The sequence below is a fragment of the Leptodactylus fuscus genome, chromosome 2 (genome assembly GCF_031893055.1).
Source record: "Leptodactylus fuscus isolate aLepFus1 chromosome 2, aLepFus1.hap2, whole genome shotgun sequence".
Lineage (NCBI taxonomy): Eukaryota > Metazoa > Chordata > Amphibia > Anura > Leptodactylidae > Leptodactylus > Leptodactylus fuscus.
In genome coordinates, this window is record NC_134266.1 from 156,822,112 (window position 1) to 156,894,200 (window position 72,089).

Consider the following 72,089-nt stretch of genomic DNA (forward strand, 5'->3'; position numbering starts at 1 on the left):
GTCCTGGTGGCAGCCACAGTAAGAGACACAAAGATAGATACCACAGCTGTCTCTTGTACAAATCACCACGAAGACCTAAGGTCCCCCACCTCAAGGTGGAAAGAATGCAACATTTCATAACAGGAAGCAAAGAGGAATCTCTTGCAAAGGCTCAAAGGGAGCAAGAACTAGAAAGTGGTGAGGATTAGATTAAGGTCTCATGGTTCTACTTTGTGGCTGTGAGGAGGGGGGTGGGGGTGAATGTGCCACCCCTACTATGAGGTTCTTCACCTAGGCAGGCCAGGATGCACTGGAAAAGGATATGTAGCAAAGATCTTAGGTGACCCTGCCTCCTCGCAGCTGCATTGTCCTGTATCATATGTACTACCAATCAGTAGAGCTGCGAGTACAAGGGACTCTTAGCATCAGACATCACTACAATGCACGGAGTCCTGGTCTCTGAACCACATTCAATTTAGGAAATGTGGCCAATATACAGTCCAGAGTTTCAGGACCACATTTTCCCATATAGATGGAGCCTGAAAGTGCAAAAGTTTAAAATTGTTGCACTTCACTATGACCCATACTGCTACAAATGTTTATGGAGATTGCCAATACTTCATTTTGAAACACGTTTCTTATGGGTATGGCTCAAAACACCTGATATAAGAATAGATGCCCGTATACTTCTGGCTATATAGTGTATGCTTAGTAACGTAGCTTTGTTTCTTAACTCAAAAATTAAGCAATAGTTTTGATGTTACAGAAAAATAAATCACCACCAAAATGGAGAAGCACCACAAAAAACCAGAACAAAACATGAAGAGGCTCTTCAGCAGCTTTTTAATTGTCAACACTTCTCAATACAGGACACATCTGTAGCATATGTTACACAGGGTTATAGAAAAGAAACCTGCTCACAGAACTCTGTATGAGACATTGAAGACTTCAGGTGACAGCTCAGACTACAGTCCTTTCCAGCCCGTTACACAAATCTGCATATAGTACACCCTGATCAGTAGAGTAGTATTTTACATGAAATGTTCTGGTAACTGTTCAGTGATATTACGTTTGCATTTAATAAATTAAACAGAAAATCATGTGCCACTTACTGGAAATGGCACCTGACATCCAGAATACAAGAACCATGCATTCTAAAAGAGTGGTGAGCTGTAGTATACAGGAAAAGATGAATACAACCTAATAAGGGAAGTCTCCAAGAAAATAAATTCTTACTTTTGTATAATTAAGTGACATCATTAAAGAATAGTTTCTTTAGGTATGGGTTAGCTTGTTACTTAGATAGACTGCTATATATTGCCTGATGAACAGGAAAGGGAGTGGTTTGAAAAAAAACAAATGTATGCTTATCTTGGTACATAGATCCCAGGTCTCTAGCAGCAAGTGAGCTTTATAACAAGTATGCATCTGGAAGGGTTACACGAGCAGTTATATAAGGAGAAACAGCTGCAACACATGCAGGGTCAACATACTCCATTCCAGACGGACTGCAAGCTATAGTGTTTCAAGTCCTTACTTCATCCCGTATTCTTAAGTGAAACTTGTAATGTATAACGTACAAAGGAGATTTTAAAGCTCCCCAAAATTAAAAGGATTTGCTCACTTTCTTCATTCCCCTTTTTTTGCACAAATTAGGCTACAGGTTTCCATGAAGCATCTGACACCCGGCTCACCCATAGATTAAAGTACAAAGTCATGTAGCTATTGGGCACTGCAGGCAGGGTTCTGGCCAAACGTGGCTTTAGCTGTGTAGAAACTAGGCCTAAGAGGACACGTCACAAATAAGGACAAGTATATGAGCCCTTAGTAACAAACAAACTGATATTTGTCAGCCCTTTGTAATTGTATTTTTTCAGTTCACTAAGATGTCATCAATATAGCAAAAAAAAAAAAGAAGAAAAAAAAAGGAACTTAATTTAGAGTTGTAGTCTTGTCTGGATAAAAACTTTTTTACCATGAGAAATTATGACATGACCTTTGCAGCCAATCTCTGCAGTCACTGCTGTACATTCGGCAATACCACTGAGAACAGTCACTGGCTACAAGGAAGAAGGCAGAGACCACCAGAATGTAAAGGGATTGAATAGGTAAGTATTGCCCGTTCCTTGCCCAATATCTATTTTTTGGATCACCGTTTTTTGTTTTATTTTTAGGCATTGAAAATTTATTCAAATCTATGTACAAACATGTCAGAAAGAAGTGCCATACCTTCAGCATACTGTGTTTTAATGTGTGTGTTAATCCAGCCTTAGGCTGGGGCCAGTCATTGTGTTTTTTGTACCAAGGCCAAGAGTGGTTTCAAAACAAATGTAAAAATTTAACCCTTAAGTACTATCATGGTGTCTATCATACACATATCATTATGATAGAAACCATGATAGTATGTAAGGGTTAAGGAAGCATCTACTCCTGAATTTGGCTCAAAAAATACAGAAGAGTCATCTGAGGTAGTCTGAAATTCACCTCCGGCCTCATCACAGGATCAGGTTATTACTCTGTCGTTTGCAATATGTATAAGCTCAGCCCACCACGTAGAGCCATTTCCATAATAGTAAGGACAGCGAGAAAGAACATTAGCTCTAACTTCCATTCATAGTAACAAAATGGCAATCTCATTAGAGTTCCCCTTCACAGAGGAAATGTGGGAATCCCTCAAGCCACAAAATGAAAATGGCAGTGCATCAGTTATGCACACTGGGATAGAGGAATAAACTCACCAGCACACCACTGAATTTTCACTGAAGCTGGCAAGCCATTCAACAATAGACATGTGCTGCTTGTTCCTATAAGTAGGGTTAATGTTTGCCACTTCTGTGTATGCCGGTTTAAATGTCTCAAATACTCCGCCTTTATTAGGCCCAAAGGTGTGTTGGACATTCTACCTGGTATTGCTACACTACTTCGTATGTAACGCTGTATACCTTCTGATTGGGTTTGCAGGGAGTCATGATTTGGGCAATATTACAATGATTATACTAGTATTAGGGAACTCTATAGATTCCCAAATATAATAAGAGATCCTCCATATCTTGCTTTGTAGGTTCACCACCCACAAGAACCTAATGGCTTTATCGTTTTGTCCACTGCTTGATCTGGAGCAATGTTAGGAATGTACCAAAACATTTGCAGATTATAAATATATATTTGCAAACGGTTACTAAAAGTGTCACAGAAAAATATATAACCTGCTTATTGTAATAACTGCTGTACAATCAGGCAAAACAATATAATGCAAGATCATGGAATGCAGCTACAAAAAAAAGTGAGTGTCAAAGACCGTGACTGAGACTCTGCCGCCAAACACAGCCCTTTAATTTAGGACACCAATGAAAGAGACTCTAGGTACAACAGTCTCTATATGTAATCCACATTGGCATAATTGAGCCATTGGAGTGACATATACAGGGTGTGATCAGAAGGTGGATCTTTATTTTAAAGAGTCTCTCTGGGGGATCAGATTTATTTATTTATTTATTTATTTTTTTGCCAAAACAAGATTGCAGGGTTAGGAGCCAAATTTCTGAAAGTGTCTTTATTGACCATAGCTGTCAATGACACCACAGCTTCCATTTTTCAAGAGCATGGTTAGTAATGAAAGTTGTGCTGTGACCTCATACTATGGGCAACAATGACAGACCATCTGCCGCATTTGTCGGGCTTGCAGCCGTCATGTGGATTCCAATGGAGCACTACAATGAGTGAACCTAAATACAGACAAAATGCAAACGTATGACATGAGCATTTACTATATATGTCGTACGAAACAAACATGACATGCAACAGACAGAATCACTGTTACTGCTGTACACATTAAACTGGCAGTGCATGCTGCAATATACAGAAAGAATTGGTTTTCATGTCTATTTACTGCACAACAGAATTATTAACAGACCACACCACTACTCGATGTCGAGTCCTTTATAAAACAGCATATTGCAACAGTATTGCTAATGTTCTTCACATGTGAATGCTCAGATTTCAATGCAGATGCCTCAGAACAGTAGAGCTGTGAATCAAAGCCCTGGCCTCCAGCGAGAGAGGAAGGAGTGCTGACCATTATATGTACACAGAATTTCTGCATCTGGATTTATGATTGGCTTAAGCCTTATATACACCACAACCTTTTTTGCCTGTTAATTTCTTGGATATCTTTGTGATCACTAAATTTCTATTCATAGGGTTCCAAAATGGCCATGAGAATGTAATCTTCAAAGTAAAACAATTCAATTACAGAAGGGCATTCACATCTAAGAGTGCACGATAAACCTTCCAAAGACGCGCCTGTGTGCTGCTACTAGATTTGTAAGGACTGGACTGGACGGGTGAAGCAGAATGTTGTATGTAAAGGCAGTCACAAATCCACCATATCATGGACTCTACTTTGCTTTTGATACCCAAAAATAAAATAAAAGACAAACTGCACATACTTTTATTATTGGTGAGACAGCACTGTTTAGTCAGAGAAAGCGACAAGTTTCATTAGTGTTCCTCATGAAAAGATTTTTCTCCTAGCTTTCAAGACACCTACCGCCAGAATGATTTACTCCCTTATACAGCGCTCTTATTCACATACCGCCACGTCCTCTGATCTGGGATAAGAGTTAAATAATAGTTAATTGTTACTATAAAGATGAGTTTAAAAAAAAACTCTGTTTCGACCATAGATCTGTGTGACACCGCAATGTCATGTCTCAGGAAGCTGATTAATGTCAGTCAGTTTTGTATCATTCAGGATAGCACGGATTGCCTCTATTGACTCGGTCTGCCGAATACGTTCCAGCTGCACCTGCGAAAAGACAGTAACTTTCAGTAACTTGGGTTTTATGTCACAAATGTAATGCCTTAAATATGCATACGATTTACATCATAACAATATACATGGAGCACTATACAGGATTACCAGAAATTCTACATTATGGGATACAGGATTATACAAACATCACTGTATTTTATACCAATAGTCCAAATTGTAGTATTGTCTTACTAAAGGTTTTGAATCTAGTTTATGGCTGCCCCTTAATAATGAACAGAAAATAGAATAAATAAATTTATATATAAAACAATTAGACTCAAAATTGAAAACAGATTACAAAAAATATTTCAGTATCTTGTTTTTTAGGCTAAGGCCCCATGTAGCCAAACACAGCAAATAAAACACGGCGGGAATGCATCACGCTCTCTATGAGCCAAAAGGAAAAGCAACTTTCATTTTGGTGAACATGGATTACAGAAACTGCTGCTTCCCTTCATGAAATCAATTCTTTGGCTGGTGGTGCAAAACTTGCTATTTGATAGAAGAAAAGTAAAGCTAAACTAAAATATAACTATTACAGATGAGCGAGTAGTGTTCGATCGAGTAGGTGTTCGATCGAATACTACGGTATTCGAAATACTTGTACTCGATCAAACACTACTAGCTGTTCGAAGTTTAAGGTTTGATGCAGAACCAGCGTTGATTGGCAGAATGCTATACATTCTGCCAATCAACGCTGGTTCTTCTCTTACCTTTCCGAAGTCTTCTCCGCACTGCGTCCCCGTGTCTTCTTCCGGGTGGAATTCACTCTGCCTAGGCATCCGGCCTAGGCAGAGCCGACTGCGCATGCGTGGGCATGCACGCGCATACACAGTCGGCTCTGCTCAAGCGTCGGGCCTGGGCAGAGCCGACTGTGCATGCGTGCATACCCGCGCATACGCAGTCGGCTCTGCCTAGGCCGGATGCCTAGGCAGAGTGAATTTCACCCGGAAGAAGACGCGGGGACCCTGCGCCGGGAGAAGACTTCAAGCAGAATCCAGCCCGACCGTCACTCGTGGACTTGGTAAGTAAGATTTTATCGAATTTTGCGTTCCCTCTGAAACGAGCATTTCCCCCCATAGACTATAATGGGGTTCGAAATCCATTCGAACAGTCGAACAGTGTGCGGCTGTTCGAATCGGATTTCGAACCTCGGACATTTTAGTGTTCGCTCATCTCTAATAACTATCTATAACAAACATAGAGATTGGTGTAGTATATTTTGAGTATGAGAACGCGTTGCAACTAGAGATGAATAGTACTCGCTCATCTCTAGTTGCAACTCAATAGGCTCTTTTCTATGTTATGCCTTACACTGGAAGTTATAAATTTTTGCTAAAATTATATTTCAAAAACTGCTGGTCAATAACTTTGATGTAACAAAATATTAGAAATGCAGATAGACTTTACAGCAATCTATAATATTCAAGTGATGTTACCTGCAGTGTTTGCGACAACTTTACAAAGTCTCTTTGCACTTGCTCACTAACATCTAGCTCGGTTTGTAGCCGCTGCGCTTTATTCTTTTCTTCAAAGAGTAGCTGTTCAAGGCTGGTCTGAACCAAGAAATAAGGTGTCAGTCATCAGAAGTAAAAGTCAGAAAGAAACTAACAGATAATTAATGTGATTGTCTAGTGAAGAAACAAAAAAAAAAAAACTATAAGCATATCAATTTAAAAAAAAATTAAAAAAAATTATATGCATCTCTGACCACGGTTATGGGTATGCCTAGTTGAGGCTCCAGATTGGAGTCAGAGGAGTCCCCAGGAGATGCAGGCCAGGCAGAGTCCCTTGAGATATGCATCTGTGACCGCATGGATGAATTCCTGCATAGCAGCAGCTATGGATATACCTAGTTGAGGCTCCAGATTGGTGTTAGACGCAGCCCCAGGAGAAGCAGGCTGTGCAGGGAGGGGACAAGGTTCCACCTGTCAGGGTGGAGCCAGAGCTGTAATCCATGTGGGGGAGGCCCAGAGGAAGGGGAGAGTTGCAGTGACCTGTGATTGGATATCCCAGTCCTTTAAGGAAGACGTTTTGAGAAGGACGGGGGAGCACTCAGAGGGGGGCCCGGAGCATACTGGCAGAGAAGAAAGTCCAGTAGTTCCACCACAGATAGTAGCTCTGGAGAGTCAGCTAAAGGCCAAGAAGGGAAAAGGTCTGTGAGGTGCTTACAGGCTTGGGTTGAAGCAGGGAGAGCAAAAGGCAGAGGCTGGCCGCAGAGCAACCAGAAATAATAGCAAGCACATGTGAAAAGAACTGGTGGCACCAGGAGGAGCCAAAGGGAGGAATGGCGCTGTAGTTTACCAGGGGTAGTTTACTAGATCATTGGCTAAAGTCCCACCACCGACTACTGGAGAGAAAACTGTGGAAAAAGGGTTCCCTATGGTGTTAAATCCGCCGTTTTCAAGCATCACAGGGTCACCTCTTCGTTGAGCCTCGCACATAGAAGTGGGGTCACCGGCATTCTGGCCAGCGATGGAGCAGAGGTAGCGGCTGAGTGACCCGTGAGGTGGTCTAACAAACCACAGCGCAAAGTGTCTGTGAAAGGGTATGGCCCAGAGTCAGAGCAGACTTCTTTTGTTATTCCTAGTGTTAGCCTCCTAGTGGCCTGGCGTATACCCCATGGTGCTGCGTATCTCAATGAATACAAAAAAAGGATTTTACAATTTTACAGTGACTACAAAAATTCATTTTTACTGGCTAAGTAATCCCTGATCTCCATTGATCTCGCCTTTTATGAAAAACCTTTTCTAAAGTGTGGAATCTATCAAGCCCTGAACACCAGAATTATGGCATACGAAATTAGCAAAATACAGTCTAACCTGTGTGTACACCAGATTTATCAAATGCAGCTTTTTAAAAAGTTGCAGACTCACTTCAGAAAGGGAGAGGTGTAGAACATGGGGTAAAATCCCAGTACCGTAGTTTCAATTAATTAAACATTGTGCAAAATTTTATAAATATGGTGCAAATTGCAGCAAAAATTCCCACGTATGTGTTGATACACTATGCCATTATGCCCCATTTAGAAGCCCATTTTTTGAGTCAATGGGGATAGACACGAAATAAGAGCTTCTCACTCTCTGACAGTCTTAGTCCAGTCATATATGCAAGAACTGGACCTGAGATTTTTTTTGTTCTTCAGTGGACGTCCATTCACTTTTAATAACTTGTAGAATATTAATAAGTGATGCTTAAGGAGGTTGTCCATGAGATAAGTGAGAAAAATGCATGTGATTTTATAGTAAAAGACCAACCCTTCTTAAAAAGCGCATTTTTTTTTTAATGTTGAAAATGTTTGTGTTTTTTGGGTTTTTTTTTTTTAAAGCGGTTTTGAACCTAAAACCAGAAATGGAGTTACAAATAAATAAATAACTGCATAAAAAAAAATTCACTAGTCCTTTAGGATCCTGGTTTTGGCTACATGTATCAGAAAGCCTTATGCCTTACTTAAAGGTTTAATCATTACCTTGCTTGAAGTCTCCTTTCTAAGCTGCTCTTCTAAAGAGGTTTTCAGTTCTTGAATATCCTCAAGTTCTTTTGTTTTTTGCTGCAAGGTGGATTCCAGCTGCAAGACAAACAGCATTCCAACTACTGTAAGTATATTCCAATATCATAATAAACAAGTTGCATTCAATTCTGCTGCTCTGAGAAATTAAGGCTAAGGCCCCATGTAATGTGCCTCAGCCAAAAGCGATGTGGGAAAAGACGCGGTGGTATCGCATTGCGGTTTTCACAGAAAGTCTTCATAGGTTTTCTCTGCATAAGATCTGCTTGAATTATACCTATAGGGAAACAGCCAGTGTTTCCATAGGTATAACTGACATGCTGCGATTTCCAATTGCAGTATGTTTTTTTCGCAAGGTTTGGATGGGATTCGCAGTTGACTGTAAAACGCTGTGTTTTTCTCTGCGGCGTTTCTGCCATGTGGTGCCCTGGCCTAAATCTCTCAACATTCCTTATTAACTCTAACTGCACAGAGCTTGCTTTTGGATTTGCATTCTATGAAGTGTAGTCTTCACACCTGGAACCATGTCAGGTACATACACAACAAATTTCTTAAATGGGGACGGGGAAGTTGCTGCCTGATCCTCCTCTGCTTTTCCTTCCTGATGTCTCATGTGATGAACAGGAATGATAAAGTGGAACCTCCTCTAAGGACTCAGAACAAGGTTAATCGGCGCTCCCCATCCTTTCATTTAAACATTTGGCCGCAGCAGTACTTGTGCCATAAATCTCCATCTGTTTGTGAATACTTGCAAGACATAATACTGGCATCCTGAGTAATTAAACTGAGTGCTAAAATACTGCAAATGTACTATTGGTGCCATCACTGATCACAGTTATTTGTGGTGTGTGTTGTACAAGACAGCTGGCATCTACTGCATATGGCACAGACTCAACTCTTGAGCACACATCATATTACTTCAGTGTATATGTACAATAATTATTCATAAGGATATGCCATAATTGTATAACACATTAAGGTCCCACCTATTTTGAGAATGAGGGTCCCTGACCTCGTTTCAAGACCACTAAGAATGGAGAGTTCACCAACCATGGGCAACTCTCAATTTATTTCGATGAAAGTTTATATTTTTGCACCAGCTGCAAAGTCAAGGAGCCCCAATCTTTAGACTGATGCAGGGCCTAGAGGTAGCACCCACATCTACCACACAAAATAAACCTTTATTCTGGAAATGTCCATTTAAGCAAAGATAAAAACATACTGTATGTACTAATAAGGCTATATTAAACATGAAAAGCTTTCAAGGGTGGTCCTTCAACAATACATATAGAAAACATTACAATAAGAAGATTAAATTCATACCTGCTCTTTTTCCGCTTTTATCCTGTCCAACTCAACCTTTAAACTTGATATTGATGCTGTAAGAATAGAAGCAAATGATCTGAGCATTGCAGAAAACTATGAAAAAATGTCCACTAAGGAGGTTTAATACGCTATACAATCTGACAGAAACTAAATGAAGGAATAAACTGATGAGGCTGAAATGGTTTTGAGATGACTTGTTTATGTATGGTTTTTGTGTTAGACTGTACTTGTATATGCAGTTAGAGCATACAAATCTGGCCCTATGGGCTACCTCTTTATAGGCCTTTTGATATCTGTGATCCTTTTTTCCTTCCCAATAATCCTGCTGTTTTATTCCTCATTTCCCACCCCCCCTTTTGTTAGTGGCTTCGCATATTTTCCTCCTGTATTTATCCTAAATAGTTATTTTTTTTTTAAAAATGAAGGAATTAATAATTATGACCATACACCGAGGTTTAACACTGGATCTCAATATAGTGAATAATGTTAAAAAAAAACTCGTTTTCACTTGAGTTAAAGGGATTCTACCATGAAAATCAAATTTTTTGTGACTAACACGTAGGAATAGCCTTAAGAAAAAGTCTATTCTTCTCCTACCTTTAGAAGTCTTCTCCGTGCCACCGTTCGGTAAAAATCCTGGTTTTCGTCGGTATGCAAATGAGTTCTCTCACAGCACTGGGGGCAGGCCCCAACACTCAAATAGCACTAGGGGCGTCCCCAATGTTGCGAGAGAACTCTCCAGTGATGTCTCCATCTTCAATAGGAATGTCCTCTTCACGCATCTTCTTCCGGTGCCGGGGGTCAAACTTCTAGGCCTCGGATAGAGCTGACTGCGCATGCCCACAGGCCACAACAAAATGGCTCCTTACTTACAATGTAAGCGGCCATTTTTCTTGTGGCTGCGGGCATGCCCAGTCGGCTCTACCTGAGGCCCGAGGTCTAGATGTTTGACCCCTGGCACTGGAAGAAGGCGCATGAAGACGTTCCTGAAGAAGATGGAGGTGGCACTGGAGAGTTCTCTCACAGCATTGGGGACGCCCCCAATGCTGTTTGAGCACTGGGGCCCGCCCCCCAGTGCTGCAAGAGAATTCATTTGCATACCGACGAAAACCGTGATTTTTACCGAACAGCAAGACATCTAAAGGTGGGAGAAGAATAGCCTTTCTTAAGGCTATTCCTACGTGTGATCCACAAAAAATTAAATTTTAATGGTAGAATCCCTTTAAATATCCAGTTAAACCATAAACAATATAATCTTCCAGACTAAAGGGAAATATGGACTAAATTGAGCATGGTCATGTCATTTGCAACTTTAGAAGAATGTCAGGTTAAGTCATTTAGAACCTACTCTGACTCAACATAAGAGAAATTCTCTGCTGAGAAGCACTGGTTTAAAGTTACAGAAATAAAGGTATTGGCTACTTTCTGTACAAACATCAAATTTGCCATAAAACATTTTTTTTTTATTAAGGCCAGGAAGCTCATTGCTTGCCACAACTGTATAATGCCAGAATCTCTACAGCCCACAAGTATAGTCCACTCTCATAGGAACAGTGGTGATAGTTCAGTAATTTACTCATGGCTACTTTCCTGGCTGTCCCGCGTCTCAGGCCACATCTAAACACAGAAGATTTTGCTACCTTCACTTATGCATGCATCTTCATTTTTACGATAAGACCACACCAAAACAAATACAAACAACAAAACATTTATACAGACAAAGGAAATCCAAATATTGGAGTACATAGCGAGATAAAATTCTTCATCTCTAGGTATGTCTGCAGCAAACAGGAGGTTAAAAAAAAAAAGTCATACCTTCTAAGATGTCTTTAACATGATCAGTGACAGGTAACGAAAACAAGAAAATAACAAAATAACCAAAATTAAGGTTATAGCATGAACGAAAACAAAGATTTTCTTCATTTTTTAAAACGTTTTATTATTTTATTTAATTTTTTTTTTTTTTTTTAAAAGGGGTTTTCCAAGCCTAAATGCATTTCTGATACAGATGATCTTATCCACAGGGTCCAGGTATTGGACTTCTATAGATGAGTTACTGATGACTTATCCTGTTGATAGGTTATGAAAAGTTATGATAAATGCATTTGTAGCCAGAAAAGAATTGCTGCAACGCTTTAACAGCCTAGTTTGAACCTTAAAGAGAACCTGTCAGATTTGGGACACTAAACCACACACAAGCCCTTATATACTGGGGGTTTAGTGTCCTAAATTGTCCTCTTACATCCATCCATTCTTGTATTTAAAATATATATACTTACCCAGAGATGAGTCTGATGAGTATCAATTCTACAGTGAAGCAGAGGACATACACCCTGGTTTTACTGCACATGCTAGAGGCATGACGCCTGCGCATTGAGGCCAAGGTGTACTTCTATGGCTTCAATGAAGAACTGCGCCAGCGCATAAAGAGTATAGCAGCAGAGTGAATATAAAGCTTTTCTTTATTTTTATTGCCGGCATGTTTGGCTTTAGAACAGGGCCTGTGGGTGGTTTAATTTCCCAAAGCGCCCTGACAGATTCCCTTTAAGGTTATAGCTACCCGTTTCATTTACTGATCTTAACTTTTGAATTTTTGCATCAACACAGGAAAGTAAGTGCTTTTGTTTTGTGTGACATGTTGTACTTCTAGTTGGCACCATTATGGAGTACAGATAATGTAAATGCTGGAGTCTGAATCCATAAGACGAGCGTTGGCCGTGCTGGAGCCTCTGCTAGACAGTTTCAGGGTGCTAATGGGTTGCTAACACATATGGTGCCTAATAACTTATCACAGGACTGCTATCTACGCATCATTACAGGTTCTGCTAGACTCAGGGTTTAGTAAGATATCGGTTTGCTTTATGGTGAAAACCATAATACACTGCAATACAGAAGTAATGATCAACGAGTAGACTGCATACACCAGTGCTACACTGGGACAAAAAAAATATTTCAAGGAAAAAAAAAAAAAAAAAAAAACAGAAACAAAAAGATAAGCTTACACATAGTCAGTAATGACCCCAACCTATAAAATTACCATATTTAACTCCAAGGTAAACACCATTAAAAAAAATTGTGCTTTTCGTTGCTTTTTGTCTGTGAAGCCTCCCAAAGAAATAAGTATAAACAATCAAAAAGTCTTATGAACCCCAAGGCTTTCCTGTTATGTGCCCCTGGTGAAGAGCTATCGGTGCCGTTACTGTAGCTTTTCACTGTCAGAAAGGCGTTTTTGACAATCTATGAGGAACACCCTCAACTCCTGACAGTAGAATCCATAGCACAGAGGGGGGTGTTCCCTACCGCCCAGTCATAACACTGAGCGGTGAAGAATGTCCCCCCTCCTGACACTACTCTTCCATAGACTAGTACTGGGGGAACATTCCTCACCGCGTAGCGTCATGGCTGGGCGGTAAGGAACGCCCCCTCTGACAGTGCGCTGAATTCAGTCCATAGCACTGTACTGTCAGCTTTCTTGTGGTATATAAAACGCCATGAGCCCGAGGATATGAAAGGTCCTCTTTAAAGTCCTGATCCTAAAAAGATTCTTCAACTTCAATTCCCAAATTTTTCTCTTTGTCATGTAGATGATTAAATTAAGATTTTTGACAAAAGGACTCAATCTTTGTAAATGCCTAAAGGAGTCTCTGTGCTTTGTGCTGTCCGCTTAGGGACCCCCGAATAGAATAGTGAACGCATTCAAAAACGGTTAGAGAAACCACACGGATCCTATAGACTATAATGGGATCCTTGTGTTTTCTGCGCGAATCATGCAGAGAGAAAAGTACGGCTATTTCAAAGCTTCCAGTTCTGGATAAGTAAACAATAATAGTTACCTATTTCCTCTTTACAATTCTCTATTTCAATTTGAAGTGTTTCTTCTATGTTTTCCTTCTGACATTGTTCAGCTTGAATTTGCTCTTTTAAGAAGAGAATTTCTGCTTTCAGCTTTTCTTCAAGATGGTCTGCTGCTGTACGGACGCTAATAATATCTTCACGGTATTTCAAAACTAACTCATGTAATTCCTAAAAACAGAAAAATAAAAATCAGCCTAAGGCTAAGTCCCAACAGAGAAACGTAGGTTTTTTTTGTTGTTGCAGATTTTGTGGCGGTTTTTTGAGCCAAAGCCAGGAGTGGATTGAGCAGAATGTAGAAGTATAAGAACTTCCTGGATTTTTCGCATCGTTTTTGGGGCCAGTCTTAGCTTTGACTCAAAAAACGAAGCAAAATCTGGAAGAAGAAGAAAAAAAAAAAAGCAAAAAGCTGCATATCCGCAACTTGGGGATTCAGCCTAAAACAAGATTTGCCAAAGAAAGAAAAAATACTGGCAAGCACCAAGACGACAAATGTGAATGTGCTAAAAAAAGCTAAATGCTGGTACTACATTTTACAGATTTAAAAACAATATACAAAAGGGAAATCAAATCAAGATCAATAAACTGACAGATCACAACCTTAGAGGAAGTATTTAATCACGTCACATGCCACTTAGGGCAATAGGCAGGAATGAAGGAGGGAACAGGATTGTAGAACTGCTCCCACAAGAGAAATAAGAGGGCTCCACCAATATTTATAGAGGACCTTTCACCTCCTGGGGCACATGCAGTGTTATACACTGCTAGAAAGCAGACAGTGTGCAGAATTCATCGCACTATTGGCTTCCACGTTCTGTGCCCCCGGTGAAGAGCTATCGGTGCCGTTACCGTAGCTCTTCACTGTCAGAAGGGTGTTTCGAACAGTCAGGAACGCCCTTCCTCACAGTAGCGTCTATAGTGCTGTTCTGTAAGACGGGGCGTTGCTTACACCCCTCCAGTACTAGTCTATGAACAAATACTATCAGGAGGGGAGGGAGGCATTCCTCACCACCCTCACAATACAGAGCAATAGACGCTGCTGTGAGGAAGGGCGTTCCTGACTGACTGTCCGAAACGCCCTTATGACAGTGAAGAGCTAGAGTACCATTGAATTCAACGGACTGTCAGCTTTCTAGTGGTGTATAAAACCGTATGTGCCTCAGGTGGTGAAAGGTCCTCTTTAAATATACAAATGTGTCAGCATTTTCTGCATGATCCTAAGATACAAATCCTTCGAAATCGAAATCTTGCAGAGAACAAAGGGTTAATTTACTGATTTTCCCCATTAGAGAAGCAGGTCTTAAAGTAACTTTAAAGGGATTCTACAAGAGATGAGTGAGTACTATTCGAAACTGCCGTTTCGAATAGCACGCTCCCATAGGAATAAATGGACGCAGCAGGCGCGCAGGGAGTTATTTTTTATTTATCTTACATAAATCCTTTTAATATACACCTAAAATCTCCTATTGGAAGATTTGCTTAAAGGGATTCTACCATTAAAATCAAATTTTTTGTTGGTCACACGTAGGAATAGCCTTAAGAAAGGCTATTCTTCTCCTACCTTTAGATGTCTTCTCCGCGCCACCGTTCGGTAGAAATCCCAGTTTTCGTTGATATGCAAATGAGTTCTCTTGTAGCACTGGGGGCGGTCCCCAGCGCTCAAACAGCACTGGGGGCATCCCCAATGCTGCGAGAGAACTCTCTCCAGCGCCGCCTCCATCTTCGTCAGCATCGGCCTCTTCATCTTCTGGCGCTGGGGTCACACTTGTACACCTGCGCAGTCGGCTCTGCCTCCGGGCTGCAGACAGAGGCGAGTGCACATGCCGACGGCCATGTTTTAGTGGCCACTTATGCGAGCATGCGCAGTACTCTTCTGTAGTTCTATGGAGTACAGAGCGTACTGCGCATGCTCGAGTAAGAGGCCACAAAAAAATGGCCGCCGGCATGTGCACTTGGCTCTGCCTGCGGCCCGGAGGCAGAGCTGACTGCGCAGGCGTACAAGTGTGACTCCAGCGCTGGAAGTGCTGCGAGAGAACTCATTTGCATACCAACCTAAAATTGATTTTTAACCGAATGGAGGGGCAAAGAAGACATCTAAAGGTAGGAGAAGAATAGCCCTTTTTTTTTTTTTTTTTTTAATAAATTCTTTATTTAAAGAAAACAGTAACAAGTACAACATGAAGGCAGGGTGAAGTCAGAGGCACCAGCCCCAGCCGCCCACAGCAAATAAGGAATAGCCTTTCTTAAGGCTATTCTGACGCATCACCTAGAAAAAAATGGCAGAATCCCTTTAATTTTTTTGTTTTTGTTTGCTGTTTTGCTAAATAATTTAAAAGGGGCTCTATCAGCAAAACCTAAAAAAGAATGATTCAGGGTGTGTCGTCTTCTTCTTCCACGCCTCCTCTTCCTCCGATGTCCTCGGGTCCCGTCCTCCTCCGGCGCTCGCTAACTGACATTGATTAAAAAAAATGGCCTGGGCGCATGCGCAGTAGCCGTAGTAGAAGCCGCATGCTACTGCGCATGCGCCCAGGCCATTTTTTTAATCAATGTCAGTTCGCGAGCGCCGGAGGAGGACGGGACCAGAGGACATCGGAGGAAGAAGAGGCGTGGATGAAGAAGACGGCGCACCCTGAATGCCTGCCCAGCGTGCACGATGCGTAAGTAGATCACATTCTTTTTTAGGGTATTATTTTAAAACGGGGGGGGGGGGATATCCATATCATACTCGCTCTCTATGGTATGTATCAATATAGCAAATACCAAAAGGAGAGGTGTCACTTCAAATAGCTGTATCTCCGGTTTTATGTAATCTAGAAAATTGTATTGTGTTTTTAAGTATAGACTTCTCTATTCTCTTTACAGCTAAACAAAAACAAAGAAATGGCAAGCTACAAACACAGTTGGATATATGATCTTTATATGCTGTACATACAAAATCACATTCCTGACTTGTTTTTAACTAGTGATTTCTACATTTCGGCAGCTGGAGCAGAATATGAAAGCCAAGATTGTAACCTTTCAAATGACAAGAGAAGCCCTTTCTTCTAGCTGGTATGAAAACAGGGGTCCAGCTATTTGAAGTGACAACACCCCACTTTGGCATTTGTTATCTGTCGATATACTGCCAATACAGGGTAAATATTGAGAACTTCAGAACTTGTTTTCTGCTAATAGAGGGTACAATTGGTTAACCAAGTATTTAATAAAAATGTTCATCAAAACCCTAATTATAAAACCCACAAGAAAAAAGTGTAACAATTACAGTTAAAAATGTGGTAGACAGAAAACAGCAGGTGGGTTTCTGCCACAGCCGATTGTCTAACAGCCATTAATGGGACTGTGATAAGGCGGGAATGGGGGGGGGGGGGGTGACGGAGCTAGAGGGACACAGGGAGATTTCTTTATACAGGTAGAGCTCGGACTTTTTCTTTCTTTTATACCTTAAAAATTATAATAGAAAGATCTGTATCTCCTTTACGTTTAGACCCACTTGTCTTACAAATACTGATGCAAAATACTGACGCAATTTAAATGATCTTACTCAGAATTCCACCTCAATTTCCGCCTGAAATCTGCCATATCCCTATTCATTTAATGGGAGGAAGTAGCTGATTTTTTTCTGTTAGCTGAAAAAAATATAAGCATTCTGCTTGTTCTTTTATGGATTCTTCCTGAGAACTCCCATCGAAAGTAATGGGAGGTGAAAAATACTTCTTTTCCGCTTCTCGTCCATTTCAATTGGAGTTCTTGAAGGACAAGCAGGATGCTTATTATTTCTGTTAGCTGAAAAGAAAATCAGCTACTGCCTCCCATTGAAATGAATGGGAAACAGATTACAGGCGGTATTTGAGGTGGATTCTGTCAAATTCCTATGTGTGAACAACCCCTTATAACTTTAATTGCAAATTAATGCCTGCAGGTGGAATATTCATGTAATGTCTACCAAAGACCTTTAGAAGACAGCTCTTCACATAGGAAACTCAAAATACCTCAATGGTATCAGGAAGGATGAAGTTTTCTGCTTGTTGGAGTGACACATGCAGACCATGCTTTCCTTGAAGACTCTCATTGTCCTTCTGTAACCTAGTCAACTCTTCAGAGACCTGTTCCCGAGACTGCATGAGAACAGCCTGAAAATAAGAGATTGCAAAGCCTTTACAATTTATTTGGTTCCTTAAGATCTTCAATGTAATGCTTGCTTACTATCTTGTGAGTTTGATAAAGAACTATAATGTTGCATTATATGAATGTTCAGATGATTTTATAGTATTACCATTTGCTCTTGAACACTTCTCTTAGCCAGAGAGAAAGCTTGTTGCAAGTCTGTAAGAAGAGCTTCTGAATCCTGAGCTCTCTGTGTAAGGATGGATATCTAAAAGAAAACACAAGCAAAAGAGTTACAATAAATAGGTAGCAAACATAATGCTAAAATGAGACTAAATGAGTCTTAGAATTTACACCCCATTTAAATTGAAGGGTGTAATAAAGGAACAGTGAGTAGTGTGTGCGTGTGTGTGTGGGGGGGGGGGGAGAACACAGGAACATTAAGCCAATGTGGGGAGTAATAAAAGTAAACCATGTTGGTGGTTGGAGGTTTGAGGGGTGTAATGGAGGAACAGCGAGCCATGGAAATGGGGGGACGTGTATAATTGAGTATGGTGGTCCACCAGGAGGTATAGTGAGCCTCAATGTGATTACTGGAGAAGAGAATTATGATGAACAAATTTTGTGACCACTTTGAGAGGTAGGGGATAATATCACTCCTTAACGAGAGATTACCTTCACAGGCGTATGGAGATTTACAAAACCTTTTTCGCTCCACTTGGGGATTTTGGGAAAAATATGCAAATCTGTTTTCCAAGATGTAAATAGGAAAACAGTGCCTCTGCTTGCTGCTCTCTAGAGGCAGCCCCCTTAAATATTATGCATGACTTTGTGAGCCTGAGTGGGAATAGTAAGGTCACATAGTGGTAGCTGCAAGCTGCATCTGAAATCCTGTCCAAATGCAGCTGCCAATAATTTCTCATGCACATAATGTGAATTTTTGCCTGCGTGAAATCAAGCTATGGTGCAGGTTTTAAAATCTGTAGAATGTCAATTTTCTTTTTCTTTCCAGCACAGATTTACAATAGCTTCAAAATCTGAATGTAAAAATCCACATGTATGGATGATGTATAAAAAATAATAAAAATCTGTGCCAGTTAGAGCGAATTTCTGTGCTTATAGATAGATTTCCTGCATGTAAATCCTGATCATGCGCATGTAGCCTGTAATGAAAGGCTTACTTATACATACTTGTCAGTGAATTATATTGTTGATGTGTGTGTATATGTAGAGTTTATGATGTATTCAAGAGGAAGATATCATTATCTGATGATCCCAATGTTACTCGTCATCACAGGAAAACCTCTGTCTGTGAAGGCATTGCCTTTGTCTGCAAACTTACAACACATATCAGGCTTTATGGCCTATGACCAGGATGTTACCAGAGATAAAGAAGATTGTAAATATAAGACATACAAACTTCTTTCTGGACATCGGAAAAGGAGGAAGGAAGAGGTTTCTCAGATTCAGTTGATGACAAAGTACAAACATTTCAACCCCATCCCACACATGAACGGACAGGGTATAGGGATCATGAACAAGGGGGTGTCTTTGAAACATGAGACAAGTCCTCACATTATAAAAATGGAGCCAACAAACGGCTGGGTAGTGACTATCATTCTTCTAAAGCTTGCAAGTGACTTGTAAAATTTCCCTTTTTATTGTATACCTGTTTGTGTGTTTGTCACCTTTTGTTTTGCCTCTTAGTAAGCACTACATATCAATTGCCTTTTAGGCTAAAGCCTCACGTAGCGGGCCACAGCAAAAAAGCACTGTGGAAATAACTGTGACGGCACCGCATTAAAGTCACATTAATGTCTACAGTGACTTCCTCTATGGACTTTCTGCTTCCATTATATCTATAGAGAATCCACTGGCTTATAATTGACATGCTGAGATTTCCAAAACTGCGAAGGTTATTCCTTTCTATAGAGATAGATTTTTTTATTTTTTTTTAATTACCTTTAGCGTTTTAAGACAGTTTAAAAAATAAATAAATAGAACCAAAATATATTAAAATAATACATTATATATATTTATTGTCTGCAAATTCCTTTTAATGGTTTATATCCATGTTGGCAAATCTATAGCACACATGCCAGAGGGGGCACTCAGAGTCCACTGTGCTGGCACATGCGCCGTTGCCCGGATAACTTACTAACAGGGAATCTAAATGGGGTAAAAATTGAGAATAGAGGGAGCGCTACTGAGTGGAGAGTGAGTCCAAGTGTTAATTGTTAATGTCACTTTATTGGTTCCAATGACAGAAGATAAAATGATAAGCTATGCGTTTCGACGCTGGTCAAGCGTCTTCTTCAGGCCAATGTGTATTCCACTGTCAGAGCGTGGGAACCTATTCAACAGGGAATCAGGTACAGCTTCTTTCAGTTGTATGTGCAATTGGACATACAGCTGAAAGCTGTTAATGTAGGCTGAAGGTCCGTGGCTTACACTGACTGCAGAATGTGACCTCTGCCCCAATGCACTGATGTCATTCATCAGCGCCTGCAGTCAGAAGGAGGACGTCTCCGAGCTGCTCGTCGTGGAACTTGAGGTAAGTATAACACTGTGGAAGGTGTGTGTGTGCTGCAGAGCAATAATACTGTGTGGGGGTGCCTACTGTGGAGCATATATTACTGTTGGGGGGCAAAGTGCTGCATATAATACTGTGTGGGGGCCCAAGGTGAGCATATAATACTGTGTGTGGGTCAAAGTGGTGCATATAATACTGTTTGGGGCCCAAAGGTAGCATATAATACTGTGTTGGGGCAACTGTGGAGCGTATAATCCCGAGGGGGCCCATTGTGTGGGGATACTGTGGAGCATATAATACTGGGAAAGGGGTGCATAAAATACTCTGTGGGGGCCCAAAGTGAGCAATTAATACTGTGTGGGGGCCCACTGTGGAGCATTAAATGCTGTGTGGGGGGCCTACTATGGAGCATATAATAATGTACAGGGGCCCACTATGGAGCATATAATAATGTACAGGGGCCACTGTGAAGCATATAATACTGTGTGGAGGCCATTGTGGAGTGCATTGTACTGTGTGGGGGCCACTATGGAGCATATAATACTGAGTGGGGGCCACTGTGGAGCACATTGTACAGCCTGGGTACCACTATGGAGTAGATTGTACAGTGTGAGGGCCACTGTGGGACACATTGTACTGCGTGGGGGCCACTGAGGGGCAGAATGTACTGCATGGGGGAATACAGTATCTGTTTTGTAGCAGATGTGCTATTAGTACAGGCTGTAATAACATTGCATGGTCACTATAAAACAGATCCTGTGCAATGTACTACAGATCCTGTGCAATGCACACTATCATCCTTCAGTACAAAGTTGTTTGTATCATTGAAAGCTCAGTAAAGCCCCATCCACACAAATGTATTCTGAGGGTCTATAGCTGTCTACAAGTGTGGATCCAGACAGTGTTAAAGTTAAATTGCTGTGTTGGCACTTTGCGATAATTTAGTGGGTTGCGGGTTGCAGTTTGGACACTCGGTCTCTAAAAGGTTTGCCAACACACATACCTGATTAGTTGTTTCCTCTGTATTTTGTTTCATGTAGTCCTCAAGTTCTTGTTTTTCTTTCAAGGTTTTCTCAAACTGGTCATTTGCTTGTCTCAGCATCACTTGGAGCTTTTTCACCTGTCAAAAACAAAAGCAATGTTTTCAAAATAAATAAATAAATAAATAAATAAAACAAAGAACGTAGGTCAATGCCGCCAGAGCCTGTATCCCGGCGCTCTGGAAATCGCCCAACCTACCTTCTCTCCTCCACTGGATCTGTAAAGTGGAGGAAATTCAGGGCATGGAGAATCTCACCATGTACCTCAAGATTCTCTTCCAGGGCACTCAGATATATAGAGACCTGATGAGTTAGCCAGTTGGCCAGTGGACAAGGGTCGGGGTTACTTGCTTTGCTTCCCTCTTCCCCCCTTACTATCTTCTTTTCACACTATTTTTTTTCTTTTCTCTTTTTCTTTCCCTCCTCTCTTTCTTTTCACCTTTAGGATGTGATTCACCTGTTGTGTTCTTGTCTCACTGCACTGCTGTTGTTCCCTGTTACCTGCCATGTTTGCAAGCCTGTGCTGTTCTGGCCTGCTTGTTTTTGAATTGTTTGTTTGATTTATTGGGAAGGTTACCTGCCTGACTGCACTGTGTCAGCTGTAAAGCGTATGAGGAGAAGGGATAATGTTATTGAGTTGTTTTTCAGGGGTTAACCTAGGCCTCTTAATTCCAGTGAAGGGAAAACTATTGCATTCCAAAACAGTTTTGGAAGGCATTTTTCATGACTGTGCTCCATCCAGTGCACAAAGCAAGGTCCATAAAGGCATGGTTGTATGAATTTGGCCTCTACAGAACCCTGACCTCACCACATCAAACACCTCTGGGATGAACTAGAATGGAGATTGTGAACCAGGTTCAAATCCTGCCAAGGGCAACATCTGCAAGGAGTTTGTATGTTCTCCCCGTGTTTGCTTGTGTTTCCTCCGGGTACTCCGGTTTACTCCCACACACCAAAGACATACTGATAGGGAATGTAGATTGTGAGCCCTGTATGGGACAGTGACTGACAATATCTGTAAAGCGCTGCGGAATATGATGGCGCTAAGTAAGCATAATAAATAAATAAATAAATAAATAATAAAGCAGACCCTGTCATCCAACAACAGTGGTTGGTTTCACAAATGCACTTCTGGATTAATAGGTACAAACTCCCCAGAGACACTCCAAAATTTTGTGGCAAGCTTCCCCAGAGTGGTGTTGGGAGCAGACCAACTTCATAATATTGCCATGGATTCACAATGGGATGCCATTAAAGCTCCTGTAGGTGTAATGTATACGTGTTCCAATACTTTTGCTCATATAATATAGTTCAGAAGTGTCTGCAGAAAATACATCTGCATGATGCAAAATTACTACTCATGAATATCTGGTAAAGCAATTGCAAAGTTTGCTTGTGAGTGAACTTGAACTCACTTGATCCCTAGTTTCCGCCTCCTGCGTCTGGATCCCTTGCAGCTGCTTTTCGTAATTAGAACACATATCACAGCGTCTTCCCAGCTTGTTACCCGCTGTTTGCACCTAAAACACATTGCATAAGACTAGTGACATGTGAAAATGGCAAAATGATTACATACTGCATTATCCGCTACAAATACAAACAGTACAGCGTGCATCTCACTGTTCTAAAAACCAAATATGGCAGGTCTAACCAGATATCATTAGGTTCTATTCAGATCACATTTAATACATCCAGTTAACGGATGCAAAAAAAGGGATGCCATCAGTTTACACAGACATTAAAAAAAAGCACATTCCTGTTGTTTTGCCCCTTAGGTTTCTAACTGTGCATGTGAATGGGTTAATAACAGAGTCTGACATGGAAATGACATACTTAACCTGCCTACTACAGATGAGATACTTTACAACTAAGTGCTTGATGTGTTTATAGATGTAAGTGACAACCTCTGATGTCTATACTGTAGCTTGTTACAAGCTATATTTTGTTAATATTTTTAATAAAAGGATAATTTAAAAGAAGAGTGCCAACTTAAAGGATTTTCATATACCGATCATCTATCTTTAGGCTAAGACATCAATGTTAAATTGGTAGGGGTCCAACATCCACCCATGAGACGATGTGAACAGTGGGGGTGTTGGAAAACAGAGTACAGTCGCAAAAGAAGACAACTTTGTACACGGTTTAGTGGTCAAGCCAGAGTACTGCAGTGTATCTCCTACTCACTTGAATGAGAGTTGAGCTGTAGTCACCCAGCTCAGTGACTAGACCGTATACAGAACTTTCTGCTTCTGGCATCAAGTGTTTCTTGGTCGATTTTGGAACATTCCTTTAATTTTGATGTTTTGTTTTGTAAACTCAGTAGCCTACACAAACACATAATTTTACCTCTTTCTGCAGTAAATTCCACTCTGTCTCGCTGACCAGACGATAACCAGAAGGAGGCACATACGCACTCTCCATAATCTGAGTGACACTTGAAAGAAGTGAAGCTGTCTCCTCCTGCTCTGGAGTCATGGCTTTGATTGCTTTCTCCTGATCTTTGGTTAGCATGAATCCACTTGGCATGTGCAAAGATCCAAGGGAAGAAGTATCAAAATTCTCAGACACAGAATCAGCTCCAACTAATGGGCCAAAATCAGATTCATCAAGATTCCCAGCTGATTTGGCTTTATTATTATAGCCCAGAGTTTTTGCCTGCATCTGTCCAGATGTACCTAGACTGTCTGTAGACTGTGCTCTTCGAAGTCCATCTTTAAATAAGTCCTCTTGTTTACCAAACCCTTCTCCTTCATGTAATGCCAAGTCAGTATCTAAGGAATGGATTGAGCCATGAGAACTATTCAAGAGACCCTAAAAAAAACACAGTAAACATAATTGTTATTCTATGACACAATACCATGCTTACATGCAAAAATATTCTCTATAACAAGTTGTATAATTGTGAAAATACATTGATTTAATTATTTTCAACAGAACCATGTATGAGGCAGAAATCATAACATTTACTCTTGGTTTGCAGCTTACTTTTCCTCCTCGGTGCGACCAGATATTAAAAGGGTTAGAGATGAGCGAACACTGTTCGGATCAGCTGATCCGAACAGCACGCACCCATAGAAATGAATGGAAGCACCTGTGACGCCGGCCGGCCGCCGGCAAAGTCAGCGTCACAGGTGCTTCCATTCATTTCTATGGGTGCGTGCTGTTCGGATCGGCTGATCGCTCATCTCTAAAAAGGGTTACCTAGGATTAAAGTTTTTAAGGTCATAAATACCTGAGAGCAGGAAGGGGGGGAGGTGGCGACAGCTAGACCAATGAGCTGTATAGAACCACTTCCGGCTCTCATCCTATACACAAGTGAGCAGCAGAAAGAATGGGCAACTCCTGAGGATAGGCCATAAAAACCTCAACCCTGAACAACCCTTTTAAAGTCTATAGCAGTATTTTCCACCCATTTCAGTCTCAGCGTACCCCTGGGAAAAGAAAAAATCCACAGGGATCACCTAACAAATAATATTTATCAAAAGTGGCCCCCATACCATAGAATGAAATGGCTGTCCAGTGGCAAGATGGCAGATACAGTTGGTATCAGTACATGCTGCCACCTTGTCATCAAAGTGCAAGGCACCCTGGTTGGGAATCAGTGGTCTATAGAGATGGCATTTTGCCATTTCTAACAAACTTTAGATGTTTTTTTGTGATGTTTTGATGCAGACCACAGTCCAAAGCTGCATTCACAATTCTGCAGACTTCAGAGAGTTGGTCTTTACAAAAGACATCAAGTCAGGAGGCACAGAAACTGTTCCAATGTATTATGGTTCAACTAAGCTACTAATGTGTCCATCTAGAAGCTTGTCTAGTCTTTCTACCAGCCTGAGAAGCTGTGGATTTAGTCCTGGACGATAATACCAGATGTATTATAGTCCATGAGTATGTATCGGTATGAGATAAAAGAAGCAATATATTAACCAAGTGCCTTAACCATTTCACTGCAATTTCCAAAATATAAAACGAAAAAACAAGTTCTCAGTACTGATATAATCAGCCATATTCTAGCTACTTATAAATGAATATTAGGCTCTGTTCAGAGGAGTTATGGTAATAAATAGAGATGAGTGAATAGTATTTGAAACTCTAGTTTTGAATACCTCGCTCCCATAGAAATGAATGGAAGCGGCCGAACACCAAGGGGTTAAGCGCCGGCCGCTTCCATTCATTCTTATGGAGCGAGGTATTCGAAACTAGAGTTTCAAATACTATTCACTCATCTCTAGTAATAAATACAAAATGACATAGGAAGAGCTTATCTAGAGGTGTTTAAGTGACCAACATAGACTAGTACTGTAGTTCCTTAAAAAATATACCCTAAAATAATGCACTTCTTCTTAAGAAAATCTGTCATAAAAGAAAGGAACAACTTCACCACAAGAGTAGTCATGTATGATAAAATAAGCTATTGTACCAAGCTGCCTTCTGTACAGGAATTATAATTACTGTAATATAATAAATTATAGCATTGCCTCAAAGAACGGTTAAAAACAATATTCTTTATTTCTGTTACTAACTAAAACCATATAGTGAAAAGAGCCAACCCACTCTCCTATCAGGCATTGAGCGAGCATGTATTCATTGCAGTGACTAAACACCAGCAGGGGGCACCTATTTTTTAATTTTTCTTATTACTACTATTATTCCTACACACACTGTCTCAATATACTCCCCTGTTACTCACTCCGGCCCTCACTCATAACATTGGCTAACTTAAAGGGTCTCTATCATTTGGAAAAGTCATTTTTAGCTAAGCACATCCTTGCATATCCTGTAGAAAGGCTATTCCACAACTACCTTTTGTGTGTAAATTGCCTCAGTAGTTTTTGAATAAGTCTGTTTTTATTCATATGCTAATTAGCCTCCACCATGCACTCCGGAAGTGTCTGTGATCACCGTCTGCTATTCTTTATGTGTGTGAGAGCAGGGAGATGAGTCATCAGCAGTAGCAGCCTCTCTGCTCTCACACACATAGAGAATAGCAGAGAGGGTGCACAATGAGACTTCCGGAGTGCACAGACAGTGACTAACCACCAGCAGGGAGCACCTATTTTACACTGCCATCCAAGGTGCCTCTGTATGGTCCTTGTTCCTCACTCATTAAACTAACTGTGCTACAGTTCATAGCATCATCAGGGGTATAAAAACTGTCTGGGTCAATTTCAGCCTACACATTTTATATAGCATCTGGCAGTATGACAGTCTGTATAGCAAGGCAGCCATGGTATGACTAGCCTCTAGTGCAGATTTATATATCTCATTGCCCCCTCTTCTGATTACCTCACCAGGGAGTGCCCAGTCAGGGCATCATCCCACTACAGCCTCTGACTGGAAACATGCCCCCTACTGTGACTGGAGGGAAAAAATCATGTACCACAGTGGCATCCTGCTGTGGAAACCTTCACAGCCTCAGATAAGTAAGTGGATGAGACACAGGCCATGCACATGTGAACATGGCACATAACACAAATAATACAATCATCCCTTATCTTGCTTTGCTCCTGATAACAACCACCCAAGGAGGAAAAAAAAACAAATCTAAATCAACCACTGTGTCATATGCTATTCTTCCTAGTACATAACCTAGATACTCCCAAACATATTGAATCCCTCCAACATATACAGTTTAATAAATCGATCAAGCACTAGGTCCGGCAGTTAATAAAGTTCTTTAAGGGGTTTTCCATTTTCAGAAAATACATTTTATTGCTTATACAGTATTATATCATTTTCCAGTATACTTTCTGTATTAATTCCTTGCATTCAAAACTCTTCTTGCAGTGATTTATTGTTTACTTCCAGTGGATAAAGATCAGTCCATGGTCATGTGATGGACACACGGGTGCACATTAGAATCGCAAAGAGCAAATTTTAGGACAGTTGGTATTGAGTGAGAAACAGGGAACATACAGAGGCACCTTGGCTGGCAATGTAAATAGGTGCCCCCTGTAGGTGTTAAATCATTCTGCAATGAATAAATGCTCGCTTAGAGGGTGAATTTTAGGTTAGTCAGTCTTATGAGTGAGGCCCAAAGTGAGGAACAGGGAGTATATGGAGACAGCGTGTATAGGAATAAATATTTTTTAAAAAAAGCACCCCCTGTTGGTGGTTAGTCACTCTGTGATGAATAAATGCTCACTCAGTCCCTGATAGAGTGGGTTGGCGCTCATAGCTCTTTTTACTATATGGTTTTAGAAGGTAACAAAAGCTACTGATTTTAACCGTCCATACTTTGATTTAGTTGGGAATGGTTGCTTGTTTTGTATAAATATAATAAATGATAGATTGAAAAAAGATAAGAATAACCTCTTGGCTGTGGAGATTTGGAAGCACTTCATTGTGAGCCACTGCTCCAAGCACGCTTGTCTCCTCTTCTTCTTTTTGCGTTCTTTCCTTTCGGTTACGATTTCTTTCCTCGTCTTCCTCCTGAATAAAAAGACAACTTAATTATGCAGCCAAAGTAATTATACCTCATTATATCATATATACGTTAATAATGAAAGGTGTTGTGTGTAGCCATTATAGCGTGTGGGGGACAGCGGGGGCTTGACTCATCACGTATTCGCAATGCAACAGACGTCAGAGGGAGAGGGAGAATATTGCAATAAAAGGGATCTGAATTCTATTTTATCCCACTGATGGTCTCTAACCTACTTCATTCAGACTCCACACAAACACAATCAACTCCAATAACAATACGCTACAGCCACAGAAAATTGATCCTAATGGCCTCTTCAAGGATAGGCCATCCTTATCAGATTGGTCAGGGTCTGATGCCCAGACCCTGTCCCAATCATCTGTTTAGGCCACCAGAAACCATACAATAGATATAGAGCCAGAAGCAGCCTGCTCCTGTTCAAGTGAGGTTGCAGTTCCAGGCAATACCACTACACTGCACGTAGATTAGCACATATGAAATACCAGTTTTAATAAATGTCCCCCATAGTGACCAACATGGAAGGACCCACTGCATATGCCTTATTGGGGAAGTGGCAGGAAACAGGTTCCTGAATAACATATCCCTCATAAATAAGAGTTTAGAGCCTGAAATACTTTGACTGCCAGTCTAATCTACTGCGCTGGCATAAGATGCATCATAATTGTTAAAAAGCTTGTTTATGGTACGTTACCAGCAAGTTACAGATAAATAAATGTAATGTATAAGTAAATAACCATTCACAGAATGAAACCACTTGGAAGTAACACTGGAACATTCCACTTAATAGCATTTTGTTTCAGGTTGTTGGTGCCGTTGATGACATTCCCTATGGTGTTTGGAATTGTACCAAACCAAGACCCCTACTTAAAGGGTCCCTGGTACTTGGTAAATAGCAACACCATGTAAAATCTATGTGCTGTCCAGCCAGGAGAATCAATTTGAGTCCATTCCTCTTGAGTAGGTGCAACTAACCTGGTCTTTCTTCTTCCTTTCTTCAACCTGTCGAAGTTGCTCTGTTGTCAGTACAGACTCCATACGTTTCATGTCTTGCATCATCAAACGCTGGGACTCCAGAAACTGATCATTTGCTTTTTGCCATGTATGTTTGAGCTGATTGTGCTGTTGCCTCTCCTGCTCCAGGAGATGACATACTGTCCGAACAAACAAAACAAAAAAAGTCACTAAAAAAAATACACTAGAGGTAGATTATAAAGATTATTTAATCCTTAGTATTTAGATCATTTTATTCCCTCATTTGACAGCCAAAATATTTAGCAATGTTGGTTGTCTCTGAATAACAGGACATGTAACACATAGTTTAAAGAGGACCTTTCACCATCTCCAAATCCAGCTCTTTAAATGTTTTAATAGGTGCTACTCCTCTGATTCTGCATAGTTAGATTTTTTTTTTATCTCTAGTCCCCAGGACTATAGAATTATATGCTAAACTTTTGACTTCTGCTCATCCACACTCCAAACCCTTCATTAATGGCTGTTTCTTGATGAATTCTCATCTGTAGTAAAGCAGGAATCAAGATACTTTTGTACCAATCTATTCTGGCCAAAAAGAAGAGAAATAAGAAAGAACAACGTGACAGAACAGCAGAATCCAAAGCCACTGCTTTACTTTAAACATTATGAGGAACCATCCTGCCTTGGAACAGCTTGTCTGCAGGGATCTCAGCTGTCAGACCACCACAGATCTAATATTGATAGCCTATCCTAAAGCCAGGGCATCCATATTAGAACTTCAGTGTTAGAAGTTTTACTCACACTGACAATTGTGTTCACTGTAAAATAAACACTTCCAAAAAAAAAAACAAAAAAAAAACCTTTATCCCCATTAAATCGTTTTATTTTGAAACTGGAGTTGGTCCCGTCTACAAAATTTGACTCCAACTCTACAGGTCTGTGTTGTGCACAACAGAGCCCCAACTTTTTTTTTAAAGAGCAACCAACTTTTGTAGTCTACAAGACACAAATTCCACATCCAAAGAGAACACAAAACTTAGTTTTAATAGTAAATACCTTCATGCAATTCTTTCCTCAACTTCTCAGCATCCTCTTGTAGGACAGACTTCTGAGTATTCAGAACAGCCACATACATTTCTAAGTCTGTACGGCAGGATTTTTCAGCTTCAAGGTAATGATTCAGTTCCTTCATCTAATGAATGAAAACAAACTGTAAGCTCGCCTGCAAGCTTAACTATTTATTATGAAAATGTGTGTAGCTTAAAAAGTCGAGTAAAAACATTTACGTAACTTAATGGACTATCCTGATCATCATCAGTAAATATGTCATAAGTAGGAGTTCCACCTCTGAAAAGTATACAACATTTATATGGCCAAACATGAGGTGCCCCTAAACTAAACTGATCAATCGGTAAATATAAGTTAAAAGGGAGTTTGTTGGGTCAATAGCGATCAATGGATCTGGATGGTTTGGGGGCAAGACAGCCCCCACTACCACTCGGATCCTCCGCAATGAATTTGCAGGATCCTGTAAATTGCCATGGCAGCCAAGAGGCTGAGAAAAAGGCCCATGGCTGCCTATTGTTAATAACATAGGGAGCTACTGCTATACAATGTAAATAATAAGTTAAAAAACTCCATCTTTTAATTTAAAAAATACAAACAAATATACATACATCTTAGATATCACCATGTGCGCACAAGTCTGCACTACCCCCCCCCCTCCAAAAAAAAAAACACGGTGAGTCTTAATTATAAATAGAACTTATAGGCAACAGAATACAATGACCCCAGAAAGAACATTCTTTTTAAAAAATGACATTCTATTAGTGAATATTGTAAAACATAATAAAACTTACATAATGACCTGCTGGAAAATGTCCCCACGTTATTTTTAATGTAGAATGAATGCAGTAGGAACAAAATATCAAAAAAATTATAGAATTGTATTGTTTTTTTCACCTGATTGCCTCTCAAAACATTAATAAAAGCTAATTATATGTAACCCAAAGTGGTGTCAAATAAAACTACAATTTGTCCGACAAAGAATAAGCCCTCACACAGCTACATCGACAGAAAAAAAAAAAGTTGTACATTTTGGATGGCAGAGACAAAAATTATGAAAAAAAGGCACCATGTATCAACATCCAAATTTCTGAGTCCTTTAAGGTTTAATTTAAGGGTCACCGGGGTAATATTAATGAAAAGAGTTCATAAAGGGGCATCATTTAAAGGGTTGTCCTTTATTCTCTGTTTAGTGGTGGAGGGCTCAACAGTGAGCAACTGTAAATGGTCTGCATGGTCTGTGTAGAACTGGTATCTACCACTATATGGTCACTGTATGGTGGTAATAGTGGTATATCCGGGTAGGAGACACATTTAGACATGCTTGTCCTTTAGCTGTACTTCTGCCTCTGGCTCTTCTGTGAAATGAGAGTGCCCAATGTCTCTTTTTTTGGCTATATTTTACATTATTAACCTCTGCCTGTATCATGGTTGCCTGTAAGCAAAAGTTCTAAATTAAGACCCACCCATGAAGCACTTGCAGACCAAATTTATTAAATAGTAACAACCACTTTGACAAATCTGGCAAAGCTCAAGACAGTCTAGCTTCAGCTGGACTGCTTAAAACTTAGATGCCATTGGAAAATCTATCCCATTGGACTAGTTTTTAACATCCATAAAGAAGATGCATCCACTTGACAGAAACTAAAAACGGATAAGCGCGCCTTACAAATCTTTAATAAAAACTGATTATACACAAAAACAGATGAGTGAGTTGGCCCAAAAAACTAGACCAATGAAGTTAATACAGTTTTCTCAAGGACAGTTAAAAGCAGATGACATACTGATGCAATATAGACTAATAGACAGAAAACTGATGAAAAATAAAGTGACATGCTGATTGAAAGTGGGCATTAAAAAGTGACTGTTTCATCTGTTCTTAATGCCTGTTTTTTCCATAGCCTAAAGCTATGTTCAGATGGTGGAAAGTGAAGAGGAATTTGAGGCACCCCGCTCATTTTCATTTTCCAGCAGAGCTTCGACTTTCCAATACTGATTAAACCAAGATAAATGGGACTAATAAGCAGAATTTCTTAAGAATTCATGTACTACGAAAATATACCATTTCCACTGCATGTTATACGCGGTTATTCTGCCTCCCATTAGTTTCTATTTCCTTTGTACTCCAAGTATGACCAAACAAAATCACCCAGGCAAAAGTAAGAAAAAGCAGCAATCATTTATTTGCTGGGGCAGCTGCCATCCAACAACCACTTTACATGTGTATTATATTTTACTACCACTAGGACTTTTGCCTTTTCCCCTCACAGACGTTCACAAACTTTCCTATGCTAAAACATACAATACAATCAAGTACAAAAGGTGAAACCTTGGATGCCTCAAGCTCCTTTATCTTCTCCTCGGCTTCAGAAAGCTTCTCCTTTAATGCACCAATCTCCTTTTCCATAGGCATCACTACAGATCGTAGTTTTTCAGCATCTTCTTGAGCCTGTTCACAAAAGAAATAATCCTTGATACTGCTATAATGAAGCATTTTGCAGTGTAGACCTTGGAGTTTAATTGCATATATATTTAATATGTCAATACGTCAATCTATGTTTGGTCATATTTGTCATTTCTTTATATTATTTCAGCACTTGTTTTTCCATTATCTTCATTTACTGTTATTTTGAGTGATTATTCTGGTGGCTTCTCAATCTAACTGACCAATACTTAGAAGTTCAGTGTTTACTGTTGTAACAAGACTTTTTTTTTCCTGTTGGTGTATACGAGTTTCTTGCTTTGGTTGTACCTCAGATACACATCTAGGAAGCCTCTCCTCTTCCCCTATAGGTACTAGAAATCTCTCTGCTCTATTGTGCTAGATGTACGATGTCACTGAACGAGATTAGAACATAATAAGGACGGGCCCCCTATTTCTTCTTTGGTAACTGCAGCTAAGTATTATCATTTTTCATTTAATAAACTCTTTTTATTTCATTATATTATGGTGTGATTATAGTCATTCTTAAACCATCTAAGTTAAACTGTTCTAAAAATCTGTTTGCCTACAATTGTGAATAAATAAATGTTGTAACTTATAGGAGCAGTATTTCCATTCTTTGGTAACTTATGTCTCACAAGTGAAGCATAGGAACTAACAGTGTTATTACACCTAAAGGTATTTATGACAGCAAGCAGAGATCTAGACAACTGTGAGGAGTTGATATAGAAATATATTGGAAATTTGTAGAACTTTTTATTATACACACAATAAAGTTGGTCTCAATGTTGGTCTAAAACGGAACAACCCCTCTAAAATATTCACTGGCATACGTAAAAGCAAATATGTTTCCTTGCAGTCTTTCCATATTTGTCCTGGTGATCTGGAAACCTGATCCAGCTCATTTCTGTACCGCACACTGACAAACTGGTGAAGGGCCATGAAATCCAGCAAAACCAGAATCAGACTAGTTTATATGAAGGAGGCTTAGTGAGTGGAAAAAAAATAAAACAACTGGAATGTAGCCAAGTAACACTAGGTTCACGCTAACATTTCTCTCTCCATTGTTCCAGTCCACATGGGGATCCGAAATACAGAGAGCCTGCCTGCTAAAAAGAAAAAAAAAAAAAAAAAGCAGTTACCCATGGACCCTGTAGATCAGTGCTTCTCAAAGTGGGTGATAACACCTCCTTGTGGATGCCAGAGGCCTACAGGGGGCACTGACTTTAGTGCACTGTCAGCTTTCTAGCGGTATATAAAACTGCAAGTGCATGAGGACATGAAACGTCCTCTTTAAAGAGGACCTGCTATCACCTTACTTTAGTGAAACTTTTTGCATATGTTCCCAGTCTGTTTCACTGATGTCACAGATAGAAATCTCTTTTAAGAAAACGAATAATTTTATAGGAAAATTTGCAAACCTTTTTCATATCATTTTCCAGGTTCTCCTCTTGCTGACCTTCGGACAGTCTCCTCCTAAGTTCTGCAATCTCCCTCTCAACAGACTCCCTGTATTGCCCCCACTGCCCTCGTTCCTGCTCCAATCTTCGATGAAACTGAAGTTCATATTCTCGCAGTGTGTCTATAAGCAATATTGAAGCATAGAATAAATATGATACAACCATAACGATGATAACATGAACAAAGACAGAAAAAGTTTATGGAAATCTCCAGGATGGGGTCTCTCAAGGGAAAAGAGAAAAATGGAAACTCTGCATAAAATTATAGTATTTAGTCAGTACCAAAAAGCAAGTTAATAAATCTTCGTGTATTGGTCAACAATAGAACACATTGGCCATGGCGATTACAGACGGGGGTCAAGGAACAGAGGAGTCAGTACAATTTGCAGGTCAAATGGAACGTTTGTGACTAAAGGGTAGTATAGTACAATGAATGGCCCAGGGAACCGTACAATGTGTGTCAGGAAAAAAGACGTGTTGGTTTAAAGACAGTCTGTCACCAGAACCTAGCTCATCAACCGAAAAACCCAGCATCTCCGCAACGGAGGCATTGATTTGCAAAGGTAAAACACCATTGCCTCCATTGCAAAAATATCAGTGTTTGTCAATATGAGCTCATTGATGCCTCAATGCTCTTGCCTGCATACCTCTTTGGAGCAATAAAAACACCCTAGTTGCTTCTTAAAGTCAATGTGCATATTGACAAAAACAGAAGCACCTCAGCAACAGAGACACCAATTCACAAGGGCAGAACACCATTTAAAGGGGTTGTCCCATCACAAGGATCCTATCTATACTGCTTGTTAATGTGGATTTGGGGGCAGAGCTAAACGGCCACCAAATGATGCAAGAAACCAGGAAGAAGGAAGATTTTACAGCAGTGAAGACTGATGAGTATGTGAGGTGGGAATACCCCTTTAATTCAGATGACCTTAACCTATCCATTTGTGGAGCTGGATTCACATGCTGAGTTCTGGTGATAGACTCCCTTTTAACTATTGTCAACTGGAGAAACTGAATAAAGAGGTTTCCTCAATCCTGTAGAATTCAAAGGTGTTATGACTGAAATTATGTTTTACATTTGCTAACAATTTACTTCTAAAAACAAATTAAAAAAACACATCAATCTTTACAATTTGAATTTTACAGTATGAAAAGTATCAGTGATGCGGGTTATGTGCTGGTGCAAACGTTAGTTTTACTGTGACAGCTATTGTACGAAGTGTCTGCTGCATGATCTCACTGCAAATAGTAAGATGGATTCAGCTACTGGCATATGGGTTTAATGGACTGATGGAAGTTTCAATAATGACGATGACAACATTTCAAGGGGTTCACTGTGCACAATAACGTCTACATCTGCTAATAGATGCAGGTCACTAGTCAGGAACATGTGTATTAGGCCATGAGCCAAATGAACCAACTATACCTTTCATGATAGCCTGGAGAGAAGCCACCTCTTCCTGCCATTGTTTTTTCACTTCATCAATGGCTTCTTGCTTAGTGTTCTCAGACACTGTAGCTATAGCTTTGATGTTCTCCATCTCTGCTTGTGCTTGGGACAGCTGGAGATTCAACTGGGCTATTTCTTCTTGTGAGGCTTGAACAATAGCATGTTGTCGTTTTAAGTCCTCTGCATGGGAGAATTCAAAATGTATTATAATTTTAGGGCCAAAGGAAAACCTAGTACAAATAAGCCAATTTATAGGTTCTATAAGTTTCTCATGTACAAATGTTTGTTCTTCTTTAAGTTTAGTACTTTAATAGGTAAACTTTCTTTTGCCTATAAACGCTTTCTTCTTCTACTCTGTATGTGATTTCTTGACTAAGTTAAGTCTGTCATCAGAAGCCAGAATATCAGTCCAGCCCCACAGATGGATACAGGTGACCCTGACCTATCTATCTGCAGGGCTGGATTGATATGCAGGGTTCCAGTGACTGGATCTCTTTAACCTTTTCGCTGCCAAGGGTCTCTGGAAATCTTGCACCTCCAGTAGCCAGAGCAATTTTCACAGTTTTGAGATGGACAAATCAAACCTAAATTGCAACATTAAAAAAGCATCCAACCCCCCCATACCTATATATTTTCTTAAAGTAGACACCTGCAGCATTGTCAGAATGCCACTTGGTACTGTATACGAACAGGCACCTTCATGCAATTTTGATTTAAAGTGAATGTTTTATGAAAAAATGAAAATAAATGTATATTAGTTGTTAAAAGCGGAAACCAAACAAAAAATTAAATGCATCAAACCTCCTAAAAATAAGAGTTCAACATGTGCAGAGTTCATACATATCACTATGGCCTGAACCCGCATGCACATGTCTTCAGAAAATCGCTAGAACTGGAAGGAACAAAATTCTGCTTTGAACCTGGAAATGTTAAAAAAGTATCATCCTATAAAATGTAGGGATTACACAACATGAAAAGTAAGTGAACCCCTAAACCCTATATATTTTTTGAAAGTAGACAATCTGAAGATTACAAATGTCTTAATGGGTCATCGATAGCCACATCCACCTTCATGCAACTTTGCGACCAACACAAATAATTTTTTTAAAAAATACGCTAAAACACATACTTGCACCTAAAACTCATGTTCAATCTCACATTCATAAACAAAATAATTTTAAAATAATAGCTTATGGTGTATACAATGTGTATATATACTATATGTACCGCAAACATCAACTACAACAAGAGCTCGGACTCCCAAAAACACGAATACAGAAGACAAGCAGGATTTTGCTGTTGTTCACTAATATGATAAAAAGCTATACTACACCTACTAAACTGTGACACCAAAATCTAACTTTTTTCAGAGTACACAGCATACCGTATATAAAAACACAATTTAATAGTTTATATATACAAGCACCTTCATTCAACTTTGCGGCAAACAGAGATTGCTAGCAAAAATTGCGCAAAAATTCAAATTTGCCACTAAAGTGCGGCTCAAGAAATCCCTTTCTGCAAACATAATGTACTGTCCATAAAACTGCAATATGTGAGGAGTTCATACATACCACACATGTATATATTTATAGGGGCGGGTGTTAAAGAATCGCCAAAATCGCAGAAATGCACCATCCCATTTTGTGCATGCAAATTAAATAGGACTTTACATAAAAATGTTATTTTCCATCCCCCTATAATAATTTTAGCAATCTGTACGTTCATCTCTAGTGATAATCGTTATTACTATTATTTTAGTGTGTAACGGACATCACTAGAGACGTATTTTACTGTAGAAAGCTCAGGTATAGACAGGACAGGGATTGGGTGAAATGTAAACTTTATTTGCGACTTTATGTATATATTGTGTAAGTGTTTGGTGCGACTTTTTTTTTTGGCTTGCGACCTGGACAATGGTAAACGTCTGGGTCACAGTGCCAACAAACTTCCTGGTTATGTTCAGGAGGTATAACATAAGAATACCCCACTAGAAAAGCTCAGGGGGGAATTACATTATAACTGTATGTGACAATCAGAGACAAATGTATAGTATACGCTCTGATTGGCAGGAGAAGGGTTAATAGGGACAATAGAGTCCCTGCCACCCCCCTCCTGCTGTCACATACAAGTTATGCAGAGAGTCAGATGGTCAGGTCAGATTTCTCTGTCTCTCTCTCTCTGCTGCACTGCTCCGTGTCCCTCTTCCTTTCTTGTTAGATCGCAAATTGCTTGCTTAGACAGGAGGGGGGGGGGGACACTTTGGAGCTCTATATCTTTGGACTGCATCAACATATCTTGATGCTTTCAATTGCATTTTAAAGAGGAGAATCTCATCTTTAAAATGATAACTCGATGATTGGATGTACAGTTTTGGAGAAATTCACTGTTGAAACGCTGTCGGGAATTGAGATCTGCAGTTGGATCTCAATGCCAAATAGTGTTTTCAACAGTGAATCACTACAAAACTGTAAGTAAAATCATCAAGTCCCTGGTATCATTTTTTTTTTTTTAAATGTAGGATTGTGAGCCCCACACAGAGCTCACAATGTACATTTTTCCCTATCAGTATGTCTTTGAAATATGGGATGGAAATCCATGCAAACACGGGGAGAACATACAAACTCCTTGCAGATGTTTTTTTTTGCCCTTGGCGGGATTTGAACACCAGGACTCCAGCACTGCAAGGCTGCAGTGCTAACCACTGAGCCACCGTGTGGCCCCGCAAGTCCCTGGTATCATTTTAAAGATGAGAGTCTCTTCTTTAAAATGCATTTTAAAGCATCAAGATATGTTGATGCAGTCCAGAGATATCGGCATTAGTAGGGAGGACGTACTAAGTACGTCCTCTGCTACTGAAGTGCCACCTTGGGAGCACGTACAGTGTACGTGCCTGGCAGCGAAAGGGTTAAGGGGCCCATAAACCTATTGCAAGGCATTCTTCAAATGTAACCACAGGGATCGCCTACTCTTCAGGGGAACCTAGTATCAAGAATTTTATTCAACTGCACAGATGCCAGGTATAGCCATAGTGCAGCTGGTAACAAGTGGAGAGGGCAGTCCAACATCTCTCAACAGCTTAGCTCTAACTGTTTAACAATTATATGTCAATTACATCAGTTACATTTCCCACAATCCATTGCTTGCATAATTTAGAATTTAAAGATCTTGATGTTTTTAACATCCGCTCTGTTAAACAGTCAATGTAAAATAAAAACAAAAATCTTGGCTGGAAAAGAGACACTGTACAAGATAAGTAAAGTACAGTATTTGCATTGATATTTATTCAACAAGTGCTAAAGACACAAATTACAAGAATATAAACAAACCATCTACACTTTTTTAAATACAATATATTTTACAAAATGGCATTGAAAGTTTTTCTTAAAAGGTTTATAGATGCAAAAAACCAAGAGGGTTTTCCAGGGCTAACCGATGATCTGTGGGAGTCCAATAGCCAGGACTCCTGCAGATCAGCTATTTGGAGTGTCAGAGGCGCCTTCCACCCAGTACCACTTCTGCTTTACAGGGCACGTGATACTTCACTTTAATTTGTCACATGGCCTAATTGCAGCTCAGTTCAATTCAAGTGAAGAGGCTGCACTGCAATATCAAGTATATATCAGCACTAGGCTTAATGAGGACTATAGAGGCTGCAGCTTCTAACACCTGAATGGCTATGGCCCCGATATTAGACCCCCTGCTTATCCTTAACCAATGACCTATCCAAAGGACAATCATCAATTATTTAGTTTGGAAAACCCTTTACATAAAGAACAACTAAAATAGGTCACTCTCAGACAACTCATCAATTAATGATCATGATGATATCATTAACATTTTTAGCTTTAGAAAAGCAAAGATGATGAAAATTATAAGGGTGGGTTCTCACTATCATGTTAATTTATGTTGCTGTCATTCCGTTCATTTCCATTGACACTAATGTTAACAACATAACGGACGCTAAGTTCTGTCATGTTTATTTAATTTTGTAACAGAAGAAAAAGTCCTGCATGTCAATGTGACGGGTTCCCTACAATTGTTGCCATGTTCATATTTATTTATTTAAAAAAAAATTAAAAAATGGAGCACGATTTTTAAAACGGTCACCACCGAAAGCAAAACTGTCTTAGTGGCCCATAACAATCACAATGCAACTTTCTTTTTTCACGAGAATACAAACTAAAAGTTGCGCTGTGATTGGTTGCTATGGGTAGCTTCTCTTAAACTGTATTAATAAATCTGCCCCATAGTGTCTGAGCTAGTCAGTAACTAAAACAGCAGCAAAAACCTAAACTCTGTTTCAGCTTTTTACTGCGGGAAGCCCAGGACCAGAACATGGAGAGGAATCTGAGGCAGGAGACTGTCTCAAATTCCTCTTCAATATCTGCTATGTGAACGTGGCCATAGACATTCATAGAACATTAGCAAACTATTGATTGTCCAATGTCCATAACACAAAAGTAGGTTTGTCCATTAATTTCTTTTGTATCCAAAGGAAGTTGTGTAAATCACTGTCATGACTGTGCATTTGACTTTAAGAACTGCTTTGTGATTTTCCAAGGAAAGTTCTGAGACACATTATTACAAAATCACTGCTACAAAAAGCTTACCCTCTTTAGCTATATACAGCTCCTTAAATTTTGCCCTCTTCTGATTAAATTCTTGCTCTAGTTGGGCCTTGATCTGTAAATATTCTGCATTCATTCTCTCCAGTTCTTCCACCCGCTTTTGCAGAGCAGCTGATAAATAAAGCAGATCAAAGTTAATATCACTACAAGTATGATCACAACAATAAGACAATATATGATTTAGTTGCAGTAAAATGCATTAATTGTGGCAAGTGTTGGATTATCAGCTGTCAGAAATACCAGTATCTGCAGCCAGCTAAACTGTCCAACCATCTAAGACCTGGTTCACATCTGCGTTCGGTAATCCGTTTGGGTAATCCGCTTGGGGACCTCCTAAAAGGAATATTGAACACATTAAAAAGCAGTGAGCAATGAAAGGACACAGACCCCATAGACTGTAATGGGTTCTGTGTGGTTTCCGCACGATGTCCAGATGAATCATGCGGAGAGAAAAGTACTTCAAGAACTACTTTCCTCTCCACATGATTTGTGTGGACACCACGCGGAAAACACACGGACCCCATTATAGTCTATAGGGTCCTTGTGCTTTTATTGCTCACCGCTTTTTAATGTGTTCTATATTCCATTCGGGAGGTGTCCATGCGGACTCCCCGAATGGAATAGCGAACTGAGATGTGAACCAGGCCTAATACTAATACTCCCCCCAACATAGGACGTCAGAAGAAGAAGGAACAAGCATCGTGAGTATAATGGTAAGTTCTTTGTTATGTTGGCCAACCGCTATCTACAGTTTATGGGAACCAACTGTTTAGGAGATTTAGGTTGCGTTTATACATGCTGTTTAGTACGTACAAAATAGTGGATCGTAAAGTCAGAAGAAATTTTATAAGGCATAGTCTAATTTTATTTTTTAAACCTGCAACATAACTGCACATGCTAAAGCACTTTACAGAGATTAGAAAAGTAAGGGAGCCTTCAAACGATGTAACGCTGTGCTCATTCTGATCGTAAAAAGACGTTCAGAATGAACGTGTAAAAAGCAGCTCCCATTGACTTGAATGGGTGCCGGCATACGTGCGCTCCCCATTGAAATCAATGGGAGGCTTTTTTCCCTATACTTTCAATGTATTACGCACGTATGCCGGCTCCCATTCAAGTCAATGGGAGCTGCTTTTTACGCGCTCATTCTGAACATCTTTTTACGATCAGAATGAGCGCAGCGTTACATCGTGTGAAGGCTCCCTAATAGTAGAAAATCATTAAGCTGTATTTCTGATCTTTGTCCAACCTTACAGGTAATTTTCTAAAGCTGTCCTAAAAAATAAGATGTTCAGCAGAAATACGCACTACAAAGATGAAGTATGAGATTGGAGAAGATGATCAAATCTGTAAGCGTATGTTTTGGAACTGAAATAGCACATATTAGTTTGCATATTTAGTGAATTTCTTTTTTTGGGTGGGGGAGCTAGGATGCAATAAAAAAAATTTTAACTTTGTTTTTTGCTGTTTATGAAATGCAAAGATCACAAGCTAATTTTAGAATAAGGGTCGGTATATATACAGTGATACACAACGTATAGTTTTTTTTGCTGGTATTTCTTACCTTTTAGTACTTTTGCACAATAAAATATGGGAACAGTGCTGCATTTGGACCCCTTCTGATCTAAAACTTGTAAGGTTAGGCCATTAATTTTATTTATGTACATAGGAACTTTGAATTTTGTCTTAAAAAAGAATATTTAATTATATTTTTGTTTTGGTCCAACTATGGAGAGCACTGATTCACGGATTACGTACATAATTCTATGGAATACACAGTAAAACAGCCATGCACAGAGCTTATTGACACAGTGGTAGAACCCACAAGATTACCGTGATGGATAAATTTCTCAGAGACCTTTAAAAGGCTATGCTTGGAATTCTTACTGTACAAAGTTCAACTATATCTCTGATGACACCGTATACCTAGCAACAACCTAGAGAACCCTGCAGATTGCAAATAATATAGGATTATACAAGTATAACCTTACAGTTAGTCCATTATGTTAGAATTTTCTGTGTTCAAAGAAATAAAAGAGGTGGTTCATAAAGAAGAATATAATGCTGAATTTGATGTAGATTCTGTCTCTCATCAGGTCGAAATTCTGCCTGAAACCTGTCCCCCCAGCTCCATATATTTGGTAGGAAAAGGCAGATTTTTAACCATTCTGCTAATTTTTCAGTCGGATTCTGCCTGAAACGCCCATGATTGGGAGGAAGATTTAGGAGCGGATTTTCAAAATCGGCACCAAAATCAGCTTGAAATTCTTGAATCAGAATTTTTTTGCCTGACAAATTCAACGTCGAACTCCTCCGTATACCCCACATTCACAGCGGTTAGGGCTAGTTCACACGGGGACATGGACGCTGATTTTGACAGCAGATTTTGCGGCCAAATCAGCATCCATACAATGTCCACACTATGTGAACTGCGGTCGCGGCTTTCACCTCCGCTGTCGGCTCAAATGAATGAGCTGACATGGAGGGTGCTGCGGCTGGGCGGAAGCCGCGGCTCATCGCGAGCGACTTCCGCCCGAAAGATAGGTCATGTCGCTTCTTTTTCTGCTAGCGAGCTAGCAGAAAAAAAAAAAGCGAGCAGTTCACATAGGGATACATTGTATGGACGCTGATTTGGCCGCGAAATCCGCTGTCAAAATCAGCGTCCATGTCCCCGTATGAACCAGCCCTTAGAAGTCTATGAAATGGAAGAGACTACTGGAAAACACAGAAATAGTTGCATCTGCTAATCTCTGCTACTGTGAGCAAGGGAGCGCCTTTGACACTGATATATCTTCAAGTAAAGCCTATACCTCTGTATTGAATGAGGCAATAAATCAGCTAAATGCCTCATCTTCCTCCTTCACCCCTCTATAGACTTGTATGAGCTGAATGCAAATTCTAAATAAACTGAAGTGAAGATGAGGAGGAGAGCAGCCCGATAAGTGGAGAAGGAAAAATTTATTTAATAAGATATATTACAAAGCCTCTGGCACACCTGTACTATTTATTTCTGAATAGTTGTTTTACAATTGGCGGTATACTTTAAAAATAAATAAATGGAAATGCTTAGTTCACACGTGAAAAAAGCCTAGCTGATCTTGTCACTGATTTTTCAGCGTTGCTTTTTTTGGACACTGGCTAGTTCACACGGGGACATGGACGCTGATTTTGACAGCGGATTTCGCGGCCAAATCAGCGTCCATACAATGTATCCCTATGTGAACTGCTCGCTTTTTTTTTTCTGCTAGCTCGCTAGCAGAAAAAGAAGCGACATGACCTATCCTTCGGGCGGAAGCCGCTCGCGATGAGCCGCGGCTTCCGCCCAGCCGCAGCGCCCTCCATGTCGGCTCATTCATTTGAGCCGACAGCGGAGGTGAATGCCGCGACCGCAATGGTCGCGGCGGGAGCAGTTCACATAGTGTGGACATTGTATGGACGCTGATTTGGCCGCAAAATCTGCTGTCAAAATCAGCGTCCATGTCCCCGTGTGAACTAGCCCTAAGTCAAAAGTAACTCCAGATAAGGGAAGAATAAAACACAAAGTTATATTACAAAGTTTCTTATGTTGATCTATATTATTCATTTATGAAAACTTGTTTTGTAATTTGAGGTTTTAAGGTGCCATCACTTTAGAAGGCCATGCACATTAGATCAGGGCCAAACTTTTCCTGACTTTGACTCCCCAGCACTGCATTAGGTAAAAAGTATAAACAAAAAGTATGTTTTTGTACCGTGTTAGCCAGTGGGTATAAAATATAAAAAACTTGAGTCTTCAGTAGTTGATACTAATGGCTAACTAAATAATGATGACAGATTACAAGCTTTCGGGCTAACTCTGATCCCTTCCTCAGGTATAGTACTATATTATACAGTATATTATATAGTGGTATACTATAGTATTACACCTAAGAAAGGGATCAGAGTTAGCCCAAAAGCTTGTAATCTGTCATCATTATTAAGTTAGCCATTAAAAAAGGTATCAACTACTGAAGACTCAAGTTTTTTTGTTTTTTTTATATTAGGTAAAAAGGTAATTTCAGTAGGACTGACTACCAATCTAATGTCCGTGGGGGTCCTCCAATAGTACAACAGCAGTGGAGAGGAACTGCATGTGTATAACCTGCTTTATTTGCTTTCTGATGTCTGCGTACAGACTTCTCACAACTAGTAAATACATAAGATGAATCTGTTTGAATTATGAATAAAACTTAATGTGACAAAAGCTGGCAAAGTCATTTTCTACATGAAAGGGACTGCACACCACACATTGAGGGTATGACACATTCTTCAAAGGCAATAGGGGAAGCCAATTTAATTTCATTTATCACTCTGTTCTTTGTTGGACCTGATCCCAGTCAACAGCTATGTGTGACAAACTCAAAGTGCTGCAAGAGAGATCTGTGGTCTCAGCCTTGCCCATCCACTGTTGGACCCTTCTTCTGGACACTGAATGACTACCCAAGCTTAAAAAATATTAAATAGTATATCAAAGGGATTATTTTACAAAGACAAACCCTTTGTAAATATACTCACAACTTAAAAGGGATTCTACCATTCAACTACTTTTTTTTTCTAATTACCACGTCGGAATAGCCTTAAGAAAGGCTATTCGTCTCCTACCTTTAGACGTGGTCTCCGCCGCGCCGTTCCGTAGAAATACCGGTTTTAACCGGTATGCAAATGAGCTCTCTGCAGCAATGAGGGCGGGCCCCAGCACTGAAACACCGATGAGCGCATCCCCATTGCTGCCCGAGAGCTCTTTCCTGCACCACCTCCTTCTTCTGCAGCAACTCTGCCTCTTCTGGCTTCTCTTGCTCTTGCAGTTCTATATAGGAGCATAGAAAGGCCACCCCAAAATGGTCGCAGGCCGGCTCCTGTATTGAACTGCAAGAGCGGCTACCCAAAAATGGCCAGTGGCGGCCATTTTTGGGTAGCCGCTCTTGCAGTTCAATACAGGAGCTGGCCGGTGGCCATTTTGGGGTAGCCGCTCTTGCAGTTCAATACAGGAGCCGGCCGGCGGCCATTTTGGGGTAGCCGCTCTTGCAGTTCAATACAGGAGCTGGCCGGCGGCCATTTTGGGGTGGCCTCTCTATGCTCCTGTATCGAACTACAAGAGCAAGAGAAGCCAGAAGAGGCGGAGTTGCTGCAGAAGAAGGAGGCAGCGCAGGAAAGAGCTCTGGGCAGCAATGGGGGACGTGCTCATCGGTGTTTCAGCGCTGGGGCCCGCCCTCATTGCTGTGGAGAGCTCATTTGCATACCGGTTAAAACCGGTATTTCTACGGAACGGCGCGGCGGAGACCACGTCTAAAGGTAGGAGACGAATAGCCTTTCTTAAGGCTATTCCGACGTGTTTATTAGAAAAAAAAGGTAGTTTGATGGTAGAATCCCTTTAAACATTTAGGAGCCAAAACAAATCATAACACTATCCCGTGCTCCTTACACAAAGTATAATATTCTCCATAGTGGCCACTCACAGTATGCTCTATCCAGTCTCTCCTTCCTCAATACATACAATACTCTCCCCATGCCCCTCTAAGTATATATGCTTTCCTTAGTAGGCCCTGCAGTATAACTGCTCCCTATCAGTCACTACCCTTCATAATACTCTGCCTGGAGCACCCCCCCTTCCCCCCCAAAATATACAATAGTCTTTCCATTGCCCCACCACAGTATATATAATGCTTCCCAGTGGACCCCAACCTTCATAATACTCTCCTCAGTGCCACCTGCAGTGCATATTATGCTCCAGTGTGACCCCATTCAGTAATTCTGATACAAATAAATCTGCCCCATACCCAGAGTTCTCCTTCCCATATCCAACTCTGTGCAGCAGGCCTGCAATGAGCCGCAGACATCGCCAGCAGCTGCCTGAAGTGAAGGTTTCCTGCTTCAACATTGTATTCACTCGATCTGTGCATAGAGCCAATATCAACATATGCAGCTGAGCATGCCACCTACTTCTGTCTTAAAGAGGCCGTATGGGGGCGGAGTTAGTCACATCTCAGTTGGTCTCACGATTGTTGAACTGGTAATAAAATCTGGCAAACAGGTAAGCCAATATGGCGGATATATTCCAGGGAAACCATTCCGGAGTGTAGGTGAGCATTATCCTGATGAAAAAAAAGACAGCTGGAAGCCCTGCAAGGCAACGCATAGCTGAAATATGTCCTGCACATGTTGCTGAGCTTTTAGTGTCGCTCTTGTGACTACTATGGGTGGCCAACTTGTGATGATCTGGCAGCTGAGACAGTGTGTCACTCCACAGCAAAGGCAGGATTGAAGCGCTCCAAGGGGCTTCAATACACTAACCTGACCAGCGTCATATCCAAAGCACAACATAGATTCCTTGCTAAAAACAATACAGTCCCAGTCTATTGCAATCCAGGTTTCCTGTTTACGACAACACTATAAAACAAGCAGACAGTGTCTGGCTGTCAATGGCAGGACATATAAAGGGAGCTTTGACACCAAATCTCCTTCTAAGAGCCTGGAAACAGTCCAAGGAGAGACACAGGTGTGTAATGAAGGAGCCTCCTGTATCTGAATGGTGGACATTGTTAAGGAAACTGAGGCACCTACTCGTGCTTTTCGGGGGAATCAAACAATCCTACCTACTGGTGTTCTGTTTGGATGATCTAGAGCCTGCCAGCTGTGGGTACATGTCCTCACATAACCAATGCTCCCAACAGACGGGTCAGAGCTGCCTAAATGACGGGGACCTTTATTTTTTTTTTTAAATGACCATCCTGCTTCTCACAGTTCAATGATGCACTGGCTCTAACAGTGTCAACTGGGCAAAATGTCTTTGAGTGCATCATAGAGCCATGTTTATAAGTCAAATCTCTCTCACCAAAAGGTACACTACCCAAAAGGAGCCTCAGAGTGTTTTCATAGTAGCAAGACCCAGTGTCTATTCAGACCACATCTGCTTTGTGACAATCTGACATTTCTATCTGTGTGTTATTGTTTTGACAATTAGTGTAGAAGAAGGAGCAGCAAACAGGCAATTGCCTCAGATACAGCTTCTCTAAATCCCAGGTATTATCACCCACCTGGTGGAAAAAGCATTAGGCCAGACATTTATCCTGCAGAGGCAACTCATATGTAGTTACATTTGTGAAACATCTATGGCACATGGACACTTTTACACCAAAGATGCACCACTTTGATCTTTCTGCCCCCCCCCCCCACCTTTTTTTATGCACAAAAGTGAGTAGTGCATAAGTGAGACCAAGGCATAACTGGCATGAGTTATATCTACATCGGTTCCTGACTGACGTGGATTTAATTTCTCTTACACAGGGAACTCCTATGCTGCATCTGAATTATTAAAATAGGATGGAACATTTAATAATTCAGGTGCATCTGACGGAAATAGGGAAATTGATTATGAGAGGCATAGAAAAATTCCCCCCAATGAGCCTGCCAGAAGACACTCCATTTTGGCTCATATAAGCAGGTCCTGACCAAGGCACAACACTTCTCTATTATATAAATATGCTCTTACAGTGGGGCAAAAAAGTATTTAGTCAGTCACCAATAGTGCAAGTTCCACCACTTAAAAAGATGAGAGGCGTCTGTAATTTACATCATAGGTAGACCTCAACTACGAGAGACAAAATGTGAAAACAAATCCAGAAAATCACATTGTCTGATTTTGTAAGAATTTATTTGCAAATTATGGTGGAAAATAAGTATTTGGTCAGTAACAAAATTTCATCTCAATACTTTGTTAAATATACTTTGTTGGCAATGACAGAGGTCAAACGTTTTCTGTAAGTCTTCACAAGGTTGGCACACACTGTTGTTGGTATGTTGGCCCATTCCTCCATGCAGATCTCCTCTAGAGCAGTGATGTTTTGGGGCTGTCGCTTGGCAACACGGACTTTCAACTCCCTCCAAAGGTTTTCTATAGGGGTTGAGATCTGGAGACTGGCTAGGCCACTCCAGGACCTTGAAATGCTTCTTACAAAGCCACTCCTTCGTTGCCCTGGTGGTGTGCTTTGGATCATTGTCATGTTGAAAGACCCAGCCACATTTCATCTTCAATGCCCTTGCTGATGGAAGGAGGTTTGCACTCAAAATCTCACGATACATGGCCCCATTCATTCTTTCATGTACCCGGATCAGTCGTCCTGGCCCCTTTGCAGAGAAACAGCCCCAAAGCATGATGTTTCCACCCCCATGCTTTACAGTAGGTATGGTGTTTGATGGATGCAACTCAGTATTCTTTTTCCTCCAAACACGAAAAGTTGTGTTTCTACCAAACAGTTCCAGTTTGGTTTCATCAGACCATAGGACATTCTCCCAATACTCTTCTGGATCATCCAAATGCTCTCTAGCAAACTTCAGACGGGCCCGGACATGTACTGGCTTAAGCAGTGGGACACGTCTGGCACTGCAGGATCTGAGTCCCTGGCAGCGTAGTGTGTTACTGATGGTAGGCTTTGTTACATTGGTCCCAGCTCTCTGCAGTTCATTCACTAGGTCCCCCCGCGTGGTTCTGGGATTTTTGCTCACCGTTCTTGTGATCATTTTGACCTCACGGGGTGAGATTTTGTGTGGAGCCCCAGATCGAGGGAGATTATCAGTGGTCTTGTATGTCTTCCATTTTCTAATTATTGCTCCCACAGTTGATTTCTTCAATCCAAGCTGGTTGCCTATTGCAGATTCAGTCTTCCCAGCCTGGTGCAGGGCTACAATTTTGTTTCTGGTGTCCTCTGACATCTCTTTTGTCTTCACCATAGTGGAGTTTGGAGTCTGACTGTTTGAGGGTGTGCACAGGTGTCTTTTTATACTGATAAGTTTAAACAGGTGCCATTACTACAGGTAATGAGTGGAGGAAAGAGGAGACTCTTAAAGAAGAAGTTACAGGTCTGTGAGAGCCAGAAATCTTGATTGTTTGTAGGTGACCAAATACTTATTTTCCACCATAATTTGAAACTAAATTCTTACAAAATCAGACAATGTGATTTTCTGGATTTGTTTTCTCATTTTGTCTCTCATAGTTGAGGTCTACCTATGATGTAAATTACAGACGCCTCTCATCTTTTTAAGTGGTGGAACTTGCACTATTGGTGACTGACTAAATACTTTTTTGCCCCACTGTATATGGTCAATAACTTTTCAGACAACTTACTCTCATTTGATACAGAATGTGATTCTGTATGGAAAATTAATGTACTTTACTTAAAAATGTTGTTTTTAACTAGAAAAACTTCTATAAAAGTAGCGGACGCAAGGCGTCTCCCTTCTTGCTAAATTGTTGTTCACTCCCTGTTACTAGGTTAGTTCCATCCTTAGTTGTTATCAAAATTCACGCAGGTTCAGAATGAATGGTGGGAAGAGGGGCTGGTTTACTTCACACAATGAATAGAGTGGAGAGTGGGTGATTCCTCTTCACAGCCTGTACATGTCCACAATCTGTATACTGCACTTTCATCTTATAATGTAAAAAAAGAGTCAACTATGTACTTGGATCTACTTCTGGCTGCTTGTGTTATTGCTGATGGGATATTAGAAAAGTAGCCCAGTAAGGAAAACTGCTTAATGTCTGTAACCTTGTCAGGGGTCTTTGTAGCTGCATCACTTCCATTTGCAGTCCAGGGTCCCTGGATATCCTGCATGATGTTTACTTGGTTTTTTCCTCATCTATTCATTTACTATTTTACAGTTACTCCTAGCAGAATTACATGTAAAGAAATCAGTAGTAGCAGTAATGAATAGGGGTTGGCAGAATGCACTTTATTGTATACACCCCTTGCATCAGGGAGAAAAGTAAAATTTGCTGCAGCTAAAACGGGGCTATTTGCAGAAGAAAACTGCAATAGGATGACTTGCATGAAGGCTTATACAACCATAGCACAGACTGCTTAGCAAGACCCTGCAGTAAAAATATATAACTTAACTCCTTCCCAACATCCGCTGTAAAAGTATGGCTAAAAGTAGCACTAATGCCTGTGATCAGTGTCCACTGCTGCTGGTGGTGGCACATGGGAGCTACCATTTTGCTGAGGATCACTGGTACCCGGAACAAGATGGCACGTCAATCTATTGCCATGACAGCAAGGGGCTAATTAAAGGCTCCCAGGCTTGTCTGGCATTTATTTGTACTACAGACTGCTTTATCTGTCATACGATCGATGGTATTTTATAATGCAAACATAGAATACAGGTGATGTCACTTTGGCTGCATAGTGAAAATAAAGCCAGTAAGAAAGTCTCACAAATGCACTTTTTCTTCAATTCCACCCCATTTTGAATTTTTCCAGCTTACCAGTACTTTATACAGAATAATAAATCTAGCATCATTAAGAATAACTTGTCCTGCAAACATTAAGCCCTCATATGGCTCTGAGAATGGAAAAATAAAAAAAAGTTATCGGGTTTGGAAGGTGAGGCTTGAAAAATGAAAATTGAAAAATGCCTCTAGTACCTTAAATAAAAAGTTAGGGCTATGGAGTCTCACCCAGTACAATTGCTAAAATGTGCCTGGCTCTAAGAGGGTTAACTGGTTCCACTTCCTGTTTAGTTTTTACGGATTGCTGACTATGCAAAAACAAGGAATGTAAGTATGTTACATTTTTATATTTAGAAAACAGCTGGATAATAACTATTGCAGCTATTGTCACTGCTCCTCCTGTGCTCAGGTTAACCATGTGCCTGGCACAGAACTGGGGCAGGACTGACAGCAAGGTTGTCAGGTAAGCGCTAATGAAAAGAAAATAATAATGACAGTATATAGTAAAAAGTTTCTAATCACAACTAATGAATCAAACTATAATTAAGAGAGAAAACTGACAGTATATCATTTAATGCAATCTACTATTAGATGAGGTGTACTATGTGTTACAGAGATGGAAATATACACACGTGAGCCAAAAACTGAATGCCAAGGAGTTTACAAGATATGTTATTATATTTTGTCTCTACATGACACATGGGCAGGGAAACAATTCACACCAAGCTACCATGTACTTCCATAAATATTAGATAGCTGTTAACCTACTGTTATCAGACAGCTTTCATCAATCTGGGATACTGGCTCTTAGAGAAGTGGTAAGTCCTTACTAGCACACAGTATTAAGGAGCAATTCCCTAAAACACTACCCGATAGCTCCCAATTTGGGTGCAAGTAATCTCACCAATAGAAAAAAAAAATCTGATTCCTCCTGACTGTTTTCTCTGTTCCATTTACAGGCCTTATATTTTATAGAGAGAGATGGAAGAGATTCTGTCACCAGAACTCAGCATACCAACACAGTCCTGCAGATAGGGTCATATGAGCCAAATGGCAATTCCCCCTTGTTTAGAAGCGACAAGGGCATGGTCATTGCTCCCAAGAGCGGCAACACCTTCGTTGCTCTCAACAGCTCATTTGTATTTTGATTTAAAAAAGCAACATTTCAGAAATAAAGGCACGGATTCAGTGTAACTCAGGTGACTAACCTATCCGTGGGTTCTGGTGCCAGGCTCCCTTTAATATCAATGCGACTCCTACCTTTCATGTTACAACAACAAAATTCAGTGATAATGTATGTGAGCTGGAAGCAAGCCAAGGAATATCAACTCTAAGAACACAAAGATGCTCTAGATCTCATACTGCTCTTTTTGTGTTAATGCAACAGTTGCCTGTTAAAAAAAAAGGGCCAGAAAGAGAGATTAAGGCCAAGGTCCCACATAGCTCTGAAATCAAGTTTTTGCTGCATTTTTTTTTCTTTCCCATATCAAACCCTTCCCGCTGCAGACATTTTTAGACCTCCTAACCCCTTTGTTTGCGCGATAAATGTTACTTGTAATGGCACGATTTAATATTCTGCACAACATACTGGGAATCTGGAAAAAAAAATTCAGAATGGGGGAAATTGGAGAAAAACAGTTTATGTGACTTGTATTCTATGGTTCGGCCTGATCTTGGGGATACCAGATGAATATATCTTTTGGTTTTTTTTTACGTTTTAATCCCTTAAAAAATCCAAAACTTTCTAATAAAAAAAAAAAAAATAGAAAAAAATTGTGAAGTTGCCATTTTCTGACACATGGTTTTTATATTTCCATGTACGGAGATGCATAAGGCATCTTTTGTTGAGGGGCCAGATTTACTTTTTAGTTATACCATTTTGATTTACCACTTTTTATTCAATGTTTAATGGGAGGAGAAATGATGGTTTGTCTCTTTTGATTTTGGTTTTTCTTGCTATAGCATTCACCATATGGGAAAAATATTTTTATATGTTTGTAGACCAGGCATTTTCGTACATGTGGATGTATTATTTATGTTTGTTTTTGTTTATCTTTAATCTAGGAAAGGAGGTGCTTTGAATTATTAGGTTTTTATTGTTTTTATATTTTTTTAAAAAACTTTTTAAAGTTATTTTTATTAGCGCCACTAGTGGGGTTGAACCTACAATCTTCTGACAAAATCCCATAGTTTGCAATACAACTGCATTTAGGCCATAGACTGGAGCAGTTACCATCTTTTAAGAAACGACATAAAGGGAAATTAACTAAAATTAATATGCTGTTTTTTCTTGTTCCACAGCTTTTTCCCCACAATGTGTGGATGGGATTAAGCAAAACCTCATTAATTTTGCTGTTACTGTAAAACACAAAAATAATGCATTTCCGCAACAAAGGGTCTTAGCCTAAAGTGACTAAAAGAAAAACTTTGTATAAATAAAAAAAAAAAAAAGAAAAACTTTGTTGCCCAATCACAACGTAATGTTGATTTTTCAACAGCACTACAAGAACTAAAAATGCAGATTTTGCTGAGCCTTCAAATAGGAAATACACAGGAAGCATTGTTACTTTTCCCTTTTGCTAAATACATGGCACAGCATCACAGCAAAATCTGCAACAAAAAAACAAAATAAAACATAGATTTTCTGCAACATTTGCTCTCAACCTAAAGGAGAAACCGTCTCAATTGTTCATAGCAAAGAATTCAGCTTTTATTTCCCATTTTAGCTGCCCCCCCCCCCCCCCCCCAATATACACAAGCAGGAGCGTTTCAGCCATGCTAAGCTCCTGAAATTCAATTGGGATTATTTATCAACTGCTCATTTTTTGCCCATACTTTTCACAGAGGCGCTCTATTTAGACTAGTTTTGCTAGGAGACCCGAACGTAGGTGTGAACCTAGCGTCAGTCTGCCGGGTTTCCATCCTAAGCCCCAGTTTTAAGACCCATTCATTTGAATGGCTTATAAAAGCAAACCGCCAGTGTCCGTATGCAGCCCCTCCCCGAGGAAACCAGATTTTTTTGGCCGGACCCCCCCCCCCCCCCAAAAAAAAAACAAAACAAAACAAAAAAAAAAAAAAACAGCGGAGTGGCTGCATTCGGACACCGGTGGTTTGCTTTTAAAACCCTGTCCAGTTTCTCCGGGGCTTAGGACAGAAACCCGGCAGAATGACACAGGGGCGCAAGTGTCAATGACCCCTAAGTTTGTTTAAATGAACCTTTTTAGTTGGGTGCACTTTGCTCCTTTTTTGTTCAAAAGGGCTCAATTGCTAAAAACAAATAATTGCTGAATTGCCCCTTTTCATTGCTTTCTAACTTGACAGACTCTTTTATGCTGCCAATAGAACGGAGTGCATCTGCGTCATAAATACAGTGTTAAAAGGATCTCCATTTAGGCCAAAATGCAAAAGTGGCGAGAACAGCATAACATCTGGAAAAAAAAAAAAAGCACAAATGCTTCATAAGTGAAATGGAGGGCAGATATATACCTAAAAAAGGCCCAACTTACCCTCCAAAAAAGGCACAAGTAGCTTAATAAATGTGCCACAATATTCCTGACCATCTGTAAGGGTCGTTACAAATTATTAATCTAATGTTTATGGGGACCTTTACAGAGATGTCGGAATAAAGCCTAGGGCTCATGGGCAAATATTGTACATTGTGCTGATAGCCCTACAAAGTATGTCAAATGTGTGCTGACAGACTCTCTTTAAAAGATCTTTTAAACCAGTACGCATGTAACCAAAATAAACTCATTCTCACTATTAGTGATGAGTGAGTAGTATTCGATCGAATACCTCACCCGCATAGGAATGCGTGTAATCTGCCGAACATCAAGGGGTTAAACGCTTCGAATATTCAATGTGTTTAACCCCTTGGTGTTCAGCCGATTACACGCATGCCTATGCCGGCGAGGTATTCAATCGAATACTACTCGCTCATCACTACTCACTTTGTATTTGACATTACATCTGAATGTGGCACCTCAGTTTGAATGGAACAGCTTACTGGAAATGTGTACTGATTCACTATTAGGGTCCATTCACACAGAGTAAACGTGTGCTCATTTTGGCAAAATACACGTGTAAAAAATGTCATTGAAGTCAATGGGAGTCTTATTTTTACACATGTATTCTTTACATGTGTATTTTGCCAAAATGAGCGCGCGTTTACTCCGTGTGAATGGACCCTTACAAAAGGAATCACCAGAGGTGGCTAACTGTTTTACCCTTGGCTGTCTTCGGCAGTTCCAATTGAAATGAATGAAGTGCGGGAGTACACTTCTGACCAGTTTATCCATTCAAACTGGGGTGCAAACCAGCCCAGCTCTCACGATTGGTGGGGGACCACTATTCAGCAGTATTACCCCTGCCTGTGACTGAAAAACCCCTTTAAGTGCCCATTCATAAGGCTACAGTGCAGATACATTTAAGACTGAATTCACACGGCCATAATGCTACTGCATATTCTGTCCCAGCCACACATTTAATAACTTGATCTAGCAACATCACAGGAATCTATGAATCTGAAAGTTTGGTTCTGATATGGGATTTGCTGGTGTAATGCAGTTGGTATAATATGAACCTACTATGGCTATGTGAAAGCAGGTCTATATTATCATAGAGATCTATAAGGATGTTAGTTTATATAATTAAAGCTTCAGTCAGGCTTATTTAGGCTGTAATACGGGCTGATATATTTGAAGTTTAGGACTGATTCACATCTGCGTTCAGTATTCCGTTCAGGGAGTCCGCTTGGGGAGCCCCTGGAACGGAATACCGAACGCACTAAAAAGCGGTAAGCAATGAAAGCACACAGACTCCATAGACTAAAATGGGGTCCGTGTGTTTTCAGCACAAAAGACTTTTGACATGAAGCAGATTCGTTGCAGAAATTCACATTACTGTCTCACTCATATAAGTGGGGTTTACAGAAATCTTTAAACATGCTGCAGTAACCACATTGAGGTTTCAGGACAGATTTTCATAAAACTTTCCCATGTATGAACTCTTACTAAGCCGTCTCTCTTATCTCAAAGTATCTTTTGGGAAATATGGTGTATTTTAATAAACATCAAGTAAGATCTGCAATTGTTGGCAAAAATGTGTCATATAAGCTTCATAAATAAGCCACAATTCACACAACTGTTCCATTTTGTACAAATGGAATAAGTGTAGGGAATTAAAGTTTTTTTTAGCTGAAAAATTCACTAGTGAATGACTACTCGCATTGGAGAGCCTCACTGTCCTATACATGTGTTGGCATCCATGGCAATGCTCCAAGCCAAACTGGAATAGTTAGTACAGCTTCTATAATATATCCGTTTAGTAGTTTAACGCCTCCAATAAGTGAAACCAAGATTGAGCAGGAAGAAGTTAAATTCTGTTTCAGTTCAATTCAGACACCGCGGTAAACCTGGGACAGAAATTTTTGCAACTGAAATTCAGTTCAAGTTATCTCAATAGGGATGTTTTTGTGGCAAACGCATGAATTTCTACAGACAAACCTGACCGTTACTGAAACCTCTGCACCAAATATGCAGCATATAGTTCACTTACAATGATCAGTGAGCAATCCCATCTTTTTACGATCAAGTCTGCTAAACATACAATCATTTCATTGAACCTGAAAGTAACGTGACCTGTATATTTACACAAGGAATGATATGCCAGTGTAGCCACCATATATGCAGACTATACAGGTTTAGCCTGTCCAGCGCTAGATTTCACACCCTAGACACCTGTCCTGACACACGCACGGGGCACTGCCAGGTACGAACGCTGCAGATTTTACATGACTCTCCGAAATAAAGACACAGCAATTTAGAAAACCACTAACAATAAAGATTCCATAAACAACCGATTCTATATATAATTCAGAACAAAGCACTCCGTTTATTTTTCTATTGGTGTCTATATGTTTTTATACACTTCAATTGATGTCTATAAGATTTTTTTTTAGCCAAAAAATATAAATCGGATGTCTGGCATGATATACTGGTTCCTAAAAGCTACAGTAATATCATAATATTATATGACCCCACAAAATACAAGGAGTACATGGCGGCCATGCAGGAGAAGTAACTGTGGCCCCAATAGCAGCAGCACAATATGATGATAATAATAGAAGGAATGATCTGTCTTTGTGGTTGTACAAAGCAGTATGGCCAGTGTAAGGTCAGTGGTGGCCACCAGTGGTTGGAAGGTCACAAGTCATAGCCATCCCTCTCAGCCTGGGTGAACAGTTTCTGGAGAGCCACATAGCTTTCTGATCACAAGTGACCTATAAAGTCCAGGTAGTCCCCGGCTACTGCAGCAGCGTGCCCTTTAAATAGAAATCGCCCATTCCAGCGTATTCTGTAGAATGGCAGGGTGTGTACAATAACAGCACACACGGAGCGAGCTCCCCACCCAGCAGCGTCACACACTATGTGACATGTGTCTGCTCCCAGCCGGTCCAGGGCTCCCACCTACAGCCGTCTGCTGCACCGGACAGCTAAGCACTACCTGGCACGAGTCTAGTCTGCTCACATGCAGAGCTAAGGAGGCGCAGGCAGGAGCTCACTCACCGTCCGAGGGCTCAACGCGCCCCGGTTCCGCCATCCCGACCACCAAGCCGGTCACTCTCAGTGTCGGAAAACGTTTAGTTCAGAGCTTGGCCTGGGCATCCTCCAGAACCGCGTCATCCTGACAGCGTGACAGCCGGCGTGCTGACGTCACTGGACGTGACGTTGTCAGAAGTCAGTGCTTTCTGGGTGACCATGTTTGTCCCTGGCAGCCCATACTGTCGCCTAGAAGCAAGTTGTTGTACATTGTCAGAGGTTTTCTGCGGCAGCGCCAGTCTAGCCTGGGCAGAAGTGAGGGGACAAGACTGGCAGGAAGCCTCACTACTGAACTCTAGTGGCCAGATCCATCCGCCCACTAGATTTATGGCTTACCATCACACTTCCAACACTTTGATAAGTTTAGTTGCAGACTAGCCTTAGCTCGGTGCACATCTGCTTTGGAAGCCTCCATTGCTGCTCTTGTCCTGGTTTCCATCCCACTGGATGACAAGAACAATGCAGTGTGCCAGGTGACTCCTGCCATCAAATGGAAAGACATTGTGACATACAGGACATGTGGAAGTGGAGCCCCCAATACAAAGTAGACACAGTAGACATTAAGGGGGCGTTCACACTACCGTCGGTGTCCGACATGTAGTGTCCGCTTCTAGTGTCCGCTCAAAATCTGTCACGGACACTAGGAGCGGACACTACATGTGTCCGTGACACCTGTCATTTATTTCAATGGGCATCGGGTGCGTTCTTTTGCACTCCGTGCCCGTCCTTTCCTGTCCGCAAGAGAAGATGTCCGACTTCTCAAGCGGACAGAAAAACCCTGCATGCAGGGTTCCTCTGTCCGCTTGATAAGTCGGACATCTTCTCTTGCGGACAGGGAAGGACGGGCACGGAGTGCAAAAGAATGCACCCGATGCCCATTCAAGTGAATGACAGGTGTCACGGACACATCTAGTGTCTGCTCCTAGTGTCCGTGACAGATTTTGAGCGGACACTACATGTCGGACACCGACGGTAGTGTGAACGCTCCCATAAAAAAGATCAACAAGACCCCAAGTATGAAATGCTAAATGCCACACGAGTTGTTTCTCACCACTGAACAGTTAGACACTTTTAATTTTTCACGTGTTCAGAAGATTTTGGATTTTAAAACTAAAAATGGAAAATTGATTGTGTCTATTATATAGTATTTAGTGACAGATCCTCTTTACTGGTGAATATAATATCATTTGGAACATCATATAAACAGTTTGTCAATAATTATAAACTTCCAAATAGTAGAAATTAAGCAACCATCCGGTATAAATCCTCTGATATGCCATACTGGAATACCTAGTCTTCCAAGATTACTCTGTGTGACAAAACCCCACATTAAAGGTATCCTATCATTCAGAAGGTATTTTTTCTCCCTGACATGTCAGAATAGCCTTAAGAAAGGCTATTCGTCTCCTTCCTTTAGATGTCTTCTCCGCGCCACTGTTCCGTAGAAATACTGGTTTTCGCTGGTATGCATATGGCTCTCTCACAGCACTGGGGGCGGGCCTCAGTGCTCAAACAGCACTGGGGGCGTTCCCAATGCTGTGAGAGAACTTTCTCCAGTGCCGCCTCCATCTTCGTCAGAAACATCCTTTTCTTGTGTCCTCTTCCGGCGTAGGTGGTGAAACTTGTAGGCCTCCGGCCTGGGCAGAGCCGACTGTGCATGCCTACAGGCCACAAGAAAATGGCCGCTTACTTACTTACTTTTTCCTGACGAAGATGGAGGCGGCGCTGGAGAGCTTTCTCTCGCAGCATTGGGAACGCCCCCAGTGCTGTTTGAGCGCTGGGGCCCACCCGCAGTGCTGCAAGAGAACCATTTGCATACCGGCGAAAACCGGTATTTCTACGGAACAGCAGCGCAGAGAAGACATCTAAAGGTAGGAGATGAATAGTCTTTCTTAAGGCTATTCCGACGTGTTAAAGGGGCACTATCACTAGGAAAAGTCAATTTTAACTAATCACATCCTTGCATAGCCTTTAGAAAGTCTATTCCACACCTACCTTTATTATGTAAATTGCCTCAGTGGTTTCTGAATAAGTCCGTTTTTATTCATATGCTAATTAGTCTGGTGCATGATACCTCTCCCTGTTGTTTTCTATGGGAGACTGCTGCTGCTGCTGATGACTCAGCTTCCGGTTTGCCTCACACACATAGGAGATAATAGCAGAGAGGAGGCTGCTGGGAACTTCCTGAGCTGGCTGGAAGCTCATTAGCATATGAATAAAAACGGACTTATTCAGAAACCACTGAGGCAATTTACATACTAAAGGTAAGTGTGAAGTAGAATTTCCAAAGCCTAAGCAAGTATGTGATTAGTTAAAAATGACTTTTCCCAGTGATAGAGCCCCTTTAAGAAGAAAAGATACCTTCTGAATGATAGGATCCCTTTAAAGAACCGCAACTAGGGTAAGTGAGGGCTGGGATTTGCAGAGGTTCTGTCAACTGCTTAGGAGAAGATCAATGGGAGCCAGCTTGTTTAAAGGGAGTCTATCATTGGCTATAGCGATTTTTAACTAAGCATGTCTTTGCATAGCCTTTAGAAAGGCTATTCCAGGCATAACTTTAATTCATTGATCAGCGCCACCATTTTTGAATTAGATCACGTTAATTGATATGCTAATTATCCTCCACAGAGCATCGGAAGCCTTCTCGATGTTCCCTGGGCACCGCTTGCATCATCAGCCTTCCCCGGATTTCACCGGCCCTTTCTTTCCAGATGATCTGTCCTCCTACAGTTCTGCACTGCTTCCTTCAGAGCAGCTAGTCAAGTACAGCACGATTAAAATCGCACACATGCGCACATAAGCTATGCAAAGATATGCTTAGTTAAAAATCGCTATAGCCAATGATAGACTCCCTTTAACTTCATCACATTTTCACTTTCCACAAGTAAAATTAGCTACAAATAGAAGCTGTATCTAGAAAGAATAGATGAAGAGTCCCCTAAAAATGAAACAGGAAAGGTCAGAGGCATTAAAGGGGGTTGTTCGTTACTTATTTATTGCCTATACTTCAAGGGAAACTATCAAAGTGATTTGGGATACTAAACCAACCACAGACCCTTATGGACAGGGGGTTTAGTGCCCACAATCACTGTGTTGTAAAGTAATACATTCCCGGAATGAAAGTAAAAAAGCTTTATACTCACCCTGCCAATGTTCTCCCCACACCAGCACAGTTCTTTGCACTTCAGCCACATGCTTCATTGAAGAATTGCAGAGGCACTGGGAGCACCAAAGATTTTTAGTTTTGTTTTAAATACAGGAACAGATGGCTTTATACCAAAGCAATTTTGGATTGTAAACCCCTGGTCTATAAGGACCTGTGTCTTTAACATAGGCCATAACTATGTGATCGGTGGGTAGCTGACAGTCAGCACCTGCAGTGCGAGGAAGTGGAAGCAGTTGGTTTCATGCCGCATCTAGTGTTTGGGTGCCGATATTTCAGCTCAGCTCCCATTGACGTCAGGGGGAACTTAGCTGCAGTACTGGCACCTGTCTACTATACAGGGAACAGAGCTACCTGCTTCCATCTCTGTGTACTGTATAGTGCAGAAACTGGAGGCACATCCGTACACCTGAGCCATGCAGGGGCTATCAGCGATCATATATTTAAGACCTATTTATGAATCCTGGAAAATTGGGCAAATTTCCAGGGCCTGGCCGAATGCTCCTCGATCTACTGCACTCTTGGTTATTTCACATGTAACATTGAGACATTGGGGCACATTTATCAATTCAAGTGCGACACTTTTCCAAAGTTCATAGTTCGCAGCATTTACGGCATATTCATGAACAGTGTACACTAGAAAGAAAATAAAAATACGACAGGTTAGATACTTTTGAAAAATGTGCACCAGAATGGGTGTGGTTTAGAAGTGTCTCACTTTATGACACAGTTATAAAACTAAAAATGAAACTTCATTTCTCATGGCAAAAGGTCCCCCATGTCTTCCAGCACCACCTTCCTCCAGAGACCCCAGTGCTGCATACTGGGATATTTTTCCAATGAAATCTGAAATTTCATTCCCTCACTGGAACGATATGCATCTCAATTATTAAAGGGGTTTTCCGAGCAGAAAATATATATATATATATATATATATATATATATATATATTTTTTTTTTTTTATAAAGGTGTGTTAGTGCTAGTGATGGGTTAATAAATACACCCATATACCTTTAGCAGTTATTGGAGTGATTTCTGGGTCTGTCTGGCAGCTGCTGCATCCTCTGTGTTTACATGCTGTTTGCAGCTTCCTGTATAAGCTGCTGCACTAACTCCTTCTCACTCAGCCCCTCCTCCTCCTCTCTCACTCTGTTTACAAAACCCTTCATCTCACTAGCCTAATCCATCCCACCCTTCCTGTGTCAATAAGTCTAGCCCCTCCCACTCACTAACTAGGGATCCTGCTCATTTATTAGCCCCTCCCACGCTAGCTACCTCGCTAAGCCCCTACCACTCTCCCTGTCTCCCTAGCTAAGCTATTCCACCCACTACTAGATGACAGGAAGATGGGGAGGACTCTAGGACTGTCTAGGAATCTAGGATTGTCCTGCAGAATCCTGGACAGTTGGGAGGTATGCAGAGTGGTCACATATCATTTAACGCCCGCCTAGAGTGGTCCCACACATTTTAATGTCCCCCACCAGTTGTCCCAGTAATTACCTCTCTGCACCTGGGTACACTCTCTTTCCCTGCTCATACATCACAGCCATGCGCCTGAAGCAGGGGTGGCGAGTGGAAAGTGCTGGGAGTGAAGAGGTATCAACTCTAAAGTTGTCCCAGAAGCGATCAGTGGTTCTTTTCTACCCCAATTTGTCAGCAGAGCAGACGATTGGAGGCAGCAGCAGCTGGGAGTAGCCTGCTGTGTATCTAGTGAGTTATGCTGCACTATTGAAATGAGCCTGTAGTAATTTGTATGCAAGGAGCTCCCTCTAGTGGCAATTTTGGGCTATTGTTTGATCTGTTACTAAATGGGAATTAACAAACAACTTTTGCTTTGTACCGAAATGGCTGAGATGAACAGATAAGTAAATTACACCAAAAATCCACAGGATAACAAAATACATTTTTCTAAAGTTTTATCCCATACTCAGATGACATTGCATGTGTTTAGTCATGCATGATCTTGACCATGTGGTATAAAATGTATCTATCTATCTATCTATCTATCTATCTGTCTGTCTGTCTGTCTGTCTGTCTGTCTGTCTGTCTGTCTGTCTGTCTGTCTATCTGTCTATCATGAGAAAGTGACAGGCGAAGTGCTGGAAACAAGGTATATTTACCCCAGGTTCCTGACATATGTGTGGTCCAGGGCAGATCAGGAGTAGACCTCAGCCTAGGTGTAGATCCCAGGTATAGATCCTGGGCTCATTAGTAACCCATAAAGGCTGTTGATCCTGCATACCAGTGCAGAACCTGGGAGTGAGAGGAGGTGGTGACTGTGTTGACATTTTGAGACTGGTGAGACCATGTTAGACTGGCTTGTTTCTGTTCATGTGGCTGACAGTAAGTCACATGTATAGTGAGGTATTATTTTGTTACTGTGTAGTTAGCGCTCAGACGAGCAGGTATTTATTTTGTTTTTGCCTGCAGTTAAGGCCATGTTTTTTTGGATTTTTTATGCCTGAAGCCAAGGTTTTTTCAGTTTTTTTTTTTTTTTTTTGTAAATAAACCTGTTTGCTGCATATTTTGTGTCACTGTTTTGACTGGGTCCGCACCGCTGCTGCTACCACCGAGCTAACTTCACCACATATGGTGTTTCGGATGCGGGCAACCCAAGTTGTACCCAACCCATCCAGTCTTAAAGAGACATACACAATTTTTTTTTCTCTCCTATGAAGGAGAGATTAAAAAGGAGACCGCCAGAATGGAGGACTTTGTGAAACAATTTGGGCAGGTCATTCTACAACAGCAGCAGGGTCAGGCACAACTGCAAACTGCCATGATGGAAACTGAGAGGCGACAACAGCAGGCTCATGCGCAGCAGCAGGAGGTGAATATGTGGCTGATGGAGACGCTGTCGCAACTCAGTAAGGCTTTTGTTTACCAGAGGACAGCAGGAGAATCAGACCATTGCTCTAGCTACCGTACAGAGTGCTCTACAAAAGATGATGTCCACAGATGACATCGAGGCATATCTTCGAGTTTTTGAATGAGTTGCGGAGTGAGAGAAACTGCCTAAGGATCATTGGGCCGATGTACTGGCACCTTTTCTCACTATAAAACCTCAGAATGCTTACTATGACCTGTGTGAACAGGAGGCTAAGGACTACACCAAACTCAGTGGTGAGATCCTGGCACGTGAGGACATACATGTACGTGCTGAGATACTGCAACACTGGACCTTTGGTATAGAAATATCTTCAGTCTGAGAAGGCCACTCCAACACAGATGGTGGAGAGAGTGTCACTGGATAAGTACACCAGATCACTTACACCCAAAATTCAGTGCTGGGTTGGACAAGCAGGACCTACATCGGCTCACCAGCTGGTGTGTTTAATTAGAAACCAAATGCAAACAGACAACATGTAACAATAGGCAGGTGCCTTAAACCAATTAAATTAATAAAGAAACACCAAGAAAATACGATAAAACGTAATATTTATTAAGTGTGATTAAAAATATATAACTAACAAATGACAAAAAAACAAAAAATATAATAACATGAGGGAATCAAACACACCCAGGTGAATGGATGTATTGAAACAGCTAATTCAGCAAGAAAAAGGCGTCCCCAGAAATGTAAATGAATGAGTAGAGGAGTAGAGTAGCATTTTCGTTCTGTGCCGCCATCTTTGAATCTCGGACACTAGCAGCGGTTTACAGTAAATGACGGTCTGTGATTTACTGGTGAGTTCTATGCTGAAGGTGTGACACACACCTGTGGTGTATTATGTTGTTCATTGTCTTCTTTATATTCGGACATGCCCTTCTACCACCTGTCCCTTGACAAAGCCCTTGTCGGGCGAAACGCGCGTCAGGTGGATGTGCGTCCTGGTGTATATGGTGGTATAGGTAACATACTCTCTAGGTATCCCATTTACATGCTTTATCTGTGGGTATTTCTATATGTGACCACTTCATATTGTTCCACATATCGTATTCATATTCAAACTTTCTACATATAGACATACTTACCTCTCCTCATTCATTTACATTTCTAGGGACGCCTTTTTCTTGCCGAATTAGCTGTTTCAATACCTCCATTCACCCGGTCCTGGGTTTGTTTGATTTCCTTATGTTATTGTATTTTTTGTTTTTTTGTCATTTGTTTGTTATATATTTTTAATCATACTTAGGAAGAATATGCAAATCTGACTTCCATGATTTAATTAGGAAGCCAGTGCCTCAGGTATGCACACCAATTACATCATGGAAGATAGACTTGCACATTCTCAGTGAGCGCCCTCTATTGATGTGGTCACTGATCCTGAGGCACTGGCTTCCTAATTACATCATGGAAGTCAGATTTGCATATTCTTCCCATATTCCTTTGCACAGTGGAGCGCTCATGGCTTAATAAGACTCCACACACCTAATTGGTGGTCTCTCCCTATGGAGCGACGATATCCCCTCAACCTAATCATACTTAATAAATATTACGTTTTATTGTACTTGCTTGGTGTTTCTTTATGAATTTAATTGGACGATACCGAGCCACAGAGGAGCTACTGCAGGCGTCTCCCAGATCTATTAACCCCAAGACGGATAAGACTGTACCGACTATTGTGGGGGTCAGAAAGGTTGTGAGGGGAGTACGCTCAGAGGGTGAACAGGCAGCTGGGACTGAGACTGTTAAGTCCAGGTCGCAAAATGGAGATTTGTATCTTCTCAGGTGTTGACAGTGCCATGAACTGGGTCGTGTTGCTGCCTACTGTCCCCTGACGACTAATCCCATGGATTGCAGCAGTTCCAGGCGGGTCTTCCTGTTTGCTCAACCCGCTTGTTCAGCAGAAACTGTGACTGAACCACAAATGTGCACTGTGACTGTAGAAGGACATGCTGTATCGTCTCTCCTGGACTCTGGGAGCCTGGAACCAGTGTGTGTTCTTAACACTCCCCTCCCTCCCCATTTATTTTCCCTCTAATCTGAGTCAGAGTTATTATTTTTCTTCCGGGGTCTAGGGCAATTGTCGCCTTTTAGTTTGAGCTAGGTAGGCCTGCTTTATACCAAGTATCCATCCAGTGGCGTAACTAGGAACGGCGGGGCCCTTGGCAAACTTTTGACATGGGGCCCCACCCATTTCTGCGCTCTCTATTATGCCCCATAATTATTGAAATTACATATTTTGTTATACAAATATGTTTTTATTAGAAAAACACAAAAATATATCAAAAAAGGGCAACATTTCTCACAAAAATAGGGTGGATAAAATTGTTTTCATACTTTCAAAATTGTGGGTGAATAACTTTGTTTCAAGCATGTGATGCTCATTCAGATTCACTTGTGGCAAGTAACAAGGATGGGGCAACACGGTGGCTCAGTGGTTAGCACTGCAGCCTTGCAGCGCTGGAGTCCTGGGTTTGAATCCCACAGGAACAACAACTGCAAGGAGTTTGTATGTTCTCCCTGTGTTTGCTTGGATTTCCACCCATACTACAAAGACATACTGATAGATTAAAGAAAAAAGTACATTGTGATCCCTATATGGGGCTCACAATCTACATTAAAAAATAAATGAAATAAATTACAGGATGTTAAATTATGATGCCAACATAAAGCAGAGATCTCATAAATATTAATTAACATATTTGGGTGGCGTTACTGACTGTCTGAAAAGCAGCATAGCACTCCACATTTTGAAAACTACAAATTTTTCCAAATTTCCTATTTGTTCCTAAATTCAAAAAATATTGATCAATGTGTACCACTAACATGAAGTGCAATTTTTCTCTGAAGAAACATTCTCAAAAACACTTGGGTAAGTTAAAGTATTTCAAAGTTATTGCCACATTAATTCACACGTCAGTTTTGAAAAATCCGTCCGCGTCCTTAAGGAGTTAAAGAGGAAGTCTGAGAAACCTAAAAGTCCCCTTGTGTGATCAGTATTAGAATATAATGAGCTCACAGTGAGTGTAAGAAATGAGTATTAATTGGGTAAAGCCTTAGCATTCAGTAGATAAAGCAGTTTAGAAGCCGGTAGGAGAGGTGTAGTGATGTCACTACATTGCACCTGATGCTCCCAAGCCAGAGTGGACTACAAAGGAGCAGGGTGAGGTATTATATTTTTTTTTGTATGGGGGGAGAGATATTACAAATACTGTATGGACCAAAATGAGAGTGATTATATATATATTGTAGGGTCCACATTAAGGTGGCAATAATCAGTAAGGAGGCAAAAATCTGAGTGGGCCACAATAATGGGAACAAAATACTGTTGGGACCACAGTAAGGTGATGTTGTTATACCGCAGGATCCACAAAAAGGGGGACATGATCCTGTGAGGGCAACAACAAGCAGGCCATTATATTGTGGTGGCTACATTGTAGAGGACATTACATTGTGGCCACAATAAGGGGGGGGGGATTATATTATGGTTTTATGGAGGCCACAATGAAGACAATATTATACTGTAGGAGCTGCAAGGGAACATTATACTGTTTGAGAATGGGTGGAGCCAAAATGGGCATGGGAAGGGCTGGAGGTGTGGCCTACGAATTTACCATCACAGACAGATTTTTGTCTCAGAGATACACTAAAGATACTTATTGTCTCTCTGATTCATTCTCGCCTTGACTACTGTAACTCCTTACTAATCGGTCTTCCCCTCACTAAACTCTCCCCTCTACAATCTATTCTGAATGCAGCGGACAGGCTCATCTATCAGTCTAGACGCTACAGCGATGCCTCTGGTCTGTGCCAGTCGCTACACTGGCTGCCTATTCATTGTAGAATAAAATATGAAGTTATCACCCTCATCCACAAGGCTCTCCATAATGCCGCACCTCCATACATTTCCTCCTTCATCTCTGTCTACCGCCCAACCCGTGTTCTCCGTTCACTCAATGACCTAACACTTACATCCTCTATTATGAGAACCTCCCACGCTCGCATACAATACTTTTCCCGAGCTACACCACTTCTCTGGAATGCTCTACCCCGGACAATCAGATTAACTCCCAATTTCTACAGTTTCAAACTAAAGATGCATCTTTTCAGACAAGCCTATCACAATTTCTAACGTAAACCCTTAACCCTCCTCTGTCCCCGCTCCCACATTTCCCCACATGATACGATGTCATCTCTGGATAACTTTATCTGTCCAAGCTCCATCCACATGTTAAAGGACACGACTGTTGATGGCTCATAAAGTTTTATGTTTGTGTAATGACAGTAACCTCTATTATGAAAGTGTCTGACCTCTGCATAAGCAATGCCGCCCCTGCTACCTCTTGTGTCACCCCCTCTACCTCATAGATTGTAAGCTCTTGCAAGCAGGGCCCTCAGTCCCATTGTGTGAAATGACTTTCTTTGTAATGTATCTTTCTGTCTGTATTTAAACTCTACAAATTGTACAGTGCTGCGGAATATGTTGGCGCTATATATAAATAAAATTTATTATTATTATTAATAAACCATGATGCTGCCACCACCATGTTTGACAGTGGGGATGGTGTGTTCAGGGTGATGAGCTGTGTTGCTTTTACGCCAAACATATCATTTTGCATTGTGGTCAAAAAGTTTGATTTTGGTTTCATCTGAGCAGAGCACCTTCTTCCACATGTTTGGTGTCTCCCAGGTGGCTTGTGGCAAACATTCAATGAGACTTTTTCTGGATATCTTTGAAAAATGGCTTTCTTCTTGCCACTCTTCCATAAAGGCCAGATTTGTGCAGTGTACGACTGATTGTTGTCCTATGGACAGACTCTCCCACCTCAGCGGTAGATCTCTACAGTTCATCCAGAGTGATCATGGGCCTCTTGGCTGGATCTCTGATCAGTCTTCTCCTTATTTGAGATGAAAGTTTACAGCGACAGCCGGGACTTGGTAGATTTGCAGTGGTCTCATACTCCTTCCATTTCAATATGATTGCTTGCACAGTGCTCCTTGGGATGTTTAAAGCTTGGGAAATCTTTTTGTATCCAAATCCGGCTTTAAACTTCTCCACAATAGAGATGAGCGAACACTAAAATGTTCGAGGTTCGAAATTCGATTCGAACAGCCGCTCAATGTTCGTGTGTTCGAACGGGTTTCGAACCCCATTATAGTCTATGGGGAACAGATACTCGTTAAGGGGGAAACCCAAATCCGTGTCTGGAGGGTCACCAAGTCCACTATGACACCCCAGGAAATGATGCCAACACCTCTGGAATGACACTGGGACAGCAGGGGAAGCATGTCTGGGGGCATCTAACACACCAAAGACCCTCTATTACCCCAACATCACAGCCTAACAACTACACACTTTACACACTCAATACCACCTCTCTGACAGTAGGAAAACACCTTGAAACATGTGTATTTGGCACTTGCAGTGAGGAGAGCTTGTCACCAGCAGTGAATTTGGCCCTTGTAGTAAGTTGAGGTTGGCACCAACATTTGTTTTGAAAATCAGGGTGGATTGAGCCTCTAACCAGCAGAGTTTGGGCAAATTCATGGTGGAGGGAGCCTCTAAAAACCCCAGTTTGGACCAATTCATGGTGGAGGGAGCCTCTAACCAGCCCAGTTTGGGCAAATTCATGGTGGAGGGAGCCTCTAAAAAACCCAGTTTGGACCAATTCATGGTGGAGGGAGCCTCTAACCAGCCCAGTTTGGGCAAATTCATGGTGGAGGGAGCCTCTAACCAGCCCAGTTTGGACCAATTAATGGTGGAGGGAGCCTCTAACCAGCCCAGTTTGGACCAATTAATGGTGGAGGGAGCCTCTAACCACCCCAGTTTGGACCAATTCATGGTGGAGGGAGCCTCTAAACAGCCCAGTTTGGGCAAATTCATGGTGGAGGGAGCCTCTAAAAAACCCAGTTTGGACCAATTCATGGTGGAGGGAGCCTCTAACCAGCCCAGTTTGGACCAATTAATGGTGGAGGGAGCCTCTAAACAGCCAAGTTTGGACCAATTCATGGTGGAGGGAGCCTCTAAAAACCCCAGTTTGGACCAATTCATGGTGGAGGGAGCCTCTAACCAGCCCAGTTTGGGCAAATTCATGGTGGAGGGAGCCTCTAAACAGCCCAGTTTGGGCAAATTCATGGTGGAGGGAGCCTCTAACCAGCCCAGTTTGGACCAATTAATGGTGGAGGGAGCCTCTAACCAGCCCAGTTTGGACCAATTAATGGTGGAGGGAGCCTCTAACCACCCCAGTTTGGACCAATTCATGGTGGAGGGAGCCTCTAACCAGCCCAGTTTGGACCAATTCATGGTGGAGGGAGCCTCTAAAAAACCCAGTTTGGACCAATTCATGGTGGAGGGAGCCTCTAAACAGCCCAGTTTGGGCAAATTCATGGTGGAGGGAGCCTCTAAAAACCCCAGTTTGGACCAATTCATGGTGGAGGGAGCCTCTAACCAGCCCAGTTTGGGCAAATTCATGGTGGAGGGAGCCTCTAAAAAACCCAGTTTGGACCAATTCATGGTGGAGGGAGCCTCTAACCAGCCCAGTTTGGGCAAATTCATGGTGGAGGGAGCCTCTAACCAGCCCAGTTTGGACCAATTAATGGTGGAGGGAGCCTCTAACCAGCCCAGTTTGGACCAATTAATGGTGGAGGGAGCCTCTAACCACCCCAGTTTGGACCAATTCATGGTGGAGGGAGCCTCTAAACAGCCCAGTTTGAGCAAATTCATGGTGGAGGGAGCCTCTAAAAAACCCAGTTTGGACCAATTCATGGTGGAGGGAGCCTCTAACCAGCCCAGTTTGGACCAATTAATGGTGGAGGGAGCCTCTAAACAGCCAAGTTTGGACCAATTCATGGTGGAGGGAGCCTCTAAAAACCCCAGTTTGGACCAATTCATGGTGGAGGGAGCCTCTAACCAGCCCAGTTTGGGCAAATTCATGGTGGAGGGAGCCTCTAAACAGCCCAGTTTGGGCAAATTCATGGTGGAGGGAGCCTCTAACCAGCCCAGTTTGGACCAATTAATGGTGGAGGGAGCCTCTAACCAGCCCAGTTTGGACCAATTAATGGTGGAGGGAGCCTCTAACCAGCCCAGTTTGGACCAATTAATGGTGGAGGGAGCCTCTAACCACCCCAGTTTGGACCAATTCATGGTGGAGGGAGCCTCTAACCAGCCCAGTTTGGACCAATTCATGGTGGAGGGAGCCTCTAAAAAACCCAGTTTGGACCAATTCATAGTGGAGGGAGCCTCTAAACAGCCCAGTTTGGGCAAATTCATGGTGGAGGGAGCCTCTAAAAAACCCAGTTTGGACCAATTCATGGTGGAGGGAGCCTCTAACCAGCCCAGTTTGGACCAATTAATGGTGGAGGGAGCCTCTAAACAGCCAAGTTTGGACCAATTCATGGTGGAGGGAGCCTCTAAAAACCCCAGTTTGGACCAATTCATGGTGGAGGGAGCCTCTAACCAGCCCAGTTTGGACCAATTAATGGTGGAGGGAGCCTCTAACCAGCCCAGTTTGGACCAATTAATGGTGGAGGGAGCCTCTAACCACCCCAGTTTGGAGCAATTCATGGTGGAGGGAGCCTCTAAACAGCCCAGTTTGGGCAAATTCATGGTGGAGGGAGCCTCTAAAAAACCCAGTTTGGACCAATTCATGGTGGAGGGAGCCTCTAACCAGCCCAGTTTGGACCAATTAATGGTGGAGGGAGCCTCTAAACAGCCAAGTTTGGACCAATTCATGGTGGAGGGAGCCTCTAAAAACCCCAGTTTGGACCAATTCATGGTGGAGGGAGCCTCTAACCAGCCCAGTTTGGACCAATTAATGGTGGAGGGAGCCTCTAACCAGCCCAGTTTGGACCAATTAATGGTGGAGGGAGCCTCTAACCACCCCAGTTTGGACCAATTCATGGTGGAGGGAGCCTCTAAACAGCCCAGTTTGGGCAAATTCATGGTGGATGGAGCCTCTAAAAAACCCAGTTTGGACCAATTCATGGTGGAGGGAGCCTCTAACCAGCCCAGTTTGGACCAATTAATGGTGGAGGGAGCCTCTAAACAGCCAAGTTTGGACCAATTCATGGTGGAGGGAGCCTCTAAAAACCCCAGTTTGGACCAATTCATGGTGGAGGGAGCCTCTAACCAGCCTAGTTTGGGCAAATTCATGGTGGAGGGAGCCTCTAAACAGCCCAGTTTGGGCAAATTCATGGTGGAGGGAGCCTCTAACCAGCCCAGTTTGGACCAATTAATGGTGGAGGGAGCCTCTAACCAGCCCAGTTTGGACCAATTCATGGTGAAGGGAGCCTCTAACCAGCCCAGTTTGGACCAATTAATGGTGGAGGGAGCCTCTAACCACCCCAGTTTGGACCAATTCATGGTGGAGGGAGCCTCTAACCAGCCCAGTTTGGACCAATTCATGGTGGAGGGAGCCTCTAAAAAACCCAGTTTGGACCAATTCATGGTGGAGGGAGCCTCTAAACAGCCCAGTTTGGGCAAATTCATGGTGGAGGGAGCCTCTAAAAAACCCAGTTTGGACCAATTCATGGTGGAGGGAGCCTCTAACCAGCCCAGTTTGGACCAATTAATGGTGGAGGGAGCCTCTAAACAGCCAAGTTTGGACCAATTCATGGTGGAGGGAGCCTCTAAAAACCCCAGTTTGGACCAATTCATGGTGGAGGGAGCCTCTAACCAGCCCAGTTTGGACCAATTAATGGTGGAGGGAGCCTCTAACCAGCCCAGTTTGGACCAATTAATGGTGGAGGGAGCCTCTAACCACCCCAGTTTGGACCAATTCATGGTGGAGGGAGCCTCTAAACAGCCAAGTTTGGACCAATTCATGGTGAAGGGAGCCTCTAAAAACCCGTTTGGACCAATTCATGGTGGAGGGAGCCTCTAACCAGCCCAGTTTGGGCAAATTCATGGTGGAGGGAGCCTCTAAACAGCCAAGTTTGGGCAAATTCATGGTGGAGGGAGCCTCTAACCAGCCCAGTTTGGACCAATTAATGGTGGAGGGAGCCTCTAACCAGCCCAGTTTGGACCAATTAATGGTGGAGGGAGCCTCTAACCACCCCAGTTTGGACCAATTCATGGTGGAGGGAGCCTCTAAACAGCCAAGTTTGGACCAATTCATGGTGGAGGGAGCCTCTAAAAACCCCAGTTTGGACCAATTCATGGTGGAGGGAGCCTCTAACCAGCCCAGTTTGGACCAATTAATGGTGGAGGGAGCCTCTAAACAGCCAAGTTTTGGGAAATTCATGGTGGAGGGAGCCTCTAACCAGCCCAGTTTGGACCAATTCATGGTGGAGGGAGCCTCTAAACAGCCCAGTTTGGGCAAATTCATGGTGGAGGGAGCCTCTAAAAAACCCAGTTTGGACCAATTCATGGTGGAGGGAGCCTCTAACCAGCCCAGTTTGGACCAATTAATGGTGGAGGGAGCCTCTAACCAGCCCAGTTTGGACCAATTAATGGTGGAGGGAGCCTCTAACCACCCCAGTTTGGACCAATTCATGGTGGAGGGAGCCTCTAAACAGCCAAGTTTGGACCAATTCATGGTGGAGGGAGCCTCTAAAAACCCCAGTTTGGACCAATT

General features: G+C 41.5%; 1 protein-coding gene across 2 annotated transcripts; it reads right to left on the minus strand.

Moving 5' to 3' along the window:
* Positions 1–4,411: 4,411 nt before the first annotated feature.
* RABEP1 (rabaptin, RAB GTPase binding effector protein 1) lies at positions 4,412–56,551 on the minus strand. 2 transcript variants are annotated; one of them, XM_075264881.1, is made up of 18 exons: positions 56,431–56,551; positions 39,607–39,735; positions 34,970–35,173; positions 33,502–33,662; positions 31,967–32,086; positions 29,629–29,764; positions 28,573–28,751; positions 27,468–27,587; positions 23,502–23,966; positions 22,571–22,675; positions 21,119–21,235; positions 17,752–17,850; positions 17,468–17,608; positions 13,460–13,649; positions 9,624–9,679; positions 8,262–8,360; positions 6,232–6,348; positions 4,412–4,786 (listed from the first exon to the last, which is right to left on the minus strand). In XM_075264881.1, exons 1-18 carry the CDS (start codon positions 56,462–56,464, stop codon positions 4,685–4,687), a joined length of 2,574 nt encoding a protein of 857 aa, XP_075120982.1. In that variant the 5' UTR covers positions 56,465–56,551; the 3' UTR covers positions 4,412–4,684. The 2 variants fall into 2 exon arrangements, with proteins under 2 accessions (XP_075120982.1, XP_075120981.1); XM_075264880.1 differs by having other exon boundaries at positions 13,448–13,649.
* Between the last annotated feature and the right edge of the window lie 15,538 nt (positions 56,552–72,089).

What these genes read in the sequence shown, in the direction of transcription:
- RABEP1 (XM_075264880.1), bottom strand. Translation starts at nt 56,464, where the DNA reads ATGGCGGAACCGGGGCGCGTTGAGCCCTCGGACG. An exon ending in GGAATTTACTGCAGAAAGAG is followed by an intron (nt 22,676 to 23,501) that starts GTAAAATTATGT and finishes AATGTGTTTTAG; the next exon opens with GTGCAAACAGCGGGTAACAA. An exon ending in TAAAAGCGGAAAAAGAGCAG is followed by an intron (nt 8,361 to 9,623) that starts GTATGAATTTAA and finishes TTTGTCTTGCAG; the next exon opens with CTGGAATCCACCTTGCAGCA.